Source organism: Psammomys obesus, unplaced genomic scaffold (assembly GCF_907164565.1).
Source record: "Psammomys obesus unplaced genomic scaffold, mPsaObe1.curated_primary_1811, whole genome shotgun sequence".
Classification (NCBI taxonomy): Eukaryota; Metazoa; Chordata; class Mammalia; order Rodentia; family Muridae; genus Psammomys; species Psammomys obesus.
In genome coordinates this window covers 7,977,634-8,042,717 of record NW_026591711.1, presented here as the reverse complement: position 1 = coordinate 8,042,717, position 65,084 = coordinate 7,977,634, and the positions used below count along the sequence as shown (strand labels likewise).

The window sequence follows — 65,084 nt, the reverse complement described above, 5'->3', positions numbered from 1 at the left end:
ATCTCACAAAGAAATTAACAGCTCTTTGGCTAAAATTAAGGTAATGTTGCCTTCTCCAAATACACGTGAGTAAAGTACTCTTTCTTGCAGAGCACACAGACATGAAGTAATGTAACTGTATATCAGCAGAAATCAGGCTATGGTACTGGGGATATAACTCAGTTGGTAGTAGAGTCCATGCCTAGAAAATAATTATGTATGTAGGACAACATGGGGAAAAAAATTTCAAGTTATAGGCACAGGTAGGGAAAAATAATTCCAAGTCAAAGAAAATACAACACTTCAATAAGATCAGTGAAGAAAATTGCTCAAAACTAAGGAAAGACAGACCCATACAAATACAAGAAGAACACAGAACACAAAAGATACAAGAGCAGAAACAAAACTTTTCATGTATCTTAGTGATAAAACATTAAGTATACAGAACAACAACAAAAAAGTGTATTGAAAGCATTAAGAGAAAAACTGCAGGTCACAAATAAAGAAAACTCATCAAATGGAAAAGTGAACTTCCCTAATCCCAGGAGAAAAAAAAAGTTGAGTAGGAACAGCTGATTTCAAGAGGTAAACTTCCAAAGCAAGAAGAAGCTGCAGTAATACATCTCAAGTCCTAAATGTTATCCAATCTAAAAAAATATACCCAGCATGCAACTGCTAAAATTGAAAGAAGAGGAAAAATAAAATATAGACAGCTGAAAGAGTTTTATATTCACCAAAACAAACCTAAAGTAATACAGGAAGCTTTGGGCTGAAGAGAAATGAGCATAGCAGAGAGATTCTGGAAAAAATGTGAAAACATAATTATTAAAACATAATAATCTGCAGAGGACACATGAAAAATCAACATGATGCTCAGAACTAAAACACACATTTCAATAATAATTTAAACATAAATGTGTTCAATTATCCACTCAAAAGATAGAGAGTGAATTAATTAATTAAGGAACAAAACTCATTTGTCTGCTGAAACATATCTTAGCTTTAAAGTATGGCATCACCTTAGAGTGAAACCATAGGCAAAAGTATTCCAACAAAATTGAACCAGAAAGAAAGCAGAAGTTATTACCTAAACATCTGACAAAACAGAATTTGTACTAAGAGAAATTAAATGAGATAAAGAGGGACACTTCGGGCTGGAAAGATGGCTCAGTGGTTAAGAGCACTGTCTGTTCTTCCAAAGGTCATGAGTTCAGTTCCCAGCAACCACATGGTGGCTCACAACCATCCATAATGTGAACTGATTCCCTCTTCTGGCAGGTGTGAATGCAGATAGAACACTCATATACATAAAATAAATAAATCTTTAAAAAAAAAAAGAGGGACACTTCATTTTAATTAAGGGAACAGTTAACCATGAAAACATTACTATCCTAAATATATGTTCACCAAACTCTGGAACACTCAGTCTCATAAAGAATAATAATAATAATCTACTCCTCGAACAAAGGCACAGATTAACAGCAATCCATAGTTAGTAGATGATTTCAATACCCAACATTTTCCAATTGAGAGGTCATCTGGCCAAAAATGAACAGAAACATCAAATAAACAGATGGCATCGTACATCAAATAGACTTAACAGGTACCTTGAGCATACTAAAACCAAACAACAAAAGTACACATTTTACTCTGCACCACACAGAATCATTTCTACAATATATCATATCCTGAAATACAAAACAAATCATTACAAATCAAAAAGTTTGAAATTACTCTTTGGATCTAACTTGATTACAATGCATTAAAACTCAAAATTGATAATAGATGAATATCTAGTAAATACAAAAACTCGTGGAGATTAACCAGCACATTACAGAATTATACCAAGGTCAAAGGAGAATAGCAATATAGAAATAATCCTGGAACTATTTGAAAATAAAAATAATAAGACATAACCTCTGGCATGAATTGGAAGCAATTCCATGAGAAAAATTTATAGCTCTAAGCATGTACAGTAAAAAATCAGAAAAAAAAACAGCACAAAAATGTCATAATATACAACTTGAAAAGTTGGAACAAACAAAATACAAACCAATTGACAGAAATAGTAATAAAAGCAGAAATCAACAAAACATAAACAAAGACAATACAAAGAATCAATAAATCTAACTGACAAACACTTGCCCCAACTAACCAAAAAAAAAAAACTCAAGAGAAGACCCATATTACCAGAATAAAAGAAGAACAGGGAAACACTACAAGAGGCACCAAATGAATTCAGAATATTATAGGAGGATATTTTTAAAACATGAACTCCGTTAAGTAAGAAAATCTAAAAGTCTTATATGATTTTCTAGACTCTGCCAAATCACAAAATTAAACCAACAATTCAACAACCTAAACAGGCCAATAACAAATGAGGAGACAATTCTCTAAATGATGGAGAAAGGTGATCAAAATAACAAAGTTAGAAGTAAAAATGGGGACAGAAGAACTTACCAAAGAACTTCAGAGAATCATGAGGACATGATTTCAAAACTTGTACTTTGCCAAATTATAAAATTAAGAAATTATAATTTTCTTGATAAATACCATGTAACAAAGTTAAATAAAAACTAAACAAGCAATTTAGACAGACTATACCCCACAGTGTATTAGAAGCACTAATTAAAAATCTCCCAACTATGTATATGATAAATGTCAGCCACTGAGTTCATCACCTCCCCTGAAGGGGGAGGAGCCTTACAGGCCACAGGGGAAGACAATGCAGCCAGTCCTGATGAGACGTGATAGGCTAGGGTCAGATGGAAGGGGAGGAGGACCTCCCGTATCAGTTGACTGGAGAAGGGGCATGAGAGAAGAAGAAGGGAGGGTGGGGTTGGGAGGGGATGAGGAGGGAGCTACAGTGTGATACAAAGTGAATAAATTGTAATAAATAAAAAAGAATAAATAAATAAACTTGGAAAGAATAACAAAAAAAATCTCCCAACTACAAAAAGCCCATGATAAAGTTTTAGGAAAGAATTCTACCAGACTTTAAAAGATGAGTTAACCACAATAGTCCCAAAATTATTCACCAAATTAGAAACAGAAGGAACACTGCCCACTTCTTTTCATGAGTCCCTGTACCTAAGTAACAAAAGGACCCAACAAAGAAAGAATTGCACACCAATTTCCCTGTTGAACAGAGATGAAAATTATCAAAAAAACATGGAAATTGAATCCAACAACACATCGTGAGCAAATAGGATTCATGCCAGAGATAGAGAAATATTTCAACATACATAAATTAATAAATGTAATTCCCATGTAAACAGATTGAAAGACAAAAACAAAAACAAAACAACAGCAAAAAAACTCCATTCTATTTGCTGAAAAACACATCATCAACTAATTAGATGAAACAAAGGTCTTTGACAAAATCCAACACTGATACATGAAAAAAAAAAAAAGTCATGGATGATATTGATAGTAAGGATACAAAGGACATGATTCAACATGATAAAAACAATTTATACCAAGTTCACAGCCAACATCCACTTCAATGGAAACAGAGGCGGTTCCATTAAAATCAAGAACAACACAAGGATATCCACTCTTTCTATACCTATTAAATATAGTATATGAAGTCATAATTAGAACAATATGAAAACTGGAAAAAATCAAGAAAATATAAATAGAAAACAAAACAAAAAAATCAAATATCTTTATTTGCAGAATATGATAGTGTACACAAGTCACCCTAAAACTTTCTCCAGGAAACTCCTACAGCTGATAATCACTTTTAGTAAAGTAGTAGGATACACAATTAACAATCAAAAACCAGAAACCCTTCCCTATACAAATAAGAAATAGACTGAGACACAAGCAAGGGAGATAACACCTTCAAAAAAGCCTCAGAAACATAAACTATTGTGAGGTAACACTAGTCAACCAAGTAAAACCCTTGTCTAATAATAATTTTAAAAATACCTTCAAGACATTGAAGAAATAAATTGAAGATGTCAAAATATAGGAATCTCTCCAAAGTTCATGGATCAGTAGGATTAATATAATAATAATAAATGGTCATACTATTAGAAGGAACCTATATATTCAATGCAATCCCCATCAAAATATTACCACAATTATTCAAGAAACTTTAAAAGACAGTTTTCAGCTTCATATGGAAACAGAAAAATTCCAGGATAGCTAAAGCACTCCTTAATGATAAAACAGAATACTGGAGGCAATATCAAATTGAACTACAGAGTTATAGTAAAAGCATGTTATTGGCACAAAAACAGACATGTTGACCAATAGAATAAATCTAAAAACACAGACATAAATTCAAACATCTATAAAAACGTCATTTTGTTGAAGAACCCAGAAATACACAATAGAAAAAAAATATAACATCTTCAACAAGCAGTATTGGTCAAAATGGGTATCTACATGTAGAAGAATGCAATTAGAACCATATTTATCACACTGCATAAAATTCAACCCAGTAGATCAAAGACTTCAACATGAGGCTGATATAAGAGCAAATAGGGAGACAACCTTGAATTCTTTGGCACAGGAAAAGACTTTCTGAACAGAACATTTGTAACATAGGCACTAAGAACAACGATAAATAAATAAAACATCATGAGACTGAAACTTGTCTGCATGGCAAAGAAACCATCATTCAAACAAAGAAGAAGGTTACAGAACGGGAAAACCTTTGCCAACTACACAACTGACATAGGGCTAATAGCCCAAATGTATAAAGAACTCAAATCCTGTACATTAAGGGAACAACTCAATTAAATTGTGGGGTATAGGTAGAAGCAATAAATTCTCAAAAGTGGAAACTCAAATGGTAGAGAATCAAAGAACTGTTCTTCATCCTTAGTCAGCAGTGAAATGCCAACTAAAGATACTGTGAGATTTTATCGTACACAAGTCAGAATGTCCAAGGTGAATAAAATAAAATATCTCATCCTGGTGATAATGTTTAAACAGAACTCTCATCCATTGCTGGTGTGAAACCTTGTATATCCACTATAGAAATCAGTGGGGTAGTTCCTCAGGAAGCTGTGAACATAACTCAAGATCCAGGTATGCCTACTCTTAGGCATATACCCAAAGGATGCTTCATTTTATCACAGAGATATTTGCTCAACCATATTCATGCTGATCTATTCATAATTGCCAGAAATTGGCAAGAAACTAGATGCCCATCAACAAATGGATGAATAAATAAAATGTGGTATGTTTCACAATGGAATATTTCTCAGCTACTAAAAACAATGAAAATCACAGGTAAATGGTATGAAACCAGAAGTGATCTAGAGTAAGTAACCCAGATTCAAAGACAGACATGTTACTTATTGACTTATATATGGATTTCACTTAAGTCATTCATAGAAAAACTACAATCTATATGACCACAAAGTTATACAGAGTAATGAAATAGGAGCTAAGGATGAATCTCCTTAGGAATAGGAAATAAAATAGATAGTTGTGTATAGACTGAGGGTGGGTGGGATTGCTGGATTAAACAAAAAGGGAGAGAGAAGAGGAAGCAAAGAAGTGAATGCATGGAGGAAGAGCTAAAACTATTGAATATTATGAATATTTGAAGGATAATATGAAAACTCAATGCAGTAAAACTTCCTAAGCATTTCAATATATGTATGTATGTATGTATGTATGTATGTATGTATGTATGTATGTATGTATGTATGTATGTATGTATGTATGTATAATGGGAGAGAAATAGAGAGAGAAAATATAAAAAATGCAAAATGATGGAGCCCCAACTGGACATTACTTATAACCAGATGAAACCTCCTAAACTGGGAATGGGTCACATCATTATTGGCTGAGGGACACCATGGGATCCACTAAACAACTCAGACTGGTGCCAAGGATATTGCCTCCTCTTTATCTACTGATCGTAAGGCCCCATTGCTGAAGACAACACCTACACATCTAACAACTTGGAGAATTAAGTTTGTGCTTATATACAGCTTTTATTCCTACTGACTAGTGTTCATGGTACTAGAAGGTCCTCTGCACACTATCAAAGAAGAAAGGCAAACACCATCCTAGATACAAACCCTTCAATCTACAATGGTATCCTGCTTGCAAGGTACACTTACAATAGTGGCACAAAGCTTGTGGGAGTAACCAATCAATGTCTGATTTACTTTAAGAGCCACTCTATAGGATGGAACCCATCACTGACATTGCTTAGGTACCAAGAACCTAAGACTAAATAGCTCAGGGACTATAGGAAAATCAAATATGTCTGCTCTGCTAAAATAATAGAAGTAAAATGACTCCTGGTGATATTCTGCTATGCTCGTGGATCCATCCTTGCTCAGCCATCTTTAGAGTAGTTTCCTCCAGCAGCAAATGGGAGAAAACACAGAGATGAACTGCCAAACAATATGCAGAGTGAGAGACCTTGAAACACTCAGCCCTAAGCTGAATGCCTCCATCAAATCCCTTCATTCATGGCTCAGGAAACTCTATAGAACAGGAGGTAGAAACAATGTAAGACCCAGAGAGGATGGAGGACACCAAGGAAACAAGGTCTTTTTTAATACATCTCTACTGACACAGAGGCTGAGGTAGCATGCACAGGACCTACATATCTCTGTACCAGAGAGGGTCCAGATAGACCTTAAAGAAGTGGAAACAAGAACCTATCCCTAGTCCAGAAGTTACTGCCAAAGAATAGCCACTTGTGAGTGAAAAATTAGTTTTCTACAAGGGAGTCTCACTGGGGAAACAGAATACTCTTAACGTGTAGGTTCCAAGCACTGCAGTAGTTGGCCAAGACAACCAAATTCGGTGGAGACTTTGAAGGTTCTATGACTGATGTTGAATCAGGACATTCTGTTTGGTTTTGTTTTTACCTTACAGGTCCTTTACATATATATATTTCGGCTTCAACTTCTGTGTTTTTGTGAGATTCCTGTGTGGGGGAAGTTGTGTGTCTCTACATATTTATGCATTTCCTGTGCTTTTTTTTTTGGCTCTTATTCTTCTGGCTGGTTTCTCCTTTTACAAATTTTTTCTTTTGTTTTATCTTACTATAGTTTACTCTATTTTTATTATTACTATATCGATGTGTGTTGGTTTGCTAAGAAGAGAAAGAAAGGGTCTGGATCCAGATGAATGGAAAAATGGGGAGGATCTGGGAAGACTGTGTGAAAGGAAACTCCAGTCAGAATATAATGTATGGGGAAAAAATCTATTTTCAATTAAAAAATTAAGGTTGGGTATAGTGGTCATTTTACATAGCCACCTGCAATTGGAAAACAAATAGTTTTCTCCAAGGGATTCTCACTGGGGAAACAAACCACTCTTAAGCATAGGACCCATGCACAACAGTAGATGGCCAACATAAAACATAACTTGTAATCCCAGAACTGGAGAGGCAGGGACAAGAAATCCTGTGGTCTACTATCTTGTCCTATTTGGCAAACTCCAGGTAACAGTGAGAGATGGTGTCTCAAAATACAAGTTCTGAAGAATAACAGCCAACGTTGCCTCCTGGCCTCCACACGCACATGCACACACATCCTTCATGTGTGCAAACAAACATACATATACACATACTTAAAAACATATTTTACAATATGAACATGTATGTAAACAATGTTTATTTACCAATAATATTTGTTTAACTGTAGATGAAGGGCAAACACACAGACACATGAAGTTTTCAAATAAAACTTCCTTATGTAACTATGGTAAAGGAATGGAAATTTTTAATTCACATCACTTTTATGGATCCAGAGAAAATAAAATTAGGAAACATGCCCCAACTTTTCTCTTTACTATATCCTAGCCCAGACTTCTGGCAGAAGCCTGCTCCTCCACAAAGGCAGTGAGGGCATCCAAAACATTAGGTAAGTCCCCTGCCCATTGACCTCCAACACTCCCTCAGTGCCTACCAAGCATACATCCAATCTGCCTTCCTGACCTCATCATCATATCTACCACCAACAGAGGGCACACTGGCTACCAGATCTCCATGTAGCACACTCACATAAACACTGTTCCCAATCTGTGCATACCCAGCAAACACCAAATCACCCCATACCTCCAGTCAATAGACCCAGGGCCCTGACTCCTGTAGAGGACACTCCACTGGACCAAAAGCCACTCTGACCATCAGAAGTTCAGCCCCCAACTTGGGTGGAAACCCTTTTACTACTCAACCACAGGCTACTTTGGCCAGAAAGCCAGAGAGGTTACAAACTAACGGAAAAAAAAAAACACCCATCTAAAAAAGACAAACTGTTTTGTCTATGAAGCTAAACCCATCATTATTCCAAACCCAGATGCTTGGATGCCAATTTAAGGACACCATCAACATTAAGGGGAATATGTCACAACCAAAACCCAATGATTCTACTATAGTTACCCCTGAATGTTTCAACAAAGCTGAAGAACAGGAAAACAACCTTAAAACAAACTTTCTGAAGATGATAGTGGACCTGAAAGAGGAAATGAATAATCCTCTAAAGGAAATCAAGGAAAAGAAAGTGAAAATAGAAGCAATAAACACTGTTGGTATAATGTTCATTTGAAATGTATGCATCTTACCCTTGTTCATTCAAATGCTGATTTCTCCCCGATCACTCTCTGGTTTCAATCCAGATATTGATTTGTGATACTCATTCTAAGCATCCTGTCTCAACTCTTGTGTAAACAGGCCAAAATAAAGCAACTAGACACAATGTTGAGTTGGGAGGAGCCAGAGGACAGGAAAGAGAGGAGCTAGAGGGCAAGACATGAGTGGAAAGAGAATGGATGAGAGGAGAGCTTAGAGAGAGAGCTGGGGAGAGATCTGGGAATGATGTAGAGAGATGGACTGGACCTAAGAGTTCACAAAAAGCAAGTATAATGTGGTAAATCTAAATGTTAGGAAACTATAAAGGCTTGGAGGTTTAGGATGGAGTAGCTATTGCCCAGCACTGTGTTCTAGGTTAACTAAATAAACCCAGTGTCTGTGTGGTGATTTAGTTATACAACTGTTTAGACTAACAGCAACATTACCATAAGATATATCAATAGTAAATATTAATCACTATCTACAACAAAACACAAAATGAGGTAATTCTGGAAATGGGAAATCTGGGTAAGTACAAGGAAACTATAGACGTAAGCATCAGCAAAATTATACAAGATATGGAAGAGATAATATGAGGTATGGAAGATACAAGAGAAGAAATAGATATATCAGTCAAAGAAAATGTAAAATAAATAAAAAAAAATGTTTCTAACACAACCAGGAAATCTGAGACAGTATGAAAAGGTCAGACCTAAGAATAACAGGAACATAAAAAGAAGAATTCTATCTTAAAGCTAGAGAAAGTGTCTTTAACATAATCATTAAAGAAAATTTTCTGAACCTAAAGGACATGCCAATGAAGGTACAAGAAGCTGACAGAACAAAAACAACAAAATACCTTGGACCAGAAAAGAAAGTCCCCTATCATATAATAATCAAAATATTAAACACAGAGAACAAAGAAGAATATTAAAGCTAAAATGAAAACAGGTCAAGTGACATATAAATGCAGACCTTCATCTCCTCCCAATCCACCCTTCCTCTCTCTTCTCCCACTTTCCCTCGCCCCTAGTCTACTGATAGGAGAGGTCCTCCTCCCCTTCTATCTGACCCTAGCCTATCAGATCTAATCAGGACCAGTTGCATTGTCTTTCTCTGTGGCCTGGAAAGGCTGCTCCTCCCTCAGGGTGAGGTGATCAAAGAGTCAGCCACTGAATTCATGTCAGAGACAGCCCCTGTTTCCCTTACTAGGAAACCCACTAGGAGATTTAGACTATGGGTTACAGCTTAGCCAGGGATTTAGAACCTCTCCATGCATGGTCCTTGGTTGGGGTGTCAATCTCTTCAGGGCCCCCAAGGCTCAGTTTTTTTGCTCTATTGGTCTCCTTTCAGAACTCCTGTCCCCTCCAGGTCTTGATATTCCTCCCCCCCCCTTTTTTCATTTCTTTTTTTTAAATTTTTTATTAATTACACTTTATTCATTTTGTATCCCCCCATAAGCCCCTCCCTCCTCCCCTCCCGACCCCACCCTCCGACCCTTTCTGCATGCATGCTACTCCCCAAGTCCACTGATAGGGGAGGTTCTCCTCTTCTTTTTGATCTTAGTCTATCAGTTCTCATCAAAAGTGGCTGCATTGTCCTCTACTGTGGCCTGGTAAGGCTGCTCCCCCCTCAGGGGGAAGTGATCAACGAGCAGGCCAATCAGATTATGTCAGAGGCAGTCCCTCTTCCCATTACTATGTAACCCACTTGGACACTGAACTGCCATGGGCTACACCTGTGCAGGCGTTTCAGGTCATCTCCACGAATAGTCCTTGATTGGAGTATGATTTTTCTGGGAAGTTCCCTGTGTTCAAATTATCTTGTTCTGTTGCTCTCCTTGTGGAGTTACCGTCCCCTCCAGCTCTTACTATTTCCCACTTCTTACATAAAATTCCATTCACTCTGCCCATCAGTTGGCCATCAGGCTCAGCATCTGCTTTGACAGTCTATACTGCAGAGGCTTTCAGAGGCCCTCTGTGGCAGGTTTCAAGGTTGTTTCCTGTTTTCTTCTGGCTTTCAGAGGTCCTCTGTAGCAGGTTCCGAGGTTGTTTCCTATTTTCTTTTTCTTCTGATGTCCATCCTCTTTGCCTTTCAGGATGGGGATTGAACATTTTAGTTAGGGTCCTCTCTTTTGCTTAGTTTGTTTAGATGTGCAGATTTTAGTGGGTTTATTCTATATTGTATGTTTATATGAGTGAGTATATACCATGCATGTCTTTTTGCTTCTGGGACAACTCACTCAGGATGATCCTTTCCAGGTCCCACCATTTACCTGCAAATTTCATGATTTCCTTATTTTTCATTGCTGAGTAATACTCCATTGTATAGATGTACCACAGTTTCTGCATCCATTCTTCAGTTGAGGGGCATCTGGGTTGTTTCCAGCTTCTGGCTATTACAAATAAAGCTGCTACAAACATGGTTGAGCAAATGTCCTTTTTGTGTACTTGCGCCTCTTTTGGGTATATGCCTAGGAGTGGTATGGCTGGATCTTGAGGAAGCGCTATTCCTAGTTGTCTGAGAAAGCGCCAGATTGATTTCCAGAGTGGTTGTACCAGTTTACATTCCCACCAGCAATGGAGAAGGGTTCCCCTTTCTCCACAACCTCTCCAGCATGTGTTGTCCCTTGAGTTTTTCATCTTGGCCATTCTGATGGCTGTAAGGTGAAATCTCGGGGTTGTTTTGATTTGCATTTCCCTAATGGCTAATGAGGTTGAGCATTTCTTTAAGTGCTTCTTTGCCATTCGATATTCCTCTACAGAGAATTCTCTCTTTAGCTCTGTTCCCCATTTTTTAAGTGGATTACTTGGTTTATTGCTTTTCTTTAGACAAGTTTATTTTTTAATTTGTTTTATTAATTACACTTTATTTACTTTGTATCCCCCTCTAGTTCCCTCCCTCTTCACCTCCCAAGCCCTCCCTTTCTCCCCCTTCTCCACGCATGCCCCTCCCCAAGTCCGCTGGTAGGGGAGGGCTTCTTTTTCTTCCTTCTTATCCTAGTCTATTTATTAGGTCTCATCAGGAGTGGCTGCACTGTCTTCCTCTGTGGCCTGGTAAGGCTGCTCCAACCTCAGCGGGAGGTGATCAAAGAGCAGGCCAATCAGTTCATGTCAGAGAAAGTCCCTGTTCCCATTACTATGGAACCTACTTGGAGACTGAACTATCATGAGTTAAATCAGTGCAACGGTTCTAAGTTATCTCCATGCATGCTACTTGGATAGAATATCAGTCTCAGGGAAGACCCCTGTGCTCAGATTTTTTGGTTCTGTTGCTCTCCTTGTGTAGCTCCTGTCCTCTCCATATTTTGCTATTTCCCACTTCTTTAATAAGATTCCCTGCATTCTGCCCAAAGGTTGGGCCATAAGTTTCAGCATCTGCTTTGATAGTCAGCAGGGCAGCGCCTTTCTGAGGTCCTCTGTGGCAGGCTCCTAACTTGTTCCCTGTTTTCTCCTTCTGATGTCCATCCTCTTTGCCTTTCTGGAAGGAGATTGAGCATTTTAGCCAGAGTCCTCCCTCTTGATTAGTTTCTTTAGGTGTACAGATTTTAGTAGGTTTATCCTATATTATATGTCTACATTAGTGAGTATATACCATGTGTGTCTTTCTGCTTCTGGGATAGCTCACTCAGGATCATTTTTTCCAGTTCCCACAATTTACCTGCAAATTTCATGATTTTCTTGTTTTCTATTGCTGATTAGTATTCCACGGTGTAAATTTACCATATTTTCTGTATCCATTCCTCAGCTGAGGGGCATCTTGGTTGTTTCCAGATTCTGGCTATTACAAATAAAGCTGCTACAAACATGGCTGAGCAAATGTCCTTTTTGTGTACTTGAGCCTCTTTTGGATATATGCCTAGGAGTGGTATGGCTGGTTCTTGAGGAAGCGTGATTCCTAATTGTCTGAGAAAGCACCAGATTGATTTCTAGAGCAGTTGTACAAATTTATATTCCCAGCAGCAGTGGAGGAAGGTTCCCCTTTCTCCACAACATCTCCAGCATGTGCTGTCACTTGAGTTTTTGATCTTAGCCATTCTGATGGGTGTAAGTTGAAATCTCAGGGAGTTTTGATTTACATTTCCCTGATGACTAATGACTTTGAGCATTTCTTTAAGTGTTTCTTTACCATTCAATATTCCTGTGTTTAGTTCTGTTCCCCATATTTTAATTAAATTACTTAATTTGTTGCTTTTTAACTTCTTTAGTTTTTTATATATACTAGACATTATCCCTCTGTCAGATACAGGGTTGGTAAAGATCCTTTTCCAATATGTAGGTAGTCATTTTGTTCTGAGGACAGTGTCTTTTGCTTTACAGAAGCTCTTCAGTTTCGTGAGGTCCCATTTATTGATTGTTGCTCTTAGAGCCTGTGCTGTTGATGTTCTGTTCTGGAAGTTGTTTCCTGTGCCAAGGACTTACAGACTCTTCCCCACTTTTTCTTCTAACAGATTTAGTGTGTTTGGTTTTATTTTGAGGTCTTTAATCCACTTGGACTTTAGTTTTGTACAGGGTGATAAGTATGGATCTATTCGCATTTTCCTACATGTAGACATCCAGTTATACCAGCACCATTTGTTGAAGATGCTATCTTTTTTCCATTGTATGTTTTGGCATCTTCGTCAAAAATCAGGTATCCATAATTTTGTGGGTTTATTTCTGGGTCTTCTATTCGGTTCCATTAATCCACCATTCTGTTTCTATGCTAGTACCATGCAGTTTTTATTACTGTTGCTCTATAGTAGAGCCTGAGATCAAGAATGGTGACACCTCCAGAAGATCTTTTATTGTAGAGGATTGTCCTGTTTCCTGTTTTCTCCTATCCCATTTGTTTTCTAAGTAAGGACTAAGCAACCTTCTTTGGGTCCTCCTTCTTGTTTAGCTTCTTTAGGAGTATAGATTTTAGTATGTTTATCCTACATTATATGACTAACATCCACTAATAAGTGAGTACATATTGTGTATGTCTTTCTGCTTCTGGGTTATATCACTCAGGATGATCTTTTCTAGTTCCCACCATTTACCTGCTAATTTCATGATCTCCTTGTTTTTAATTGCTGAGTAGTACTCCATTGTGTAAATGTACCATAATTTTTGCATCCATTCCTCCTTTGAGGGATATCTGGGTTGTTTCCAGATTCTAGATATTATGAATAAATCTGCTATGAACATGGTTGAGCAAATGTCCTGCTGTATACTTGCGTATATTTCAGATATATATGCCTAGGAGTGGTATAGCTGGATCTTGAGGAAGCACTACTCCTAATTTTCTGAGAAAGCATAAGGTTGATTTCCAAAGTGGTTGTAAACTTTCCATTCCACCAGTAATGGAGGAGGGTTTCATTTCTCCACATTCTCTCCAGCATGTATTGTCACTTGAATTTTTTATCCTAGCCATTCTGAAGGGTGTAAAGTAAAATCTCAGGGATGTCTTGATTTGCATTTTCCTGATGGCTAAGGACTTTGAGCATTACTTTTTTAATTTTTTTACTTTTATTTCTTTGTTTTTATTAATTACAGTTTACTCACTTTGTATGTCTCCTCCTCCCCTCCCAACCCACCCTCCTTCTTCTCCACTCATGTCCCTCTCCCAGTCCACTGATAAGGGATGTCCTCCTCCCCTTGCCTCTGATTATATACTATCAGGTCTCACTAGGAGTGGCTACATTGTCTTCTTCTGTGGCCTGGTAATGCTGTTCCTGCCTCGGGATGAGGTGATCAAAGAGCATGCCAATCAGTTCATGAGCATTTCTTTAAGTGTTTCTCTACCATTCGATATTCCTCTATTGAGAATTCTCTGTTTCTCTCTACCCCATTTGGATTACTTGATTTGATGGTCTTTAACTTTTTGAATTCTTTTTTTTTTTACATGCATAGCAGCTTTATTTTTTTATTTTTGTATAGATTAATTTTTCTTTTTTTAATTTTATTTTTCTCATTAGTTACATTTTGTTAATTCTGTGTCCCAGCTGTATCCCTCATTCCCTCCCCAGTCCCACCCTCCCTCTCTCATCTCCTCCCTGCCACTTTCCAAGTCCACTGATAGGGGAGGACCTCCTCCCCTTTCATATGACTCCATTTTGTCAGGTATTTTCAGGACTGGCTGCAAAGTCCTTCTCTGTGGCCTAACAGTACTGCTCTTCCCTTGGGAGGTGGGGAGGTCAAAGAGCCAGTCATTGAGTTCCTGTTAGAAATAGTCCCTGTTCCCCTTACTATGGGAAACCAATTGATTACTGAGCTATCACGGGTCACATCCGAGCAGAGGTTCTAGGTTTTATCCTCTCATGGTCTTTGGTTGAGTGTACATCTCAGGAAAGACCCTGTGCCCAGATATGTTTGGTCCTTGTGGAGCTCCTATCCTTTCCACATCAAACTCCCCTTCTTTCATATGATTTCCTGCACTCTGCTGAAGGTTTGGTTATGAGTCTTAGTATCTACTTTGGAACACTGCTAGGTAGAGTCTTTCAGATGCTTTCTGCGGTAGACTCCTGTCATACGTTCAATGCATATCCCATTTGTCTTTCTAAATGAGGATTGATCATCATACCCCGTGTCCGCTTTCTTGATTATCTTCTTTAGGTGTATAGATTTCATTATGTTTATCATATCTTTTAGGTCTATATAAGCGAATATATTCCATGTTTGTCTTTCTCCTTCTGGGATACTTCACTCAGAATGATCTTTTCTAGATCCCACCATTTGCCTGCAAATTTCATGATTTCCACTTTTTTGATTGCTGAGTTGAGAAAATCAACAAGATAGACAAACCCTTAGCCAAACTAACTAAAAAGCAGAGAGAATCTATCCAAATCAGCAAACTCAGAAATGAAAAGGGGGACATAATTACAGACACTGAAGAAATCCAAACAATCATTAGGTCATACTACAAAAGCCTATACGCCACAAAATTTGAAAATATAAATGAAATGGACAATTTTCTTGATAGATTCCATCTACCAACATTAAGTCAAGATCAGGTAGAAAGACTGAATAACCCTATATCCCCCAAAGAAATTGAAGCAGTCATTAACAGTCTCCCCTCCAAAAAAAGCCCTGGGCCCGATGGTTTCAGCGCAGAATTTTACCAGACCTTCAAAGAAGTGCTAATACCAATTCTCCTCAAACTATTCCACAAAATAAAAACAGAAGGAACACTACCAAACTCATTCTATGAAGCGACAGTCACCCTGATACCCAAACCACACAAAGACCCAACAAAAGAAGAGAACTTCAGACCTATCTCTCTTATGAATATTGATGCAAAAATACTCAATAAAATACTTGCAAACCGAATCCAAGAACACATCAAAAATATCATCCACCATGACCAAGTAGGCTTCATCCCAGGCATGCAAGGGTGGTTCAACATACAGAAATCTATCAATGTAATCCACCACATAAACAAACTGAAGGAGAAAAACCACATGATCATCTCCTTGGATGCCAAAAAAGCATTTGAATTCTTTACATATTCTGGACATTAGCCCTCTGTCAGATACAGGGTTGGTGATGATCCTTTCCTAGTCTGTAGGCTGTCATTTTGTTCTGATGACCGTGTCCTTTGCTTTACTGAAGTTGTCTCCTCTACCAATGAGTTCCAGGCTTATCCCCACTTTTGCTTCTAACAGGTTAGTATGTCTGATTTTATGTTGAGGTCTTTGATCTGCCTAGACTTTAGTTTTGTGCAGAGTGATAAATAAGCAACATCAAACTAAATGGAGAGGAACTTAAATCAATCCCACTGAAATTAGGGACAAGGTAAGGTTGCCCTTATCTCTTCAACATAGTACTTGAGTTCTAGCTAGAGCAATAGCAACTAAAGGAGATCAAAGGGATACAAATCAGAAAGGATGAAGTCAAAGTACCACTATTCGCAGATGATATAATAGTATACATGAGTGACCCCAAAAATTCTACCAGAGAACTCCTTCAGCTGATAAACACATTCAGTGGTTGGATACAAATTTAACTCCAAAAAGTCAGTATCCCTCCTGTTTACAAAAGACAAAAGGGCCAAGAAAGAAATTATTGAAACAACACCCTTCACAGTAGCCATTAATAACATAAAGTACCTTGGTGTGACTCTAACCAAGCATGTGAAAGACCTGTTTGAAAAAATTTCAAGTCTCTGAAGAAAGAAATTGAAGAAGATATCAGAAAATGGAAAGAACTCCCATGCTCATAGATCAGTAGGATTAACCTAGTGAAAAATAGTCATCTTACCAAAAGCAATCTACAGATCCAATGCAATTCCCATCAAAATACCCACACAATTCTTTACAAAACTTGAAAGAAAAATTCTCCCTGATCTCAAGCTGTACTACAGAGCAACAGTAATTAAAACAAAAAAAATGGGATGATATTGGCATAGGAACAGAATGGTGGATCAATAGAATTGAATAGAAGACCCAGAAATAAACCCATACACCTTTGGATACATGATTTTTTTTTGACAAAGAAGCCAAAAATCATACAGTGGAAAAAAAAATAGTATCTTCAGCAAATTGTGCTGGTCTAACTGGATGTCTACATGTTGGTTCTTCTTTTTGGTTTCTTCTACCGCCAAGATTTTCAGGAAGTCTCCCATGGTCAGATCTAACTCTTCATTAATTTTAAAGAAATCCAAAGCTTTTTCTCTCCTGTGGAAACAAAGACAAAATCTCTCCCCAATGCAACACAAATTCAGCTTTCCATTCTGAAATTATATACGTTAATTTAATTCAGCAGACATTTCTAAAAATCCAATGTTTTCAGCAGCTGTACTAAATGGTTCATTAGCATTAAAAAAGATGAAGGTCAATAAAGCATTATTTAATTCATATCTGGCAGATCCCATGTCTCCCTTCTGTTCTATGAGCATTTTCTATAAAATCCTGTTAGAACTTTCCATAATTGCTTGTCTTATAAGAGAAAGAAATAAGGGAAACAACACCCTTCACAATAGCCACTAACCACATTAAGTACCTTGGGGTGACACTAACCAAGAAAGTGAAAGACCTGTTTCAGAAAATCTTCAAGTCTCTGAAGAAAGAAATTGAAGAAGATATCAGAAGATGGAAAGATCTCCCATGGATTGGTAGGATTAACATTGTGAAAATGGCCATCCTGCCAAAAGCAATCTACAGATTCAATGCAATTCCCATCAAAATACCAACTCAATTCTTTACAGACCTTGAAAAAAAGATTCTCAGCTTCATGTGGAGAACCAAAAAACCCAGAATCCCCAAAACAATCCTGTATAACAACAGATAATCTGGAGGTATCTCCATCCCCGATCTCAAGCTGTACTACAGAGCAGTAGTAATAAAAACTGCATGGTATTGGCATAGAAACAGAAAGGAGGATCAATGGAACCGAATAGAAGATGCAGAAATAAACACACACACCTATGAATACTTGACTTTTGACAAAGCAGCCAAACCCATTCAATGGAAAAAAGACAGCATCTTCAACAAATGGTGCTGGTCCAACTGGATGTCTACATGCAGAAAAATGAAAATAGATCCATATTTATCACCCTGCACAAAACTAAAGTCCAAGTGGATCAAAGACCTCAACATTAAACCAGATACTCTAAATTGGTTAGAAAAAAAAGTGGGGAACAGCCTAGAACTCATTGGCACAGGAGACAACTTCCTGAACAGAACAGCAACAGCACAGGCTCTAAGAGCAACAATCAATAAATAGGACCTCATGAATCTGAAAAGCTTCTGTAAAGCAAAGTACACCGTCCTCAAAACAAAACGACTGCTTACAGATTGGGAAAGAATCATCACCAACCCTTTATCTGACAGAGGGCTAATATCCAGTATATAAAAAGAACTAAAGAAGCTGAAAAGCAACAAACCAAGTAATCCAATTAAAAAATGGGGAACAGGGCTAAACAGAGAATACTCGATAGAGGAATATCGAATGGCAGAGAAACACTTAAAGAAATGCTCAATGTCAGTAGCCATTAGGGAAATGCAAATCAAAACGACCCTGATATTTCACCTTACACCCATCAGAATGGCCAAGATGAAAAACTCAAGTGACAACACATGCTGGAGAGGTTGTGGAGAAAAGGGAACCCTCCTCCATTGCTGGTGGGAATGTAAACTGGTACAACCACTTTGGAAGTCAATCTGGTGCTTACTCAGACAATTAGGAATAACGCTTCCTCAAGACCCAGCTATACCACTGCTAGGTATATCCCCAAAATTTTCTCAAGTACATAACAAGGACATTTGCTCAACCATGTTTGTATCAGCTTTATTTGTAATAGCCAGAACCTGGAAACAACCCAGATGTCTATCATCAGAGGAATGGATACAGAAATTGTGGTATTTTTACACAATGGAATACTACTCAGCAATCAAAAGGGAGGAAATCATGAAATTTGCAGGCAAATGGTGGGATCTAGAAAAGATCATTCTGAGTGTAGTATCCCAGAAGGAGAAAGACAAACATGGTATATACTCGCTTATATAGACCTACAAGATATAATAAACATAATGAAGTCTATACACCTAAAGGAGATAAACAAGAAAGCAGACATGAGGTAGGACGATCAATTCTCACTTAGAAAGACAAATGAGATGTGCATTGGACATATGACAGGAGTCTACCGCAGAAGGCATCTGAGGGACCCTACCAAGCAGCGTTTCAAAGCAGATACTAAGTCTCATGACCAAACCTTCAGCAGAAGGGGAGTTAGTATGACAGGGAAAGGATAGGAGCCCCACAAGGACCAAATATATCTGGACACAGGGTTTTTTTCTGAAACTGTTTCTCCAACCAAGGAGCACGTATGGATATAACCTAGAACCTTTACTCTGACGATGCTCGTGGTAGCTCAATAACCAATTGGTTTCCCATAGTAAGGGGAACAGGGACTATCTCTAACAGGAACTCAATGGCAGGCTCTTTGACTCTCCACCCTCCAAGGGAGGAGCAGTTCTGCTAGGCCAAAGAGGAGGACTGATAAAACAGATTCCTGATAAAACAGGGCCAGACAAAAGGGGAGGAGGTCCTCCCCATTCTGTGGACTTCAGAAGGGGCAGGGAGAAGCTGAGGGAGGGAGGGTGGGATTGAGAGGGAATAAGGGAGCGGGATACAGCTGGGATACAGAGTTAATAAAATGTAACTAATAATAACAAACAATAAATATATATATGTATATAAAAGATTGTAAGATATACGCTGTGACATGTTTCATACCACAATTTCTAAAGTATTGTCGTATTGTAATAGGTACATATGCTGATGTGTCAGCAGCTTAAAACTGTAAAGGCATTTCCAAGATAGCCATCACCTTTAATAGATGTCAAATCTCAGAATCATCTTTTTCAGACTTTAAAGCAAAAACCCATTGGAATCTGAATATGTATCTCTGGTATGGTAGAAATTTTAGCTTTCCAAGCTCTACAAAGTAAAACATTTAAGCAAATCTATAACATTGCTATGAGGTGACATCTTTAAACAGAAAGTATATTCTTAATTCAGTATATTGTCCTTCATCTAGCAACTGATGTTTAACAATATAAATGTAATATCTTGTCCAATTACACTATTCAAGCTGAAACTATGTTGTCTAGCATCACTATGGACTAGCATTCAACAGTTTCCTTAAGCTTCTGTGAATTTTTCTCATCTGGAAATACCTTTCTAGTGCTATCGTTGTAGTTCCAGATTCTGAAGAGCCTTTATTCTTCATGAAAGGATTTTCCAATTTCTTTTCTATCACCCAATTCCAGCATTTAATTTTATAGTCTTTTCCTTCTCTAAGTCTACTTTATTCTAATCTTTCTTAAAGAGGATATATAAATTGTAATCATTACTGAAAAATATAATTATTTGTATGCTAATAATCCAAACAACATTATACAGGGGCCAAGTGACCTCTGTATTATAATTCTCCATTTTTTTAACACAGAAAATTTTTTTTTTACTCTAGCTCACTCTTATTTGGAGAATTTACCTTTTATGCACATTTGAAAAACATCTTTACTTATTTTTTCTTTCTCCTTCCTTTGGAGACTTAATTAGTCCTCTCTATGACTGTTTGTGTTCAGTTTCTTTACTTTCTTTGACATCTATGCATCTTTCAAAACATCTTTATCTATTTATTTCATTTCTTCATAGACTTCACTTTCTATGTACATTTTCTTACTTCTCTTTTACAGCTTTCTAGCTTAATATTATTTTCTGCATTTAATTTTTTCTAAACACTTCCCCATGCTTCTATGGCTTACTCTTTATATTATTTAAATTTCTGTTTAAGGACTTTGATCCTTAACTATTTTTTATGTCTGTGTATAACCAATTTATTTTCTTTCTTTAGCTCCTAAGAACATTTTCATACATTCTTACCTGGTCAGATGTTTCTTTGTGCTCGTTTAGCTTTTAAGTCTTGGTTTGGATCTTTCTCTGGCTCAGCTTAGAGCATGGAGCTGGCTGCTGGGTCCACAGCTCTTGGGTCTGTCCTGCCCTCTGGCCAACTCTGGGTAGCTCCTCTTACGTTATGAAGTTAGTAAGGAAATGACTCCATTGTGCTTGTTATACCAGATGCGATTTCTTTACTTAATGCATCTACTGATACCTACAAGCAGTTAGTGACCTCACAATGTTGTTTTTTAAAACTTGCTCATAAGCACAACCAAAAAAGCATTCTGATTTCATTTGGCAATTCCAGGAGTAAATCTCTACATTTCTACTTCAAAGTATATTATTTCACCAGCCCTATATCATAAATTAGTTCAAAGGGAGCTTGCATCCCTGCCTCTTCCTCAAGATATCATGCTGGTCCACCATATTGACAACATTGTACTGCTTGGACATACTTACCAGGAAGTAGCAGGTTTGGGGACTTGTTGATAAAACACAACTACATGAGAAGATGGAAAAACAATTCCAAGAAAATTTCAAGAACATTGAACCTCACCAAACTTTCTAGGAGTCCAGCGGTATGGGGCATGTAGAAATATTCCCTCTAAGGTGGAAGGTAAGTTGCTTCACTTGGTCTCTTCCACTTACAAGAAAGTAACAGAACACTTAGTGGGCCTATATAGATTCTGGTGACAGCACACTCCTTACTTGGATGCTTTACTCCAGCCATCAACAAAGTCAATAGAACAAGTGACAGCCTGAAATAGTGCTTTAATAAGAAAAGACAAATCAATAGGTCCATACTATTGGTGAATTTTGCTTTGCCACTTGGGACAAATATCTAACAGACCCAACTTACCTGAGTTTTCCTCTACTATGAACTGAAGTGTCAAAGCATGGAGATCAATGTAGCAATGTCAATCCAAATCAGCTATGTCTCACTGTGTGTGGGCTTCTATATATGTCCTCTCCTCACAGTTCACCCACAGATGTTCTCAGCTGGCCAAAGTCATGCCCCTCACATGCGAGTGCTCAGAGCAAAATACCATATGCCCTCTCATAAGACAACCTGGGAAAATATTTACAACAAAACATCACATGACAAAACCCAGTTTCAAGAAACTTAAAAATTTCCACTTTATACACCCCTTTCTGTTTAAAAAAATGTTTTCCCCTTTAACATTAACAATTTACACAGAATAGCATTATGATGGGAACCATAAAATTAGAACTTTACATCAAACAATAATGGAACAAAATAACATTAAATTTCTATCAATAAACAATAATTAAACAAATAAATTTTTAATTTAACAGCAGGGTCCAACAAAAATGGGAATAACATGGAGGGGAAGGATAGGAAAGAAAGAAAGAAAATGCAAGAAGAACAGCTAAAACGAAGGAACTTACATTTAAGGGATCATATACAAATACATACAGTACAAGCTTCCTACCACATATACATATATGAATGTGATCTAACTGAGATCACCAAATAACAGGGGAGATGTGGTTTTACCTGGCCCTTGGGGATTATGGCCATAAGTCCACAAGAACGATGGTTGCTGAAGCAGTAAAAAGGGGTTCAAATGACCCACAAATACAACATGCAAAGAGATGACCTGTGGGAACCACTTCAGCAAAATAGCTCAAATTTATTTAGGGTGAAAAGGGTAATATAGGACATTGGGAAGTGAGTAGGGGGTTTCTGAAGCTGAGTGTACATCATTGGTTGAGGCATGAAAGTACTGGGATGCCTCATTTGCATGGAAAGGCATTCCAGGAATCACAGGTGCTTACTGGGTGGAATCTTATTGAGAGAAAGGAAGTTGAACCTTAATTTTACTAAGGGCTATGTGACAGTCCTCAGGTAGATGGTGTGGGAGTCTTAGATCTCCAGGCAGAGAAGAGGGAGCTTCACTGACAAAGGGAGTTCTCCACTTTGCCCCAAGATCAGGGCTTTATGTTCATGAATGACTACAGCCTTAGCAGCAGGTTTTCCCAACAGGGAGATACAGTCCCTAATGAAATCTGTCATCACCAAATAAAGCTTCTATTACCAGGAGTCAATTACATCTAATTGAGTTCTTGACCAAAGAGTCTCCATGGGTACCTTCAAACAACCCAAAGTATTCTCAAGGCTATTGTCTGCTTTCCAAAAACTGATGATAAGGCCCTACTCTTGAAAACAACACTTATACGACTCATTGAACATAGAAATTTTGAGCTAGAGACTATCTAGATCCTTCACCCCAATGGATCAGAGTTGTTGGTACTAGAAGGTACAATGTGTTGTACCCAGTTCACAAACCCCAGAAGACCAGAAAAAGACTCTGCTGTAAATGCATGAGGTTTTTAAATTGTATATGCATTCAAATATGGGACACAAACTTCCTGTGGAAACAGGAGAGGAATGTGGCCCAGCGATCTAGGGAAGCAAGGTTTTTATAGGGCAAAACCACAAGCAGGGACTTACATGTTTTGGCATCACATGATTGGGTAAGGGAAATTGACTATTGAAATGATTGGTCCACTTTAGGCATCAAGACTACAAACATTTCTGGCCTAGTCATATGGGCTGGTTTCCTAGCAACTGTATAATTAGTGGGCAGGAAAGAATGCAGTAAGGCTAGTTCTTTCCCTCAGGGGAACATTAAGGCTACTTCTTCCCCGAAGGTGGCTGGACATGTCTCCACCTAACCAGCCTTCCTTCAGGCTTCTGCTTTAAACTTTAAAACAATGCCCACTGATTTTCAAGACTTTGGTCTCTCACATGCATACTACCAAAGAAGAAAGGTAAACATAAATGCAGGTAAAAACCCTGTCTACAATGGTGACCTGCTGGTATAAGAGTAGCACAAAGCATGTGGAAGTAACCAACTAATATATGATTTGCTTCAACGCATGTACTCCATGAGATGAAAATCACACCCAATACTTCTTGGGTATTTCTGAACCTGAGACTAGATAGTCTAGGGAAGGAGAACCAAATACTAGTGTTCTACTGAAAGACATAGCAATAAATTTACTCTTAATATCATTTTGCTGGACTCATATTAGATCTGAGTCTTGCTCAGTCATCATCATGTGTGTGTATATAAACACTATTTACCAGTAGTACTTCTTTTTATATATACATGAACCTTTTTATATTTTTATTAAATTAGTTCATTTATTCTTTTACATCCCGATAACAGCCGTTTCCTTCTTTTTCACCATCTTCCACCCTCCCATCCTCTCTCCTCTTGTACCCCTCCCCTTTCTTCTCAGAAAAGGGGAGCTCTCCTTTACAAACCCACCCCAAGTGCATCCCATATAAGGATATAGCATATCCTCTTCTATTGAGGCCAGACAAGGCAGCCCAGATAGGGGAAAGTTATCCAAAAGAAGGCAACTGAGTCCATGTCAGATATGACCTCTGCCCCACTTGCTGCTAAGAGACTTACATAAAGAACAAGCTTCCTGTTAGCTACATATGTATCTAGGTCCAGTCCATGCATGCTCTTTGGTTGATGTTTCAGTATCTGTAAGCCCTTATGGTTAGTTGGCACTGTTGGACTTCCTGAGGAGTTATTGTCCCCTCCAGTATCTACTATCACCCACCACCACCCCACTTCTCTGTTTAATGTTAAGCTGTAGGTCTAAGTATCTTTTTTAACCCTTGCTAGATGGAGCTTCTCAGAGGACAGTCATGCTAGCATTCTGTCGGCAAGCAGAACTGTACATCATTACTAATGTCAGTGGTTGGCTTTCTCCTACAGGTGGGTGTCAGGGTGGATCAGTCATTGGTTGGCCATTCCCTCTTTTGTGCTCCAGGTTTATCCCTGCACATCCTAGAAGAAGGAACATTTTCGGGTCAAAGGCATTATAGGTGGGTTGGTGAACCCCTCTCTCCACTGGATATCCCACCTGGCTAAGAGGTGGCCACTTCAGTCTCCATGGCCCCTGTAGCTAGAGTTGCCCCCATATCCTGCCAGGATCTTACTCTATCAAAAGTCTCCAGGTTGTCTAAGAGATGTCCTCCACCATCAGTTTCCCTTCTCTCTCTCTCAGCCCTCTCACCTTCCACCGCTGCTCCCCCACATCTGATCCTCACTTTCATTGCCCTCTCTCCCTCAGTTCCCTCTCTGAGTCCACTTTCAACATCCATTCTATTTCAATAAGTGTAGGTGAAATGAAGGGCAGATAAACAGATGTCTAAGATTTTCATAAAAGACACACTAAGTAACTGTTGTTTGAAACATGGGAAAATCCAATTCACAGTGCTTTTATGATCAAGAGAAATTTGAATTAGTAAGCAGAACTAAAGCTACAATTTAAACTGCTATTGAGGACTAATTCATAGAAGATGAAAAACTTTTAAACAGAAAGGCTTAAAAGTCACTATCTGCAGGGAGATTTTTTTGAGGAACCTCAGCATCAAGGACACTTTTACGACATAAAATAATGAGAAAAAAGAGTTCATTTCATTATATGGGTGCTATTATTTCCCTGTGCATAATCCTAAATGTTACAGGTGTGTTGGATAGTTTTATGTCAACGTAAACTAGGATCATAGAGAGAAAAGAGCCTTAATTAAGAAAATGTTTCCTCAAGATAAGGCTATTGGCAAACCTGTAGGGTGCTTTCCTATTTCAGGGTTGGTGTGGGAGGGCACAGCCAATGTGTGCTGCCATCCCTGGGCTGGTGATCCTGGGTGTTATAACAAAGTATGCAGAGCAAGCCAGTATTCCTCCATGGCCTCTGAATAAGCTCCCGCTCGCTTTGAGTTCCTGTCCTGAGTTCTTACAACGATAAATGGTGATGTGGAAGGGTAATCCAAATAAAACCTTCCCTCCCTATGTTTCATTTGATCATGTTGATTAATCACAATAATAACCCTAACTAAGACATCTACCATTCAATTACAAATATTATACTACATAAAATAATTGTATATATAATATATAATATTCCCACTGTACATTATAGATAATGTTTCTTGGCCCACTGACATTAAAATATGAATATTCAGTTGGCTAAATTTCTATTGTTTAAAGAGAAACTTACAGTGTACAAAGAACTGAAGGACTTTATAGTATTAGGCATTAGAAATGTCAAAAGAATGTATATGTATGGTGCCACAGATTTAATTTAAATCATATGAAAAATGTTGCTTAGCTACTTGAACTATTAAAGTTTAAGAAGAATCTGTATTTCAGAAAAAAAATAATTGGGGCTGTACCAGAATGATTCCTTATAACCATCTTTAAGTCAAGTTCCAGGTAATCCTATGACCTCTTTTGACCTCTGGAAGCACCATGAAAGCACACATGCATACATGCACTCATACATATAAATAAAAAATGAAAAAATTAAATATGATTTAAAAACTATTTTTAAAAAATCTGGTGGCACTTTGACTGCTTGTTTTTCAGCGCATTGATTAGTCTCTTATCAGAGCTGATGTGTACCAAAGGAGTAATTGTGGGATAGGTATTCATCACAAACTTCTGAAGAGTCAGAATGAATGGGTCATACATCCATACTAGGATTGAGGTATTTGAGATGAGGAAGTCCACCCAGTACATGATGACAAAGAAAACTACCAGCAGCAAGATGGTCCACGTGGCCCTTTTCTCAGGGGACACTCTCAGGTGGCTGATGCTGTGAAGATGCTTGCATTGCCTCTGATGTCTGAACAGGATGATGACCATGTATGCACTTGTGGTCAGCATGACTCCTACAAGAAACACATCTCTGGATGTTGTCACTGCTAAAATCACTCCCCAGATGATGTAGTTCATGGGGAAGAGTGAGCAGGATTCAGTGACCTTCATCTGGTTTGTCTCACTCACATTGGTAAAACCACCAACATAGAATATCAGGTTACTACTGAAGGACAAATTGAAAGACCAAATAGAGAAGAAAGCACTAATCATGTATTTTTTTAGCTTAGGTTTAAATTTTGCCAAAAAAGAGGTACTGGGACTGATAGTGACAGCCTGGAACACACTCAGGAGGCAGGTGATGCAGATAGAGAGGCCTCTCATCACCCTGTGTATGTAAAAAGTTGCCTTACATTTGAAGTCGTTCTCAATGTTCAGTGACTCAAATATGTCTGTAAGCCAAATGTCACCACCAGTGAGGATCATCATTATGTGAATGAAGGTCAGTTGATAGGACATCAGGTCTGTGGGCTTAAGTCTGTGACCTACAATTATGAAAGTATAGAGAAAAAGAAGACACATATTGGCTATGACTCCAAACCCAGCTTGGAAATAAAGGACATTCTTTAGTGAAGACATAAGAGGAAATTAAATTCATCTTAAGAGAAGAGAGGAAGGATATTTCATATATCTGGAAGAAAAACAGAGTATATGTCAATCTTGTGATTCACTAGTTGGTGGGTCTATATCATTGTAACATATTACCTATTTACTCTTCATTAACCTGCACCTTTAACTTTTGATGTTCCATACTAGACTTCATAGCCTACATTTGTATATACTCTCCACATGTCTACCTGGAGAAATAGAATACTGGACATAATAAATACTAGCACATCTATATAGAATACATGTTTTGAGTATGCCTGTATTGAACCTGAGTTTCATACCTTAGAAATTCAATCCTGTTTATTCAAATTGCCTCATTTTATTCTTAATACCTAAAACAGTAGTAGGGAGTACAGAAAATTAGTCACATTTGTGCAACTAAAAAAAACTTACATTGATCTGGAAAATAGTCACAAAAATTTAAAAACTGAAGTGAGTCTGTCTAATATTCTATAATTTTACTATGTTCAAGTTTGCAACTATCTATGTCTTGACTCATAATTCTAATGGAGTCACACTGATAATTCATGATAATGCCACTACTTTAATCAGCAAAAGGTCTATCTCATTTCATCATAAAAATATGCTTCTTTTTGCATGATATCTTACATGCCCAGAATCTGGAATTAAAGACATGTATATAGTTGGAAACCATTAGTGTACTTTCCAACCTATGAATTCCCTAACCATTACTTATGGTTATAAATGGTCCTAGATGTCTCCCACTTTAGTGTCCATCCCATTACCTTTAATGAGACTCTGTCTCAGGTTTAAAAGAATTGTCTCCAAGCTATTGTGACAAACACTGTTTTTCTTTTCTTTTTGGAGGAGCAGAGTAAATTCCTAACAGAATAACTAGTTACAGCTTTTCAGCCATCCATGTTGATATTTTACCTACTTAGTCTTTCTTCTGTATTTATCTCCCTCACACATTCTAAGAAGCCCCGCCTTTCCCTGTTTCCTTGATCAGATACTTGTACCTGCTCTTCTGCTCTCTACTCCTCCCAGCATCACCCATAATCCTGGAAACGGTCCTGTTTTACTTTCCTGATTCCCATAGTTACTTACTACATAATCATATCTAGGAGCTGGGAGCTGCCAGCAAGTGACACTAAGACAAACACTATTTCCCACACATTTATAACAAGCAGGAACTTGTGGAAGATGACCATGTAGTGATCATGTTTAAAAGAGATTCCTTCCCATACAGTGCAAATCAAGGTCACCAATGTCATCATACATCATCAGCAACCAGACATTTTACAGTTTCACTCAACAGTCTTACCTTCCTGCCCTTGTCAGTTATTTGTCCTAGTTACCAGTGTCATTATCCTTTCAAATTAATTTAATGAATACTTTAAAATCATTTTGAGATCGAAAAATAGAAAACAACCACACTGGCTCAGATTCATGTATAATAATGTGTGCTCAATTATATTTTCAAGTTCACTCATTTAAGGGGTAATCATGCATGTATGTATAAAAATGATGCAGAAGTTAGTTGCTGAGACCACTCTTGCTATGAATATGAGACCACAAAGCACATGCTTTATATTTGCATGATTTTGTACTTAAAAAGTTTAATCTAGTTGAGAAATGGATTCATCCAAATTGCCAGAGCCAAGCATTTGATTTCATTGCCAACATATATTTACAGTAGCTGCACAGTGATGTTCTGTTTTAAAAAGCTCCAAGATATGGGCTGAAGATATAGCTCAGTGATTAAAAGCAGTTTTTGTTCTAGCAATGACCTGGGTTTGATTCTTAGCAGTGACATGTTTGTTCATAAGCATCTGTAACTCTACTTCATGGTGATCCGTTGCACTCTCTGATTAGGCAGATCAGTGGAGCCTAGATATTATATATAGGCAAAACACACAAATATGTAAAATAAAATTAACAAATAATGAATAAATAAACAAACAAATAAAGCTCCAGGATCATACATAATTCAAGCCTTGATCTCCAAACTGTAGAACTATAGCTCAATTCTAATTTAAAAAATGCAAGTGTACAAACCAGATACATATATAATCATTCATTATTAATTATACAGCAATAATTTATTAACATAACACATATGTTATGGGTAATTAAAACATGTTAATATAAGGTGAAAGACAGTATTCTAACTTATTTTTCTTATCCCAAAGATATGCAAGTTAACCTATCTACTTCATATTCATTGCTCTGTAAATGTTACTCACATACATTAATCAAGTAGCATTTTTCTTTGGAGCTCACTGAAGCTGAGAGTGGACAAGAAAAGACTGTGGCTGCCATGGCTACAAACTGAGATGTTAACATAGATACACATTGAGAAAAATCATATTTTATTTTAAAAGAAAATTGCAGTGTTGGAGGCTTTTACCTTAGTTTAAGTTGTAACCTTTTCTTGTAAGTACTAAAACACAAAGTATACCCATAAACATTCATAATAGTGAAGAGGCCATCTTGATTAAATTGACACAGAACAAAAGACTAAGCAGTGTGCAGGCAGCTGTGTGAAGAGACCCTGGCAACAAAAGAGACCAAGAGCTGCTTTGTGCATAGCTCTACATTCTTCCAAGAAAAATCACGTTACCTCTTCACTATTATGGTATTCGATTTTAGAACGGTCTTTTTTATAACTATATAGTGCTCTTTTCATTCTGCTTTGTGAAGAGTGAATGATGTAAAGAACATACAAATATATTATATTTAAATTATCATTTTCATTTTAAGTTTTACCATGTTTAGAGCATAATGCGCATAAAGCAGTGTGACAGCTCAGAGAGGCCATAAAGTGAAGAAGTGACTTTCAGGTGACAAGATAAAAGGCGTTGTCATATGTAATGCCCACTGTCAGCAACAAGAATTAAGTCTTCAGGAATCTCGGAAGGATGAAAACCTTAACCAATCAATTTCGTTCTATGAAATCTTTATAAAACAGATAATGCCAGCATGAATGTTACTGCTTTTTAATAAGTTATTAATTTATACCTGTTACCCGATACTCTTAAGTAATTTCAGTGCTTGAATTGTGCATTTGAAATTGAGTTTAGTGCAGCTGTGACTGGAAGCACACAGAAGCTGACTAGAATATTACAGCCTCACACTGACGATCCAGCTTTCCCAGATGAAGCAGCAGCAGCAGGAGGGTCACTGCAGAGACTGTGGGAAGCCATCAAGCTCAGAGATTCATCACAGGTTGCATAGCGTAAGTTAGGTAAAGATATAAAGATGTTCCCTGGAAAACTGTGTGTGTGTGTGTGTGTGTGTGTGTGAGAGAGAGAGAGAGAGAGAGAGAGAGAGAGAGAGAGAGAGAGAGAGGTTATTGGAATACTGACACTAAGAATAGAGCAATATCATACCATGTGCCTGGGCTGCACAACAGGAGTTAAGAACTGAGAGTTATATAAAATATATTTGTGAAATAAAAGAAACTTTAAGAAAAATGGAGGAAGTGTTCTCTGTTTTTGGTTGATGGTTGACTTGATCAGATCCATGGCCCTGCCTCTGCATTGGTGCAAATATTTACTGTGAATTGTCCAAAACAAAAGGAAAAATTTCTAATGCTTGAAAGCATAAACTCATGTTCTTATCATTTGGTTTTTTGTGTTGCTGATACTCTGTGGCCAGTGAGTTACTGACATTAGCTGGCATCCTTTTGTTGTGTTGTTTTAAAACAATTTTATACTTCTACATTATCTCTTTTCCAGTGTATTTTTGTTATATTTGTGTTGTGTGTTTCTGTGTGTGTGTGTGTGTGTGTTTAAGAGAAAGATGGAGGAGATCTCAACCTTTCGTTCAGACTGACTTCAAACAAATCCACGGTGCTTCTGCCTTAGCCTTGAAAATACTGGACTCCTAGGTGTCTGTCACCACATCTGCCTTCATTTTCCATTTTAATCTTATATATATTAGTAAATGATATTCCATCAAAATAAAAATAAACTTGTGATATTCATGACCTAAATTTAAGTTTACCTAGCATTTCTTTGTGAATACATATTTTAATCAACAATCTTATTTTATAACTACTGAAAGACACATTCGGGTTGTTGACTTTAATTTTATACTATTTGGGAATTTGTTGAGAATTTGAAATACTTTTCTAAAAGCTAATGAAAAGCCTGCTCAATATTATACTGGTAGCAGCGTTACAAGGTTTGATTTAGAAAACTTGAAATATTAAAACTGAATTCATTTTAACCAAAACACTTAAATATTTACTGGAAATCATTCAGTTTAAATTTTGTAAAATTAACTTTGCAAGAATTTCATAAATAATGTGGATTTCCAAATTCTTTTGAAATCCCCCCAAATATCTGCTCTACTATGAATCTAGAAAAATCTTATTATATACTGTTAATAATGTCATATGTCTTACTAGGCTATGAGTTGAAACTTTCTTAAGAATTCCTAAGTATATGCAAACTTAACAGACTAGAAAATTACTGGATAAACACTAAATTAGTTAATATTATTTATGTGTACCTAGCATACATTTATATAGTTAAATGCATACAACCAGCTAACTTGAAAAAAGTAGGAAAATGACAAAATACAAAATAGAGTTTTAAAGTACCTTAATATAAATGTACTCCTACAAACAAAAATATGTCTCTTATTTGTGTTTTTTACCCTTTAAGTTATTGTTACAGGGATGGAAAAGCAACATAATTGGCAATACCTAGGTGGAATCACAGTCTTTGAATTCTTAGAATATACACTTAGCAGAACCTTAGCAATACGGTCTCCTTAAAATATTGCATCTGGAGCTACACTTTGCATATATGTAAAAGTACATTCATTGTAAAGAATGATAGTTTTCGTGACATGTTTATTCACTGTATAATACCCATTGGTGATCTTCACCTTATTAGCCTGTTCTCTCTCTATCCATCCTTGTACTTGACCCCATCCTCTTTCCAATAGCTCCCATACTAGAAACACATATAAAATCAGAGACCCCATTAAGGGAAATCTATGTACTTTTATAAAGACTGATATCTTTATGTCTATGAGCATCTGTTGTATGTTTATACTACAATGCATCTCAAAAGTACAATTCTAAGCAGGCGATTCACTATTGATTTATTACAGAAAATCCTGCTTCAATTTATCAGCTACTTACATCTCTCACTATTCATGAACAGAAAAAGAAACACTCACCAGGCTGGGCCTTTGACAAATATCCATGTAGAACAAGGCCCTAAGAAGTAGTTATAAGGAAGAAATGTCATCAGCTCATCTCCCTCCTGATCCATAAATATCATGTCATTTGGAGAAGTCAGTTTGTCCTTTAGGTTGTTAGAATGTGGTACCATCAAATGAAAAAGTGAACTTTCCCAATTTCAGGGGAACCATGGGGTAGTTACAGCTGAGCTCTGGGTTTCCTGTGTGTGAATTATTCTCAACAGGCCATATCTTCCTGTGTGGATAAACTGATCCCAAGTCCCTGTGAACAAAACAGAGTTCTGAATAATAATATCCCATTTTTTTTTAAAAAAGTGGAAAAAAATATTAGATTCCCCCAAGAATCCTTCCTTCTTCCCAAACATTCCTTGCGGTCTCCATATTTAATTGACAGTACGTGTAGGGTCTCACCTAGAAATTAACAGCTCTTTTGAGGAAGTTAAGAAAATGTCATCTCCTCAAAACACACTTGGGAAAAATAAGTTTTATAGACCACATGGAAGTAAAGTAATGTAACTATATTATCAGTAGAAAGTGGTCTCTGAGGCTGGGAATATACTCAGTTGTTAGTGTGCATGCCTAGAAAGTGTTGTGTATATGGGACACCATGAAAATCATCAGACCTTCAAATTATAGGTACAGGTAACGGAGAAGAATCATAAGTCAATGGGAAACACAAAACCTAAAATATATTTATAAGAAAAAAACTACACAAGGACACACCATATAATACAAGAAGCACACAGAACACAGAAATGAGAAGAGCAGAAACAAAAACTTCTGTGAATCATTGAAACAATATGAATACAAAAACAAACAAAAAAAGTGGATTGAAAATTCCAAGAGAAAAATTGCAAGTCACAAATAAAGAAAAGCCAAAAAAGGGAAAAGTGAAATTCACTAATTCCAAGAAAACAGTGCAGTATGAACAGCTGATTTAGCAGGGTAAACTTTCAAAGCTAGAAAAGCCTACAATAATACATTCCAAGTCCTAAATGTTTTCAATCTAAAATAATATACCTAGCAATACTAATTCTGTGATTGAACAAAAAAAATCCACAGCATAGACATCCTAAATATCTGACAAAACAGATTTTGGACTAAAACTAAATATATGAGACAAAGAGAAACACTAAATTCTAATCACTGGAACACTTAACCAAGAAAACATTACTACCTAAAACATATATACACCAAACTTGAAAACAATCCAAATTCATTTAAAAATATCGACTTCTGGATTTAAAAGCACAGCTTAATATCAATCCATAATTAGTAAATAATTTCAGTACACAACATTGTCTGATAGAAAGGTCATCTGGCCAAAAATAAACAGAAAAATCAAATAAAAAGATGATGTCATACATCAAATGTATATCACAGAGATAAATAGAGAATATTCTAACCAAACACCAAAGAATATACATTTCACTCTGCAGAACACAGAAACTTTTCTAAAATATACTGTATCTTGAAATGAAGAGCAAATCTTTGAATATAAAAAAATTGAAATCACTCCTTGTGTCCAATTTGACCACAATGCAATAAAACCTAAAATTGACAACAAACAAATCTCTAGTAAATACAAAAATTATGGATATTAAACAGCTCATTACAGAGTGATGATGGGGTCAAAGAAAAAATCAATAGAGGAATAAAAACTTCCTGGAACTATTTGAAAATAAAAACAATAAGACAAAACTTCTGGAATACATTGAAAGCAATACTATGTGGGAAATTTATAGCTCTTATTAAAAATTAGAAATAAACATCACAAATAAATGTCATAATTATACAACTCAAAAAGTTGCAGCAAACCAAATACAACCTAGTTGACAGGAATAAATAATTATAAAAGCAGAAATCATCAAAAAAGAAACAAAGAAAACAGTCCCAAAAAATCAACAAATGCAATTGACAAGAACTTGACCTAACTAAGCAAAAGAAATAAAGAGAAGACCCAAACTGACAGAATCAAAACTTAATATGGGGGAGGAGGCTGGAGAGATGGCTCAGCAATTAAGAGCACTGACTGTTTTTCAGAGGACCAGGGTTCAATTCCCAGCACCCACATGGCAGATCACAACTGTCTATAACTCTAATATCCAACACCCTCACACAGACATACGTGCAGATAAAATATCAATTCACATAAAATAATTTTTTAAAAAGAAATTAATATATAAATGTTACAAGAGACACCAAACAAATGTAGAATATTGTAAGATGACATTTTGAAAGCATATACTCCATTACATAAGATTCTCCAAATCACAAAATTAAGCGAAGAAGTCAGCAACTTAAATTGACTAACAAAAAAAGAGGAGACTGAAATAATAATAAAAAGTCTTCCAGCAAAGGAAAGCCCAAAACCCGAAAGACCGAAAGCAAAATTCTACGAGACATTCAAAGAGAGTAGAGTCAGTCCTTTTCACACAATTTTTGTAAGAGGGAGAGTAAAAGAGAAAGAAGGCTGGGAGAGAGAAAGGAAACACTACCAAACTATTTCTACAAACCAGTATAACTATAATGCCAAAAGTATGTAATGACTCAACAACAACAAAAAAAGATACTTACAAACAAAATGCAGGCATACAAAAAAAAATCTACCACATCAACAAGTTGGCTTTATCTCTGAAATGCAGGGATTGGTCAACATACTAAAGTCAATAAATGTAATAAACTCATAACTGGACTTAAAGACGAAAACCACATGATCATCTCAATAAATGCAGGAACAGGCTTTGAAAAAATATCATATGAATTTATGATTAAAGTCTTAGGAAATATAGGACTAGAGAGAATACACCCCTACATAAAAGTTATATATGAGCACAGCAAACAATACCCTAAATGCATTTCCTCAAGTTAGGAATGAGACAGGGATGCCCACTATCTTCTCACCTTTTCAACATGGATCACAAAGAACAAGCTAGAACAAAAGGCAAGAGAAGGAGAAGAAAGGGATATGTGTACAGAAAGAAGTCAAAATATCCATATTTTCTGATAACATAGACTAGATGTTAAAGGCTCTCAAATTCTCAGAACATTTCCGGAAATGATAACCAAATTCAGCAGTGTGGCAGCCTACAAAATCAGCTTGTACAAACCAATATTTATTTATTTATGCATAGCAGCAATAAAGCATGAAGGAGAGCTTATGAACATTTCCATTCACAGTAGCTCCATAGAAAAGAAAATATCTAGTAATAAACCTAACCAAAAAAGCAAATGACCTCTACAATGAAAACTTTAAACATGCACACACAGTAAATAAAACAAAATTTGGTTCTATAAGAAAGAAAATCAATAAGAATAAAAAAACTCTTAGCCAAATTCACTAAACAGGTGGAGAAAGATAATCAAAATAACAGTTAGAAATAAAAATAGGGACAGAATAACCTACCAAGGAAATCCAGAGTATTATAAGGACATGTTTTAAAACCTATACTTCACCAAATTGGAAAAAAGTAAAATGAATGCTATTTTTGATACATATCACATACCAAAGTTAAATCAAGACAAAATCTGCAATCTGCAATTTAAACAGGCCTATAGCCCACAGTGCTTTACTTTAGAATCACTAATCTAAGGTCTCCCAACCAAAAAAAAAAAAAAAAGCCTTTGATCATGTTTTAGGAAAGAATTCTACCAGACTTTCAAAGATGAGTTTGGCACAATACTCCTCAAATTATTCACCAAATTAGACACAGTAAGAACCCTGCCCAGTCCTTTTTATGGGTCCCAATTACTATGATACCTTAACCACGTAAAGACCCAACAAAGGATTGCAGACTGTTTTCTCTTTGGACAAAGATGAAAAATTCTCAAAAAAAATACTTGAAAATGGTACCTAAGAACACACCATGATCAAGTATGTTTAATGCTAGAGATTCAGTTTGTTTCAACATACATAAATCAATAAATGTAATCCACCATGTAAATAGACTGAAAGACAAAAATCACATCATCTCTTCATTAAATAAAGAAAAGCCCATTGACAAAATCTAACAGCCCTTCATGAGTAAAGTCCTGGATACATTAGGGATACAAGGGACACACTTCACCCTATTAAAGGCAATTTATTACAGACTCAGACCCAACATCAACTTAAATGGAGACAGAGGCATTTCCACCAAAATCAAGCACAACCCAAGACTACTCACTCTGTTCATACATGTTCAATATGTTTTCAGAAGTCTTAACTACAACAAGATGATAACTGAAAGACATCAAGGAGATACAGATAGAAAAGAAAAAAAATCAAAATATCTTTATTTGCAGGTGATATGATAGTACACACAAGTGACCCTAATACTTCCACTAGGAAAATTTTAAGGCTGGTAAACACTTTCAGCAAAGTTGGTGGATACAAATTTAACACAGAAAACAAGCAACCCTCCTATACAGAATTGATAAATAGACCAAGAAATAAACTTAAGAAATATTAACTATCTAACCAAGCAAGTAAAAGACTTATATACTAGACCTTTTAGACACTGAAGAAAGAAATTAAAAAAGATATCAAAAGTTCTCCCAGACTTATGGATTAGTAAAATTAATAAGTAGAGATGGCCATCCTCTATAAAGCAGCCTACATATTAAATTCAATCCCATTCAAAATTCCACCACATTTCCTCACAGACCTTAAAAAGACAATTTTCAGCTTCATATGGAAATAAAAAATTAAAGGATAGCTAAAACAGTCTTTTAATGATAAAAGTGATTTAAAAAATGCTTGAAGCATACACTATAGAGGTATAGTAACAAAACAGAATTGTGCTGGCAAAATAACAGACGTGTTGTTAAATGAAATCAAACTGAAGACACAGACATGAGTCTACACTCTTACCAACATCTGATTTTTGGTGAAGAAGCCAGAAAAGTACACCAGAGAAAGATGACATCTTCAACAAATAGTGCTGGTCAGACTGAGTGGCTGCATGTTGAAGAATGCAAGTAGATCTCTATTTATCACACTACACAAAATTCAAACCAATGGATCAAAGACTTCGACATGAGGCCATATACATTGAGTCTGACAGAAGAGAGAGCAGGAGAATAGCCTTGAACTCATCGGCACACTAAAAGACTGAACAGAATACTTGTAACAAAGGCACTAAGAACAATTAATAAATACAACCTCATGAAACAAAAATCTTCTGTATGCCAAAACACACCATCATTCAAACAAAGCAGAAGGCTTAAGCATAGGGAAAGACTTTTATCATCTGATATACAGCTAATATCCAAAATATATAAAGAAGTCAAAACCAACACATTAAGAAAACAACCTAATTTAAAGCACATAATGCAAATATAACTGGAGAATTCTCAAAAGTGAAAACTGAAATGGCAGGGAATCGATCAGAACTATTTATTATTCGTAGACATAAGAAAAATGTTAAGTAAATCTATTTCGAGAGTTCATCTAACAAGTCAGAATGGCCAAGATGAATAAAACAAATGATAGCTCATCCTGGTGAGGATGTCGAGTATGGGGAACACTCATTCTTTGATGGTGGGAGTGCAAACTAGTGCATCCATTATGGAAATCAGTGTGGTAATTTCTCAAGAAGCTAGGAAACTATCTACCTCAAGAACTAGCTATACCACTATTTGCCATATGCAAAAGATGCTTCATTCTATTACAGAGACACTTGCTTAATCATGTTCATTTCTGCTCTATTAATAATAGCGAGAGGAAGACTCCAAGATGGCGGCGAGCAGAGTGCACCGTTTTGGAGAGGCAGAAGACATGAATCTCCGGAATTGGTGAGTGAAGAGTCAATGGAAGCTAGAATTTGGACTTATGGGCTTTCTAAAGGAGAGGGGCCACCACAGAAGCGTGGAATGATAGTAGATTTAGATCGGGCTCGGACTTCTCTGGGAAGGAAATAGGGCCCTTCCCTTGTCCAGGCCTCCCGCGGGAAACCCCCCCCTCCCGCACATATCACCAGGCAGCTGAGCGCAAAGCTCACATCCGGGAGATCAAGGCAGCAGAGACAGTGCTCCGGGCCCCTTACAGCTGAGGTCTGCTGTAACCACCCGTTGAACACCCATCCCCTCCTTGGACACACATCCCACTCAGGGCCCTCCGGACCCATGGAGTGTCCCCTCCCCCATCCTGCTGATGCAATCCCAAGCTAGACCGCAGCAGGAAGTGCAGTGGAGCTCACGTCCCAAGCAGCCAGAGCGCAATAACCCCAGAAACCTTCTCACAGGAGGAGCTCAGGCCCAATCACAGAGCTCTAACCACTGAGCGCTAACCACAGAGACTCAGATCCACAATACAATTCTTCCCGGATACCAAAGCCGCAACGTTCAGTGTTTGGGACCCAAGACGGTTGGAGGCAGGGAGGCAGGGCTCCAGACCCCGCAGCGGCAGCGGAGAGTAGTAAGGACCTGCTGAACACCACCACTCAGAGGAGAATACACGCCACCTAGGGCCCTCTCGCCGAACTCTTGACCCACGGAACACACCCCCCATAACCACCACCACCCGGCTCTGCAGGAGTGCATGCACCACCAAAACTCCACCCCACCAGAGCGTATGCCCAATACAGTGCTAGCCACAGAGACTCAGATCCACAGTACAACCCTTCCCAGACCCCAAGTCTGCAAGTGGCAGCACAGAATACACAGGGCTGCCCAGCCAGTGATTGTATGGGCCATCCAACCCCTCAGTGGCAGAAAACCAACTGAATAGACATCAAAGACCAGCAGACTTGTAAAATCAATACGCGTGCGCATTCTTCAACAGCGCTTGCTATCCCTTAGCACCTGCGATCCCTTAGCGCCTGCAACAACTTCAGTGCCTGCAGGGCACCCCCTCACACACTGACAGCCTCTTCATTCACCAACACCCTGTCCCTTAGGACACACCCACAAGCACACGCTCAAACACACGCTACCCCGCATTTGTCCTTCTGCGCCTGGGAACTTTCCTTCTACAGGTGTAGCTGAATAACCAATGCACACACTGAAACCACTAGACCTCACCCATTTTCCTGAAGAATTCTCCAGATACCAGAGAAAAACCAGTCTGACCTGCAGAATCCAGGAACAGACAGTGGACACTACGGATAACCAAATGGCCAGAGGTCGGTGAAAGAACACAACCAACGCAAATCAAGATATCATGGCTTCACCGGCAACCTCCAAAATTATTGGACACTCCAACTCAGCAGAAACACAAGAAAATGATTTTAAAGCTATGATTATCCAGTTAATTGAGACACATAAAGAGGAAACCAACAAATCTCTCAGAGAAATAGTCATAGAGATTCAAACAGTTAAAGAGGATACAAAAAAATCCAAACAATTGGAGGCAGAAGCAGAGGCACTAAGAGAGGAAACAAACAAAAAAAATAGAGACCATCTTGGAGACACAGGAATCCAGACTCAAACAGATAAAGGAACTGTTGCAAGACATGAAAACAGAATTAGAATCAATAAAGAAAACACAAACCGAGAAAACCCTGGAACTGAAGAACTTAGAGAAAAGAGAAGGAATCACAAAGGTAAGCATCACTAATAGAATACAAGAGATGGAAGAGAGAATCTCGGGTGCTGAAGATACACTCACAGAAATTGATACTTCTCTCAAAGCAAAAACAAAATCAGAAAAATCCCAAACACAAACCATCCAAGAAATCAAGGATGGCATGAAAAGGCAAAATCTAAGAATAATAGGAATTGAAGAAGAAGAGGAGTCCAGGCTACGAGGTTCAGAAAATATTTTCAAGAAAATCATAGAAGAAAATTTTCTCAATCTAAATAAAGAGATGTCCACAAACATATAAGAGGCCTACAGAACACCAAATAGACTAGACCAGAGAAGAAACTCCTCACGCCACATCATAGTCAAAACACTTAATCTACAGAACAAAGAAAAGATACTAAAAGCAGAAAGGGAAAAAGGCCAAGTAGCATATAAAGGCAAACCTATCAGAATCACACCGGACTTCTCATCAGAAACTATGAAAGCCAGAAGGGCCTGGGGAGATATCATGCAGGCCCTAAGGGACCACAGATGCCAACCTAAACTACTTTACCCAGCAAAGCTTTCAATCAACATAGATGGAAAAAAGAAAATATTCCACGACAAAACTAAATTTAAGCAATATTTGAACAGCAACCCAGCCATACAGAAGATACTAGAAGGAAAATTCCAATCCAATGAAAACAAATACACCCAAGAAAACATAGGTTAAAGATAATTCCCAACAAAAATCAAAAGCAAACAAGCAATGATTCACAGTAACATCGCCAACTCCACAATAATAGGAAATAACATGCAATGGTCATTATTATCTATCAACATCAATGGACTCAACTCTCCAATAAAAAGACACAGACTAACAGAATGGGTACGGAAACAGGAACCAACATTCTGCTGCATCCAAAAAACACACCTATGCAACGAAGATAAACATTACCTCAGACTAAAAGGCTGGAATACAGTTTTTCAAGCAAATGGACCCAAAAAACAAGCAGGAGTGGCTATCCTAATATCTAATAAAATAGATTTTCAACCAAAACTAATCAAAAAAGACATAGAGGGGCACTACATTCTCATCAAAGGAAAAATTCACCAAGAAGACATCACAATCCTAAACATCTATGCCCCAAATACAAGAGCACCTACATTCATAAATGAAACATTGTTAAAGTTTAAACCACACATTGATCACAATACCCTAATAGTGGGTGACTTCAACACCCCACTCTCACCAAGGGACAGATCAACTAGACAGAAACCAAATAGGGAAATAAAAGCACTTACAGAGTCCCTAAATCAAATGGACCTAATAGATGTCTACAGATCTTTCCACCCAAACTCAAAAGAGTATACCTTCTTTTCAGCACCTCATGGAACCTTCTCCAAAATAGACCATATAGTTGGTCACAAAGCAAGCCTCAACAGATATAAAAAGATTGAGATAATCCCTTGTATTCTATCATACTACCATGGACTAAAGCTGGACATCAACAACAATGGAAATAACCAAAAACCTACACGCACATGGAAACTGAACAACTTGTTACTCAATGACAGCTGGGTTAAGGAAGAAATAAGGAAAGAAATTAAAGACTTCCTAGAACTCAATGAAAATGAAGGCACAACATACCCAAATTTATGGGACACATTGAAAGCAGTGCTCAGAGGAAAATTTATAGCACTAAGTGCCTTCAAGAAGAAATTTGTAACATCACATACAAGTAACTTAATTTTTATTTCAATTTATTCATTTTGTATCCCAGTTGTATCCCCTCCCTCATTTCCTCCCAATCTCACCCTCCCTCCCTCTTATCCATGTATGCCCCTCTCCAAGTCGACTGATATGGGAGGTCCTCCTCTCCTTTGGTCTGACCCTAGCCTATCAGGTCTCATCAGGACTGCCTGCATTGTCTTCTTCTGTGGCCTGGCAATCCTGCAACCTCCTCCTCCCCCGCAGGAGAAAGTGATCAAAAAGCCAGCCGCTGAGTTCACGTCAGAGACAGCTCCTGCTCCCCTTACTAGGATGCCCACATGGAGACTGAGCTGCCTATCTACATCTGAGTATGTGGTCTAGGTCATCTCCATGCATGGTCCTTTTTTGGAGCATTGGACTCTTCAGGGCCCCTGAGCCCAGATTTTTTGGCTCTATTGGTATTCTTGTGAAGCTCCTGTCCCCTCTAGGTCTTTTTATCTCCCCTTTCTTCCATAAGATTCTCTGCACTTTGCTCAAGGTTTGAATATGAGACTCAGCATCTACTTTGATACTCTGCTGAGTAGATTCTTTCAGAGGCCATCTGTGGTAGGCTCCTGTCCTGTTCCCTGTCTTCTCCTGCTTCCAATACTGTTTGCCCTTCTGAATGAGGATTAAACATCTTCCGTAGGGTCCTCCTTGTTTAGCTTCTTTAGACTATAGATTTTAGTATGTTTATCCTATGTTATATGTCTAATATCCATTTATAAGTGAGTGTATACCCTGTGTGTCTTTCTGATTCTGGGTTACCTTACTCAGGATGTTCTTTTCTAGTTCCATCCATTTGCCTGCAAATGTCATGCTTTCCTTGCTTTTAATTACTGAGTAGTATTCCATTGTTTAAATGTACCACAGTTTTTGTATCCATTCCCCATTGTGACTGGGCTCAGACAACAGAATCCAGAGGGATTCACGGCCATTTCAGGGAACTCACACTCTCAAGTAAAACTGTTTGCATAGATTCAAGTCTAGTGCTACCATTTAAAAACTGTATTAACCACCCAAAAAAATCTTACTAATTAAACGAAAACTCTGGAAATGAACTTTTGTCTCCTTGGGAAATTTTCCTGTAACCAACGCTTCCAATCTTTCATTTTGACCTTTGAAAAAACCGTTCACCTTCATGTTTGTAAAATCAAATTTCATAAATCCAACTGACTACATGGAGCTTCATTTTTCCACAAAATAGAAATGAGAATTAGAAGCTGACCTAGAGTTACATTTCTAGAAAGCCTTTCTGTTACTCTACAACATGTACAGTATGCATGCTCTGTCAAGATACTTATAACTAGACACAACATTAGTTCTTAATAAATACTCTATTTGTAACTGTGATAGACTGACATTTCCTACTCAGAAAGATTAGGACTTACCAGAATGTATCAACAAAAAATAGTCAAAGTCCAATTAAAGGTCCCAAGTCTTCCTTTGGCTGCCAACAAAATAAAGTATGAACTAGAATAGTCTACTTTCAAATTGTGTACTCTATCACTATCATATAATCAATAGGATTTATTTAAGGGATACAAAGTGATTTTTGTTCAGCGATGAGCCCACAGTTACTGCCAGCAGAAATGAAATTCTAATGTGCTATTTTCTATCTGTGAGGATATGGGCAAATTATTAAGCCCCCATTTCATCAACTATAAAATGGTACTTAATAAGACTGTTCAAAGGATTAAATATGGTAATGAGTATCAAGCATTGAGTGAGCAGTTAATAAATTTAATTTGAGTATTATTATTTTAAAAATAATTTAATTTTTTTCTAGTTCTGTGACACTTCAGACAGGGCATTGATACCTAGATTATATAAAGAACCACAAAAAGTAAGCTTCACAAAATAAAACTTCCAGTCAGCAAATAGGTCAACAACCCTAAAAGACAATTCTCAAAAGAAATGCACAAGCCCAAAAAGCATTTAAGTGTTCAAAATCCTTACTCTTCAGAGAAATTTTATTGAAATTACTTTGAAATAAAAACCTACCTCGTTCCAATCAGAATAGCTATCATTAAAAAAAATCGATAACAACATATGTTAGCAAAGATGTGGAAGTGTCAGTTGGTACAGCCACCGTGGAAATCAATGTGGAAGCCTCCAAAATAACTGCAACTTTATCCTGATATGACCTAGCTATACCACTGCTAGGAATATATCCCCTGAGATTCTATATCTGTCAGAGAGACACGTGCACTTCCCTGTTAGATTCAGCCTTGTAGCTATCAACTGACCAGTGGATAATTAAAATATGATATATGCACACAATGGTATTTTATTCAGACACACACACACACACAAAAGAGATTGAAGTCTGCAGAAACATAGATGGAATTGTAAAATATGCTAAGTGAGGTAGCCCAGGATCAGAAAAACAAATGCCACATGTTTTCTCCCAGCAAGTCTTATGGTCTAATTGTCATACATGTATTTATACGGGATTAAGTTTGGATACAGGCCAGAAACTACAAAGGAGCCCTTAACAGGATATAAAATGTGTTTGGAATGGAGTGGAGAGGGTAATAGGATACACGTGATACAAAAATTGGAGGGAAATACTGGTACAGAGGTGTACAGCAGAAACAAGGGTGTACTGCAGGAAGATGAGGCAGAGGAGCAGGTAGCGAAGAGTTAACCAAAATGAAATATGTATAAAACTTCCATAAGAAAATCTGTTAACTTTGTATGATGTTAAATAAATAGCTTAGAAACATCGACCTAGTCCTTCAATTGCAGAACGGATAAAGAAATTGTGGTACATTTACACAATGGAATACTACTTGGCTATTAAAAACAAGGAAATCATGAAATTTGCAGGCAAATGGATGGAACTAGAAAAGATCATGCTGAGTGAGGTAAACCAGACCCAGAAAGACAAACATGGTATGTACTTACTTATAAGCTGATATTGGTCATAAAGTAAAACTAGACACAGGTCTAGTTTTATTTGTCATTGATGTTTTACGTGAATTTACCTGAGGGTGGATCACATCCATGTTTGCTTTGGATTAGTCATGCTGTGTGTTTTGCAAGTGCAACATAAAACCTGGACAGACTGATGATTCCCACCTTCCTCTCTCTCACCGACTGTCTGCTGTACAGCAGACAGCAGCCTCATTCTCACTGCTGTTTGGTCTCAAAACAAGGCCCATGGCACTTGAATTTTTTTTTTGCTATAAAAGCTCAGCAGGACAGAAAATATTTTGAAAGTTCAATCAGTTTTCATAGTCATATTTCCCAGAAATATCGAATGGCAGAGAAGCATTTAAAGAAATGCTCAACCTCATTAGCCATTAGGGAAATGCAAATCAAAACAACCCTGAGATTTCACCTTACACCCATCAGAATGGCCAAGATGAAAAACTCAAGGGACAACACATGCTGGAGAGGTTGTGGTGAAAGGGGAACCCTCCTCCATTGCTGGTGGGAATGTAAACTGGTACAATCACTCTGGAAGTCAATCTGGCGCTTTCTCAGACAACTAGGAATAGTGCTTCCTCAAGATACAGCTATTCCACTGCTAGGCATATACCCAAAATTTGCTCAAGTACACGATAGGGACATTTGCTCAACCATGTTTGTAGCAGCTTTATTTTTAATAGCCTGGAATTTGTAAGAACCTGGAAACAACCCAGATGTCCATCAGTGGAGGAATGGGTACAGAAATTGTGGTCTTTTTACACAATGGAATACTACTCAGCAATCAAAAAAGAGGAAATCATGAAATTTGCAGGCAAATGGTGGGATCTAGAAAGACAAACATGGAATATACTTGCTTATATAGACCTAAAAGATATGATAAACATAATGAAATCTATACACCTAAAAAAGATAATCAAGAAAGCGGACACGGGGTATGATGATCAATCCTCATTTAGAAAGACAAATGGGATATGCATTGAACGTATGACAGGAGTCTACCGCAGAAAGCATCTGAAAGACTCTACCTAGCAGTGTTCCAAAGTAGATACTAAGACTCATAACCAAACCCTCAGCAGAGTGCATGGAATCATATGAAAGAAGGGGAGTTTGATGTGGAAAGGATAGGAGCTCCACAAGGACCAAACATATCTGGGCACAGGGTCTTTTCTGAGATGGACACTCAACCAAAGACTATGAGAGGATAAAACCTAGAACCTCTGCTCAGATGTGACCCGTGATAGCTCAGTAATCAATTGGTTTCCCATAGTAAGGGGAACAAGGACTATTTCTAACAGGAACTCAATGACTGGCTCTTTGACCTCCCCACCTCCCAAGGGAGGAGCAGTACTGTTAGGCCACAGAGGAGGACTTTGCAGCTAGTCCTGAAAATACTGGACAAAACAGAGTCATATGAAAGGGGAGGAGGTCCTCCCCTATCAGTGGACTTGGAAAGGGGCAGGGAGGAGATGAGGGAGGGAGGGTGAGACTGGGGAGGGAATGAGGGATGCAGAATTAACAAAATGTAACTAATGAGAAAAATAAAATTAAAAAAAATAATAGTGAGAAATTGGTAGCAAAATAGATGTTCATTAACAGATGAATGAATAAGAAAATGAAGTACATTTTCACAATGACTTATTAGTAATGCATCCAATAATAATGAGATCATGAAATTCACAGGTAAATGTGATGAAACTAGAAAAAAATCATGTGGAGTGAGGTAACAGAGACCCCAAAAGACAAACATAGTACTTATTCATTTAAATGTGGATTTTCATTGTTAAGTCATTGACAAACAACTTATAATCCATATAACCACAAAATTAGATTTAGAGTAAGGGATTATGGGGTATGGATGAATCTCCCAGGGAGAAAGAAATAGAATAGATAGTTATGAATAGACTGGGGTCGGGAGAATGGGTAGGTATAAAAACAGGGATGGTAGGGGAAGAGAAGACAAGAAAGTGAATAAAGGGTGTTACAGCTAAAACTAATGAACATTTGAGGAGTAGTATGGAAACTTAATATGGTAAAAGCTTCCATAACATGTTAAATAAATATGTGTGTGTGTGTGTATGTGTGTGTATGTGTGTGCATGTAATGAAATTGCCAAATAACAGAGAAGACAGTGCCCCCAAATAGACATCACTCATCACCAAATGAAACATCCAGAACTGATAATGGGTTACACTGTAAGACCTGGGGTCTCACAGATCAGGAGTTCAAGATCACGCCCTTCCCAGAAACTCCCACAGACCACGACTCAATGCAAAACAAGAGATTTATTTTAGCCATTGAGCAATGGGGTCACCCCTACCGGTCAGCTAAGAGTGACACCAGGAGACAGAGGCTTTAGGTTTTTAAAATAAAAAGTGCAGGAAATTTGAAGTTGCAGTCTTGGCAATTTAGGATTGGATGAGGAAGCTATAAAGCAAGATAATTGGTTAGTCTTAGGTTCTCAAGCTTGGCCTATCCTGCCAATTGTGGATGCAGCTGCAATTGAAGGTGGGGGTGGTTAGCTCATCCTTGAAGATCAGGGCTGCGGACTTTTGGCTGGAGGTCAGGAGCTACTCAGAAGAAGGATTGAGGCTGTCTAGGTTGGTTGCTAAGAAACACTATCTCAAAGACAAGGGTCTGGTCATTCTTTTTGCTGAGTGAAGGTCATTGCTTGCTCGCTTTTTTTTTATATCTGTCTCACAGATGGGGTCACATTTCTCCATTCTCTGGAAAGGTACTAAGAGGCTTTAGCTCAACCTGGACCTAAAACTCAAAACTATAGGCTTTAAAAGGCATATAAGTTACAAAGTTAGTTTGACCCTTTCATTTCCCTCTTCTCCTTGTAACTGCTTCAATCATGAAGCAGCTGCAGAGTGAGAATTTTATGTTAAGAAATTTTTTTTCCTTTTGACTCAACATTTCAGCCTGTATACTGGGATAATGGGCTGCAGATCCATCTTCTGGAATTTCTTCAATTCTTATGATTGGACCGTTACTATCTCAGTTTGAAAGAGGCTGATATGCTGGCCAAAAGTTGGAGAAAGTCTAGTTAGTTGATCCAATTGAAGAGACAGGGAGCAGTCATGTCAGCTTTTAACAAGTTCAGATTTCAGCTTGCAGCACAGAGTCAAGGAGGTGAAAATCTGCTGGGACAATTTTAGACTAAAGACAGAAGTTAAGATTTGTCTATTAAATGGGAAAAGTGAGGAATTCCAACACCAGGGAAAAACTCATCTAGGATCCATTTGAGCTATGCCAGATCCAGGTCTCATGACCTTTTAATTTTCTGAAACTCCTGTGAATTTTTTGGTACACAAAAGGAAATATTTATTTAAAAAAAAAAAAACTCAGAAAAGTAACATATCAGCAAGTCTAATACAACAACATTTTGAGAGTAATAGGTAAAACTATATCCAATGGAATGGGCACCAGTCAGCTGGTTGTTTTGTATCTTTTTTAAACAACTTAAGTGTGTCCATGTGGCAGCCTTTTTGGAGTTAATGGCATCTGAGCAGTGGAATTCAGTCTCTTGGCTATTTTTCAAAGTACAGTCTCTTATAGACTGACCTTGGTGGTCCTACAGTGGACTGCTGTGACTCTGAGAAACTCTGTGCAACCATAATAACCAGACAGCAGGCTCTGTGCAACCTTGAGTAAGCCCTCTTATATTTTGGCTAAGTAAAATTGCCTGCATGAGAAACTGCTTGTATTTTGTTTTTTCTACTTAAGTGTTAACTTGACGTCCATTAAATCAACACTTTGATCAACATGCAGACTCGGTGTCCTTCTCTGTGTCACTCTGTCTCTCTTTCCCCAGTCCTCTCTCAGGTGCTACTCAAGTGTCACTGCTGGCCAGTGACATGTCCACAGTCTGAAACTCTTAACATTTTAACTGTGGGCCGTGTTGGTAATCAGCCATCAAAGGAGCTCAGCTACCTTTTGTACATTTAGACAAGAATACATTAATACTCTGGATGCTTGAATTATTTTTTTTAGCAAAGCAACTAAAAGGAATATGTTTATAATATTCTCTGTCAAAGTCTACACCAAAAATGGCAGACATAAAGAATATCATAATAAAAGCTATGAATTTTGGGTCAGATATATACATTAAACAGATAGCAAAAAACCTACACACACATGGAAACTGAACAACTTGTTACTAAATGACAGCGGGGTCAGAGAAGAAATAAAGAAAAAAAATAAAGTCTTCCTAGAACTCAATGAAAATGAATACACAACATACCCAAACTTGTGGGATACAATGAAAGCAGTGCTAAGAGGAAAGTTCATAGAACTAAGTGCCTTCAAGAAGAAATTCGAGACAGCTCATTCAAGCAACTTAATGGCCTACTTAAAAACCCTAGAAAAAGAAGAAGCAGACACACCAAAAAGGAGTAGACAGCTGGAAATAATCAAACTCAGGGCTGAAATCAATCAATTAGAAACAAATAAAACAATTCAAAGAATCAGTGAAACCAAGAGCTGGTCCTTTGAGAAAATCAACAAGATTGACAAACCCTTAGCCAAGCTAACTAAAAGGCAAAGAAACACCACCCAAATCAACAAAATCAGAAATGAAAAAGGGGACATAACTACAGACACTGAGGAAATCAAAAGTCTCCCATCCAAAAAAAGCCCAGGACCAGATGGCTTCAGCGAAGAATTCTACCAGACCTTCAAAGAAGAGCTAACTCCAATTCTCTTCAAACAATTCCATAAAATAGAAACAGAAGGAACATTACCAAACTCATTCTATGAAGCCACAGTCACCTTGGTACCTAAACCTCACAAAGACTCAACAAAGAAAGAGAATTTCAGGCCAATCTCCCTTATGAACATTGATGCAAAAATACTCAACAAAATACTCGCAAACCGAATAGAAGAACACATCAAAGATATCATCCACCATGACCAAGTAGGCTTCATCCCAGGTATGTAGGGGTGATTCAATACACAGAAATCCATGAATGTGATCCACCATATTAACAAACTGAAAGAAAAAAACACATGATAATCTCCCTAGATGCTGAAAAAGCATTTGACAAAATCCAAAATCCATTCATGTTTAAAGTATTGGAGAGATCAGGGATACAAGGCACACATCTAAACATAGTAAAGGCGATATACAGCAAGCCTATAGCCAACATCAAACTAAACAGAGAGAAACTTAAAGCAATCCCACTGAAATCAGGGACAAGAAAAGGCTGCCCACTCTCTCCATATCTCTTCAACATAATGCTAGAAGTCCTTGCTAGAGCAATAAGACAGTTGAAGGAGATCAAGGGGATACAAATGGGAAAGGAAGAACTCAAATTATCATTATTTGCACATGATATAATAGTATACATGAGTGACCCCCAAAATTCTACCAGGGAACTCCTACAGCTGATAAACACCTTCAGCAAAGTGGCCAGATACAAAATTAACTCAAAAAAATGAGTAGTACTCCTATATACAAAAGACAAAAGGGCTGAGAAAGAAATTAGAGAAACAAAACGCTTCACAATAGCCACAAATGACATAAAGTACCTTGGTGAAACCCTAACCAAGCAAGTCAAAGACTTGTATGAAAAAAATTTCAAGTCTCTGTAGAAAGAATTAGAAAAAGATATGAGAAGATGGAAAGATCTCCCACGGTCATGGCTTGGCAGGATTAACATAGTCAAAATGGCCATCTTACCAAAAGCAATCTACAGATTTAATGCAATTCCCATCAAATTGCCAACACAATTCTTTACAGACCTGGAAAGAAAAATTCTCAACTTCGTATGGAATAACAAGCAACTGAGAACTTCTAAAACAAACCTCTACAATAAAAGATCTTCTGGAGGTATCTCCATCCCTGATCTCAAGCTGTACTATAGAGCAACAGTTATAAAAACTGCATGGTACTGGCATAGAAACAGAATGGTGGATCAATGGAACCGAACAGAAGACCCAGAAATAAACCCACACACTTATGGACACCTGATTTTTGACAAAGATGCCAAAAACATTCAATGGAAAAAAGATAGAATCTTCAACAAATGGTGCTGGTCCAACTGGATGTCTACATGTAGAAAAATGAAAATAGATCCACATTTATCACCCTGCACAAAACTAAAGTGTAAGTGGATCAAAGACCTCAACATAAAACCAGATACGCTAAATCAGTTAGAAGAAAAAGTAGGGAAGAGCCTGGGACTCATTGGTACAGGAGACCACTTCCTGAAAAGAACACCAACAGCACAGGCTCTAAGAGTAACAATCAATAAATGGGACCTCATGAAACTGAAATGATTCTGTAAAGCAAAGGACATTGTCTTCAAAACAAAACGATAGCCTACAGACTGGGAAAGAATCATCACCAACCCTTTATCTGACAGAGGACTCATATCCAGTATATATAAAGAACGAAAGAAGCTGAAAAGCAACAAACAAAGTTATCCACTTAAAAAATGGGGAACAGAGCTAAACAGAATTCTCTGTAGAGGAATATTGAATGACAGAGAAGCACTTAAAGAAATGCTCAACCTCATTAGCCATTAGGGAAATGCAAATGCAACTCTGAGATTTCACCTTACACCCATCAGAATGGCCAAGATGAAAAACTCAAGGGACAACACATGCTGGAGAGGTTGTGGAGAAAGGGGAACCCTCCTCCATTGCTGGTGGGAATGTAAACTGGTACAATCACTCTGAAAGTCAATCTGGCGCTTTCTCAGACAACTAGGAATAGTGCTTCCTCAAGATACAGCTATTCCACTGCTAGGCATATACCCAAAATTTGCTCAAGTACACAATAGGGACATTTGCTCAACCATGTTTGTAGCAGCTTTATTTGTAATAGCCAGAACTTGGAAACAGCCCAGATGCCCCTCAACTGAAGAATGGATGCAGAAACTGTGTTATATCTATACAATGGAGTATTACTTAGCAATGAAAATTAAGGAAATCATGAAATTTGCAGATAAATGGTGGGACCTGGAAAGGATCATCCTGAGTGAGTTGTCCCAGAAACAAAAAGACACGCATGGTATATACTCACTCATATAAACATACAACATAGAATAAACCCACTAAAATCTGTAAATCTAAACAAACTAAGCAAAAGAGAGGACCCTAACTAAAATGTTCAATCGCCATCCTGAAAGGCAAAGAGGATGGACATCAGAAGAAAAAGAAAATAGGAAACAACCTCCGAACCTGCTACAGAGGGCCTCTGAAAGCCAGAAGAAAACAGGAAACAACCTTGAAACCTGCCACAGAGGGCCTCTGAAAGCCTCTGCAGTATAGACTGTCAAAGCAGATGCTGAGCCTGATGGCCAACTGACAGGCAGTATGAATGGAATGTTATGTAAGAAGTGGGAAATAGTAAGAGCTGGAGAGGACAGAAATTCCACAAGGAGAGCAACAGAACAAGAAAATTTGAACACAGGGAACTTCCCAGAGACTCATACTCCAACCAAGGACTATCCATGGAGATAACCTAGAACCCTGACAATGCAGCCACTTCTGATGAGAACTGATAGACTAAGATCAGAAAGAAGGAGAGGAGGACCTCCCCTATCAGTGGAATTGGGGAGGGGCATGCATGCAGAAAGGGGGAAGGGTGGGACCGGAGGGGAGGAGGGTGGGGCTTATGGGGAGATACAAAATGAATAAAGTGTAATTAATAAAAGTTAAAAAAATGGAAAAAAAATTCTTAAAGAAACAAAGGCAAACATAGCCAAACAAATAGAAGCACAGTAGAGATACAATTAGTGGCATATAGAGAGGAAATGAACAAAAAAATAGAGACCATCATAGAGAGACAGGAATCCACATTCAAACAGATGAAGGAAATGGTGCAAGGTATGAAAACAGAATTAGAATCAATAAAGAAAACACAAACTGAGAAAACCCTGGAGCTGGAGAACTTGGGGAAAAGATCAGGAACCACAAAGGTAAGGATCCCCAACAGAATACAAGAGATGGAAAAGAGACTCTCTGGAGCTGAAGATACACTCACAGAAGTTGATACTTTTTTCAAAGAAAAAGTAAAATCAGAAAAGTCCCAAAACAAAATATCCAAGAAATCAAGAATGCCATGAAAAGACAAAATCTAAGAATGATAGGAATTGATGAAAAAGAAGACTCCAGGCTCCAAGGTCCAGAAAATATTTTCAAGAAAATCATAGAAGAAAACTTTCCCAACTTAAAGAAAGAGATATCCATAAATATACAAGAGGCCTACAGAACAGCGAATAGACTAGGCCAGAAAAGAAAGACATCACGTCACATTATAGTCAAAACACTAAATCTACAGAACAAAGAAAAGATATTAAAAATATTAAAAGCAGCAAGGGGAAAAGGCCATGTAACATATGAAGGAAGAGCTATCAGAATCACACCGGACTTCTCATCAGAAGCTATGAAAGCCAGAAGGGCCTGGGCAGGTATCATGCAGACTCTAAGAGACCACAGATGCCAACCCAGACTACTATACCTTGCAAAGCTTTCAATCAACATAGATGGAGAAAACAAAACATTCCATGACAAAACTAAATTTATGCAATATCTACACAGCAAACCAGCCCTACAAAAGATACTAGAAGGAAAACGCCAATGCAATGAAAACTACACCCAAGAAAACATAGCATACAGATAATATCGCAACAAAAATCAAAAGAAAACAAACAATGAAACACAGTAAGACCACCAACTCCAATATAAAAAGAACTAACATTCTTTGATCACTATTATCTATCAACATCAATGGACACTCAACTCGCCAATAAAAAGACACAGACTAACAGAATGGGTGCAGAAACAGGATCCAACATTCTGCTGCATCCATTGCACCTGTGCAACAAAGATAAACACTACCTCAGAAAAAAGGGCTGGAAGAATGTTTTTCAAGCCAACGGACCCAGAAAACAAGCTGGGGTAGCTATCCTAATATCTAATAAAATAGACTTTCAACCAAAGTTAATCAAAAAAGATGAGGAGGAACATTACATTCCCATCAAAGGAAAAACCCACCAAGAGGATATCACAGTTCTGAAATCTATGCCCCAAATACAAGAGTGCCTACATTCATAAATGAAACAATATTAAAACTCAAATCACAATCGATCCCAACACCATAATAGTGGGAGACTTCAACACCCAACTTTCACCAAGGGACAGATTATCTAAACAGAAGCCTAATAAGGAAATAAAGGCAATTACAGAGGTCTTAATTCAAATAAACCTAATAAATGTCTACAGAACTTTCCAACCAAACTCAACAGAGTATACTTTCTTTTCAGCACCTCATGGAACCTTCTCCAAAATAGAACATATAGTTGGTCACAAAGCATGCCTCAACAGATACAAGAAGATTGAAATAATCCCCTCTATTCTATCGGACCATTATGGAATAAAGCTGGACCTCAACAGCAACGAAATTAGAAAACAGCCTACAATTTCATGGAAACTGAACAACTCTTTACTCAATGAAAACTGGGTTAAGGAAGAAATAAGGAAAGAAATTAAAGACTTCCTAGAATTCAATGAAAATAAAGATACAACATACCCTAATTTATGAGACACAATGAAACCAGTGCTCAGAGGAAAATTCATAGCACTAAGTGCCTTCAAGAAGAAATTTGTGACATCTCATACAAGCAACTTAATGGCCCAATTGAAAGCCCTAGAAAAAAAAAAAGAAGCAAATACCCAAAAGAGGAGCAGACTGCAGAATCAAACTCAGGGTGGAAATCAATAAATTAGAAACAAATAAAACTATTCAAAGAATCAATGAAACCAAGAGATGGTTCTTTGAGAAAATCAACAAGATAGGCAAACCTTTAGACAAACTAACTAAAAGGCAGAGAGAAACTATCCAAAATCAGCAAAATCAGAAATGAAAAGGGGGACATATCTACATACACCGAGGAAATCCAAACAATCATTAGGTCATACTACAAAAGCTTATATGCCACAAAATTTGAAAATCTAAAAGAAATGGACAATTTTCTTGATAGAGTCTATCTACCAAAATTAAGTCAAGATCAGGTAGAAAGATTGAATAGTCCTATATCCCCGAAGGAAATAGAAGCAGTCATCTACAGTCTCCCTTCCAAAAAAAGCCTTGGGCTAAATAGATTCAGTGCAGAATTCTACCAGAACTTCAAAGAAGTGCTAACTCAAATTCTCTCTAAACTATTCCACAAAATAGAAACAGAAGGAACATTACCAAACTCATTCTATGAAGCCACAGTCACCTTGATACCTAAACCACACAAAGACCCAACAAAGAAAGAGAACTTTAGACCTATCTCTCTTATGAACATTGATGCAAAAAGACTCAATAAAATCCTTGCAAACCAAATCCAAGAACACATCAAAGATTTCATCCAACATGACCAAATAGGCTTCATCCCAGGCATGCAAGGGTGGTTCAACATATGGAAATACATCAATGTAATCCACCACATAAAAAAAAAAAAAGAAAGAGAAAAACCACATGATAATCTCCTTAGATGCCGAAAAAGCATTTGACAAAATCCAACACCCATTCATGTTTAAAGTCTTGGAAAGATCAGAGATACAAGGCACATATCTAAACATAGTAAAGGCAATATACTGAAAGCCGATAGTCAACATCAAACTCAGTAGACAGAAACTTAAATTAATCCCACTGACATCAGGGACAAGACAAGGCTGCCCGCTCTCTCCATATCTATTCAACATAGTAATTGAAGTCCTAGTTAAAACAATAAGACAACTAAAGAAGATCAAGGGGATACAAAACAGAAAGGAAGAGGCCAAAGTATCACTATTCGCAGATGATATGACAGTAGACATGAGCAACCCCAAAATTTCAACCAGAGAACTCTTTCAGCTGAAAAACACCTTCAGCAAAGTGGCTGGATACAAAATCAACTCAAAAAAAAAATCAGAAGTCCTCCTGTGGACCCAAGACAAAAGGGCTGAGAAAGAAATCAGGGAAAAAACACCCTTCACAAAAGCCACAAATAAAATAAAGTACCTTGGGGAGACTCTAAACAAGCAAGTGAAACACCTGTTTGAAAAAAAACTTTAAGTCTCTGAAGAAAGAAATTGAAGATATCAGAAGATGGAAAGATCTCCCGTGCTCATGGATTAGTAGTATTAACATTGTGAAAATGGCCATCCTGCCAAAAGCAATCTACAGATTCAACACAATTCCCATCAAAATACCAACTCAATTCTTTACAGACCTTGAAAGTAAGATTCTTAGCTACATATGGAGAAACAAAAAACCCAGAATCTCCAAAATGATCCTGTACAACAACAGATCATCTGGAGGTATTTCCATCCCTGATCTCAAGCTGTACTACAGAGCAATAGTAATAAAAACTACATGATAGAAACAGAAAGAAGGATGAATGGAACCAAACAGAAGACCCAGAAACAAAACCACACATCTATGAATACTTGATTTTTGATAAAGAAGCCAAAACCATTCAATGAAAAAAAGACAACATCTTCAACAAATGGTGCTGGTCCAACTGGATGTCTACATGCAGAAAAATGAAAATAGAGCTGTATTTATCACCCTGCACAAAACTAAAGTCCAAATGGATCAAAGACCTCAACATAAAACCAGATATTCTAAATCAGTTAGAAGAAAAAGTGGGGAAGAGCCTAGAACTCATTGGCACAGGAGACAATTTCCTGAACAGAACACCAACAGCACAGGCTCTAAGATCAACAATCAATAAATGGGACCTCATGAAACTGGAAAGTTTCTGTAAAGCAAAAGACACTGTTGTCAGAACCAAATGACAGCCAAATGACTGGGAAAGGATCTTCATCAACCCTATATCTCACAGAGGGCTGATATGCAGAATATATAAAGAACTAAAGAAGTTAAAAAGCAATGAATCAAGTAATCCAATTTAAAAAATGGGGTATGAAGCTAAACAGAGAATTCTCTGTAGAGGAATATTGAATGGCAGAAAAACACTTAAAGAGATGCTCAACATCCTTAGACATCAGGGAGATGCAAAACAAAACGACCCTGAAATTTCACCTTACACCCATCAAAATGGCTAAAATCAAATACTCAAATGACAACACATGCTGGAGAGGTTGTGAAGAAAGGGGAAACCTACTACATTGCTGGTGGGGATGTAAACTGGTACAACCACTTTGGAAGTCAATCTGTTGCTTTCTCAGACAATTAGGAATGGTGATTCATCAAGACCCAGCTATACCACTCCTAGGCATATACCTAAAATTTGCTCAACTACACAACAAGGACATTTGCTCAACCATGTTTATAGCAGCTTTATTTGTAATAGCCAGAACCTGGAAACAACCCAAATGTCCATCAATGGAGAAATGGATACAGAAATTGTGGTATCTCAAGATGTACTACCAAGCAATAGTAATTAAAAACTTCATGGTACTGACATAGAAACAGAATGGTGGATCATGGAATCAAAAAGAAGACCCAGAAATAAACCCACACACGTACAGATACTTGATTTTAGACAAAGAAGCCACAACCATACAATGGAAAAAAGACAGCATCTTCAACAAATGGTGCTGGTCCAACTGGATTTCTTCATGTAGAAAAATGGAAATAGATCATTATTTATAACCTTGCACAAAGCTAAAGTCCAAGTGGGTCAAAGACCTCAACATAAAAACAGACACACTAAACCTGTTAGGAGAAAAAGTGGCAAAGAGCCTAGAACTAATTGGCACAGGAAACATCTTCCTGAACACCACAGCAACAGTATAGGCTCTAAGAACAACAATCAATAAATGGTACCTCATGAAACTGTAAAGCTTCTGTAAAGCTAAGGACACTGTCGTCAGAACAAAACGACAGCCTACAGGCTGGGAAAGGATCTTCACCAACCTTATATCTGACAGGGGACTAATATACAGAATATATAAAATACTAAAAATCAACAAATCAAGTAATCCAGTTTAAAAATGGGGTACACTGCTAAACAGAGACGTCTCTGTACAGGAATATCGCAGGGGACAGAAACACTTAAAGAAATGCTCAAAGTCCTTAGTCATCAGGGAAATGCAAATCAAAATGATCCTAAGATTTCACCTTAGTCATCAGAATGGCTAAGATCAAAAACTCAAGTGACAATACATGCTTGAGAGGATGTGGAGAAAAGGGAACCCTCCTACATTGCTGATGGGAATGTAAACTTGAACAATAACTTTAGAAATCAATATGATGCTTTTGCAGACAATTAAGAATAGTGCCTCCTCAAGATCCAGCTATAACACTCCTATGCATATATCCAAAATATGCTCAATAAACAACAAGAACATTTGCACAACCATGTTCATAGCAGCTTTATTTGTAATACTCAGAACCTGGAAACAACCTGTAGTAATAGGATCAGGGACAGTCTCTGACATGAACTGATTGGCCTGCTCTTTAATCACCTACCCCTGAGGGGAAAGCAGCCTTACCAGGCCACAGAGGAAGACAATGCAACCATTCCTGATGAGACCTAATAGACTAGGGTTCTTATACAAAGAAAAAAATTTGAACCTGTAATTTCATTGCACTGTTGGCCAAAGAGAATTCCTGAGAACCTCTAAAAGACCCAAGGTAATGTCAAAGCTATTGTTTGTTCTCTTGTCAGCTGATGGTAAGGCCCTATTACTAAAAGCAATACTTACCCAACACATTGAACATGAAGAATTGAAACTAGAGACTATCTGATGTCTATGAACCAGAGTTCATGGTACTGGAATATAGCTCACACACTACCAAAGTAGAAAGACGAACACCAACCAAGCTAAAAAACCCTTTAGTCTGCCATGATAACCTCCTGTTGTAATAGTACCACAAAGCTTGTGGGAGCAAACAGCTAATGTCTGATTTCCCTTAAAGCATGTACTCCATGAGATATAAGCCATACCAAATACTGCTCGGGTGGTCAAGAATCTGAGAGTAGATGGGCAAGGGAACAAGGTAACAACCAAATACTAGTATTCTTCTAAATGAATACAATAATATATAGCTATAAAATGTACAGAAAGTGTGAGACCTGGAAATGCTCAAGGATGTCTCTATCAAATACATCTCCTGTGTACTAAGGAAACTCTGTGGAAGAATTGGTTGAAAGACTAGAATGAGAGTGGATGGAGGACACCAAAGAAACAAGGCCTTTTAACAGCACAATGGAGAGCACAATGGACAATCATATAAACTCACAGACTATGACAGTGTATGGGTCTGTACCATATGGGGTGCTAGAGCAGAAGAAGTGGATACATGCCCCATCCCTAATGCAGAAACCATCTCTATTTGATATCCACTTGCAAAGGAAACATTAGTTTTCTCCAGGGGAATCTCACTTGGTGAAACAAATCACTCCTAAGGGTAGAACTCATGTGCTATAGAAGAGGCTCACACAAAAGGAACTCAATGAAGTTTTTGCACATCATTTTCATATATGACTTCTCGTTTTCTATTTTAATGATATCCCTGTGTTGAACTTGTGTGTTTCTGTATCTGTATGTCGTTATTGCACTTTTTCTACTTTTTTCTTCTGTTTGTTTTGACCAATTCTGATTTGTTTATTTTTGGTTTATCTTACTGTTGTTTATTTTATTATTGTTGCTTTAAAAACTGTATTTCCTGAAGAGAGACAGAAAGGGTGTGAATCTGGATGGAAAAGGAGATAAGGGTGAGAGATAAGGGTGAACTGGGAGGAGTAGAGGAAAAGGAAACCCTAATCTGAGTATACTGCCTACAATTTATCTTCAAGAAAAAGACAACATAATTTGTAAAGGGTGGGGTGTGATGGTAAATTTTTGCAATCCAATAGCTGAAGAGGCAGAGATAGAAGTATCTTTTACTCTATTTGGCAAGCCCCAGGTACTCTATTAAATATGAGGTGAATGGCTTTCAAAGATAGCCAAACTTGTCTCCTTGTCTCCACATGTTCATGAACACACATCCTTCATGTGTGCACATATGTACATTCATTCATGCATTCACATAAAACACATTGCAATACTTTCTGTCTGTATAGACAATTTTATTTACCAATAATATTTCAATATGTGTAGGTGAAATAAAACGAAAATAAACAGGTGTATGAAATTGTCATAGCAGACTCATTGAGTAACCCTGCTTTAAAAAATGGAAAATTTCACTTCACAATTCTTTTAGAATCCAGATAAATTTTAATGAGTTAGCAGAATTAAAGCTACAATTTAAACTTCTATTGGGAACTGAGAGAAGATGAAGGTGTTTTTAAAAGAAAGGCTTAAAAGTCACTCTCAACAAGGAGCTACATTTAAGTAACCTCAACATCAGGTGTTATGCCCAGTCCACAAACCCCATAAGACCAAGAACAAATAGACTCCACTGTAAATACGTGAGGATTCTCAATTGTATATGTGTTTGAACATAGACTCAAACCTCCTGTGGAAACAGGAGAGGAATGCAGCCCTGAGGTCTAGGGGTACAGAGTTTTTAAAGGGAAAAAACACAAGCAGGGACTTACATGCTCTGGCATTACATGATTGGGTAAGGGAAATTGACTTTTGAAATGATTGGTCCACTGTAGATGAGAAGACTACAAACAGTTCTGGCCTAGTCATATGGGCCAGTTTCCTAGCAACTGTAAAATTAGTGGGTGGGGAAAGAATGCAGGAAGGCTAGTTCTTCCCTCAGGGCATGACTAGACCTGTTGTTTCCACCTAGTTAACCTTTAAAACAATACCCACTGATTTTTAAGTCATTGGTCTCTCACAGGGACACATTTATGATAATGAGAGACCAAAAGATAAATTAGCAGCTATTATTAAGGCCTAAAGTAGGTAGGTAAAAGAAGTCTAGTAATGCCCTGAGGGGAAGGACCACCTCACTGCATTCTTTCCCCACCCACTAGAGATACAGTTGTTAGGAAACTGGACCATCCCCCTAGTGAGGGACACCAGATCATTAATGGCCTGTGAACCTTCCTATAGCCAATTGATTCAAAATGTAGCATTTTAATCAATAGATGCTTGCCAGGAAGGAATCGCCCCTGCCTTGGGCATGCTGGGATGGACCAGAATCTTTAAATCACCCAACTAACCTGAGCACGGGCACTTGGCTCCCACCGCTTCGTTGGTGGTGGTGGTGTGTGGGCCCAAGCTGCAGCTTGTAATTTACAATAAAAAGAACCTCATGTATTTACAGCGGAGTCTGTTTATTCCTGGTCTTTTGGGGTTCGTGAACTGAGCAGAACATTTTGGGGGCTCGTCCGGGATCCCCAGACTCCAGGAACCTGACCTGGAGGTTTTTATGCAGGCCATAAGTGTTTAAATGTTTCTGTGCAATGCTTGTATGTGCAGTACTTTTTGTTCTCTATTCTGAAAATTCCTCAGAGCTTGAGGTGTCAGTATCTGGGTAGCACAACATGATCAATGTGGACACACTGGTGGTCACAGCTGCTGAAGTTCAGAGGGGATGTCCCTAGCTTCATCAGTATTTTCAGTATTTTGGTGGGTAATCTGTACTGCCTTGTCCCAGTGACCACCACTCAGTGTCTCCTGGGGCAACAGCCCACTCTCTGTGTCTCCTGGAGCATCAGGGCTCCTGCACCCAATGCAGGAGGAATCAGTATGTTCGGCCCAACACAGAAAAGTCAGTTTTGGTCCTGGGAAATTTGGCCAGCTGGTGAGTGTTTTTTGTCTCAATGTCTCTGTACAGTATTTGTTTGAGTCTACCTTCTGTTTTCTGTTCTGAAAGGCCTCATTAAACTTGTTTAAAATGTATATGTGTGCCTATGTGTTTATAAGGTTTATAAACATATATGTTTAAAGCAACAATATACGTATCACATGTTATGTGAAGTGCCTTAGTGCCTCACTGCCATCTTGACATTACCATGTGGGTTATAAGGGGGGGGGGAACCTTAGTCAAATAATTTTCATTTCCTTCTAGGTTGAAAGGATGAGTTATTTTAAATTGGTATTGGTTTTAGAAATTAAATTGCTTGCACTGGTAAATTCTGGTTTAAAAATCTGGTTTTGACTTTTCAGATTATGGTTATGCCTTCTGACTTCTCTCCTACAAAAGGGGTACATTATTTTGATATTGCAAAAACAGGTTTTAAAACAACTGTTTAAATGTTTAAGGCTATAATAAAATGTTTAAAGTTCATCAGGCATTTGGGTATGACAATGATCTTGGGTAGTCTAACAGAAAATTTGAAAGTTTCTCGATCCTTTGGGGGAGAATAGAAATATTTTGGTATTTATTTTATCAATTTTACTAAATGAAACCAAGCTGTATGGTTTGTGCTAATTGAGAAAATTGCAGTTTTTAGAATGTATCTTATGGAGAGCTGTTTGTTAAGATGCTTTGTTTATGGAAAAACTTGTTACCACCCTGGTCTTTACCTTGAGACACAGAAAAGAGGAAGTTTCATCAAGTTTCTTAAAGCTTGTTCTAAGTTCCTTAGAGTTTATGTGACCTTGAACCACCTCATCTGCTACAGGGAAGTAATTTTAGAGAAAGTTTACAGTTTCAGAACTTTTTTGTATTAATGTAATTTGTTTTTGCTTTGCCTATCAAAAGCAAATCATGGATGCTGGGCTCCAGCAGGATCATGTTAGGATGGAAAGGATTTTAATGAGAGTTCTTATGTTTTATAAAAAGCAAGAGAGAGAGAGAGAGCAAGAAAGTAAGAATGTCTGGTTAAGCCAGAAAAAGGAAGCTAGGAACCTGAAGGTATACAGAATGTTGCAGAAGGTTGGTGAATGTATGTATAAAATGACCAAAGGGTAAATATAATTTGAGAAAGAACTGTATTTAAAAATATGTCATAGTTTATTTAAAAGGCTGGTGATTCTTCATTGCAAAATATTTTTTATGCTCTTTTAACAGGAAAGAATTCTGGCTGATAGGTTTGGTATGGCTAGAATAATTCGTACAGTTTAAAATTGTTCTGTGCTGTTCTGTTATGCAGTTGGTTCTAAAATTATTTGATCACTATGTTAGAATTTTTGGTTGTGGGGGATTGTGGATGCTGCACAGTGTTTGCTGTATCATCAGCAGTACCTAGTGGCTAGGTTTGGTATTATCACTTGCAGCCTGTGCTAACACATGGCTAGCCACCATGATGGTTCAGGGATAGAGAGCATGTGAAGCTGTAGTTTTGCTGCCATATTTGTTTAGGGCTTCCAGCTGAGTTCAGTTACATGTGGCCAGCCGCCATGCTAGTCCAGAGATAAAGAAGGTGGAGCCATGAGTTTGCGATCATCTTTGTTTAGGTCTCTGAGTTATGTTCAGTCCTCTGATTAGTGCTAAATGCAAAGCTTTTTACTGTTCAATTTTAATGCAAGTGGTAGGAGCAGCAAGATTTGCTAGCCTCTCTATGAACTGTATCTGATTAAAAGATTTGCTTTAATTTTAGTTCAGAAAGAGCAGACTTAAAGTTATGCTAACAACTGCATTTGGTTAAGATGTTGAGCTTTACCTAGTGTCTTTGTTTAGGTTTTTTTAAGGTTAAGCCTAGGATGGGTAACCATAATGTTGCCTTTGTAAATCTACTTAAAATATATAGTTCTAAAACATTCACCTAAGGAATATGCCAGTATAGCATTCTGTTTTATAGGACACAATTTAGAGCAGATGATAAAGAAAGACAAAGAGTCATTCAGATATGCTAGCCCTCAAGCTTGTCAGAGATCTGATGAATATGGCATTTAAACTGTGTAATCTTATTGTGACAGAAAGTCCGGAAATCCTGGCAGTAGCTCCCCAAGGTCTCGGAGAAGATTTGGGCACAATGACAGATGACTGTGACTCTGAATTGTGGTATGCTAACCACTGGGCAATACTGCCTCAACTGACCCACTGCTAGGGCCCAGCATAAACTGTGGACAAAGCCGTGGACACCTTGAGAGCTATTATCTCACATTGTGAAAGGCAAGGTGAGGTCAATCTCTCATGTTCCTCTTTCCACAGAAGCAGTCTCTCATCTGTGCCTAGCTGGACCGCCTCTGCCATTGATGTTATGAGACCACAAGAGTCAGGGACACTGCCTAGGTGATGGACTAACTAGTCATCTCTGTCATTTTGATTGGCACATGGATTGGTATATTTATTTAGCTTATAATTTATCCTTCTCAGATCTCTGATCACTTTGACGGCTAAGCTAAACTTATGGTAGCTTTGCAGCTAAAGAGCAGACCATTAGATCCACTGTTAGCTCACTGATCAGTTCATTAGCTAGTTAAAACTACTAGGTACTAGATCTCTTACTTAGAAGAAAAACAGGTTTGCCTTGCTCACAGGACTCATGTTAATTGCCTGTGTCTTAAGATAAAGAAATGGAGCTTATGTAGGGTCTGAAGATATAGGAGTTCAGGTTTTAAAAATATAAAAAATGTTGTTATTTGGTCTGAGAAAATGTTTCAAGGTTAATAAATGCAAAAAAGATTGGAGAGTCTAAGTTGATATTTTAAGGTATAATTATGAGTTATAAAGGTACAAAAAAAAATAATTTAAAACACATTAAAAATGGGATATACTTTAGATTTCTCCCCCCACTTGCTACTGTTGTGCTTATGTTATAAGATTTCAGAAGTTCAGAGTTTTGGCATTGATCAATAGAGTTCTGATAAGTTGATGGAGCCCCGACTGCTTATTATTCATTCATCAGCTTGAGATTTTAATTTCCTTTGGTTGTCTTCTGGAGATAGACTTAAAGGTGCTTCTCATCATGTTGAAAACATCTGTTTAATGTATATATTTGACCCAAAGTCATAGCTTTTAGTGTGGTATTCTTAATATCTGCCATTTATGGGGTAGATTTGACATAGCAATATCTTAAACCTATTCCTTCTAGTTACTTTATAAAGAAAAATTCAAGCTTCCAGGGTTTAGCACTAAAGCCAGTAATGTATTTATGCCTAACTTTCCAGTGTGAACATGAAGATGGGGGCTAAAAGTAGATGCTGAGTGTATGAGAAATGGCTGGTTACCAACAACTATGCCCACAGAAGAAATGCTACCATGGGCACATTTAAGTTGTTTATAAAGGTTATAAAACGAACAGCTAACTGATGTTCATTCAGTGGGATGCAGCTTTACCTGTTACTCTCAGAATGTTGTTATATTAGATTTGCTGACATGTTAATTTTCTGAGTTTTTAAATATATATTTCCTTTTGTGGACCAAAAAAATTCATGAGTTTCAGGATGTGACCTGGATCTGGCATAGCTCAAAAGGATCACAGATGAGATTTTCCCTGGTATTTCCCATTTAATACACAAATTTTAACTTCTCTCTCCAGTCTGAATTTGTCCCAGCAGATTTTCACCTGTTTGACTCTGTTCCGGGATCAGCTATGGGCTCCAAGGTAAAATATGGACTTCCTGGAAACTGACAAGATTGCTCCTTGCCTCTTTGGGTGGATCAGCTAACCAGATGCTTGGGACAGCTGCATTACCCAGCCTTTAACTGGCATTTCAGCCTCCCTAGTCCCTGATGCCAACGGTCCCATGTCAGGACTGAAGAAGCTCCAGAAGATGG

General features: G+C 37.7%; 1 protein-coding gene across 1 annotated transcript; it reads right to left on the bottom strand.

Moving 5' to 3' along the window:
- Positions 1-26,279: 26,279 nt before the first annotated feature.
- On the bottom strand, positions 26,280-27,212 carry LOC129680257 (putative vomeronasal receptor-like protein 4). Its single transcript, XM_055611850.1, has one exon. The coding sequence runs from the start codon at positions 27,186-27,188 to the stop codon at positions 26,280-26,282; it is 909 nt and encodes a 302-aa protein (XP_055467825.1). The 5' UTR covers positions 27,189-27,212.
- Between the last annotated feature and the right edge of the window lie 37,872 nt (positions 27,213-65,084).

Excerpts from the sequence above, each read along its gene's own strand:
- LOC129680257 (XM_055611850.1), bottom strand. The coding sequence starts at position 27,188 with ATGTCTTCACTAAAGAATGTCCTTTATTTCCAAGCTGGGTTTGGAGTC.